Source organism: Chondrus crispus, genomic scaffold, assembly GCF_000350225.1.
Source record: "Chondrus crispus Stackhouse genomic scaffold, scaffold_97, whole genome shotgun sequence".
NCBI lineage: Eukaryota > Rhodophyta > Florideophyceae > Gigartinales > Gigartinaceae > Chondrus > Chondrus crispus.
Window position 1 is genome coordinate 219,041 of NW_005178874.1, and position 69,095 is coordinate 288,135.

General features: G+C 49.2%; 12 protein-coding genes; 4 read left to right on the plus strand and 8 right to left on the minus strand.

Moving 5' to 3' along the window:
* Positions 1-3,004: 3,004 nt before the first annotated feature.
* Positions 3,005-3,136, plus strand: CHC_T00008224001 (hypothetical protein). Its single transcript, XM_005712328.1, has one exon. The coding sequence runs from the start codon at positions 3,005-3,007 to the stop codon at positions 3,134-3,136; it is 132 nt and encodes a 43-aa protein (XP_005712385.1).
* Positions 3,137-6,896: 3,760 nt separating this feature from the next.
* CHC_T00008225001 (hypothetical protein) lies at positions 6,897-7,205 on the minus strand. The gene has a single exon (XM_005712329.1). The coding sequence runs from the start codon at positions 7,203-7,205 to the stop codon at positions 6,897-6,899; it is 309 nt and encodes a 102-aa protein (XP_005712386.1).
* A 4-nt stretch (positions 7,206-7,209) lies between these two features.
* Positions 7,210-7,371, plus strand: CHC_T00008226001 (hypothetical protein). Its single transcript, XM_005712330.1, has one exon. The coding sequence runs from the start codon at positions 7,210-7,212 to the stop codon at positions 7,369-7,371; it is 162 nt and encodes a 53-aa protein (XP_005712387.1).
* A 4,833-nt stretch (positions 7,372-12,204) lies between these two features.
* CHC_T00008227001 (hypothetical protein) lies at positions 12,205-12,684 on the minus strand. The gene has a single exon (XM_005712331.1). It carries the CDS (start codon positions 12,682-12,684, stop codon positions 12,205-12,207), a length of 480 nt encoding a protein of 159 aa, XP_005712388.1.
* Positions 12,685-12,704: 20 nt separating this feature from the next.
* On the minus strand, positions 12,705-12,932 carry CHC_T00008228001 (hypothetical protein). The gene has a single exon (XM_005712332.1). The coding sequence runs from the start codon at positions 12,930-12,932 to the stop codon at positions 12,705-12,707; it is 228 nt and encodes a 75-aa protein (XP_005712389.1).
* Positions 12,933-26,131: 13,199 nt separating this feature from the next.
* On the minus strand, positions 26,132-26,614 carry CHC_T00008229001 (hypothetical protein). XM_005712333.1 is given in 2 exon segments: positions 26,132-26,251; positions 26,252-26,614. The coding sequence occupies 1 exon segment, from the start codon at positions 26,612-26,614 to the stop codon at positions 26,252-26,254; it is 363 nt and encodes a 120-aa protein (XP_005712390.1). The 3' UTR covers positions 26,132-26,251.
* A 142-nt stretch (positions 26,615-26,756) lies between these two features.
* CHC_T00008230001 (hypothetical protein) lies at positions 26,757-27,167 on the minus strand. Its single transcript, XM_005712334.1, has one exon. It carries the CDS (start codon positions 27,165-27,167, stop codon positions 26,757-26,759), a length of 411 nt encoding a protein of 136 aa, XP_005712391.1.
* A 392-nt stretch (positions 27,168-27,559) lies between these two features.
* Positions 27,560-28,317, minus strand: CHC_T00009139001 (Flavodoxin). XM_005712335.1 is given in 3 exon segments: positions 27,560-27,654; positions 27,655-28,179; positions 28,180-28,317. 1 exon segment carries the CDS (start codon positions 28,177-28,179, stop codon positions 27,655-27,657), a length of 525 nt encoding a protein of 174 aa, XP_005712392.1. The 5' UTR covers positions 28,180-28,317; the 3' UTR covers positions 27,560-27,654.
* A 2,953-nt stretch (positions 28,318-31,270) lies between these two features.
* On the plus strand, positions 31,271-31,486 carry CHC_T00008231001 (hypothetical protein). Its single transcript, XM_005712336.1, has one exon. The coding sequence runs from the start codon at positions 31,271-31,273 to the stop codon at positions 31,484-31,486; it is 216 nt and encodes a 71-aa protein (XP_005712393.1).
* A 1,410-nt stretch (positions 31,487-32,896) lies between these two features.
* CHC_T00008232001 (hypothetical protein) lies at positions 32,897-33,787 on the minus strand. The gene has a single exon (XM_005712337.1). It carries the CDS (start codon positions 33,785-33,787, stop codon positions 32,897-32,899), a length of 891 nt encoding a protein of 296 aa, XP_005712394.1.
* Positions 33,788-34,282: 495 nt separating this feature from the next.
* Positions 34,283-35,584, plus strand: CHC_T00010097001 (peroxiredoxin, PRX1). XM_005712338.1 is given in 4 exon segments: positions 34,283-34,420; positions 34,421-34,525; positions 34,616-35,260; positions 35,261-35,584. 2 exon segments carry the CDS (start codon positions 34,421-34,423, stop codon positions 35,258-35,260), a joined length of 750 nt encoding a protein of 249 aa, XP_005712395.1. The 5' UTR covers positions 34,283-34,420; the 3' UTR covers positions 35,261-35,584.
* Positions 35,585-56,903: 21,319 nt separating this feature from the next.
* CHC_T00008234001 (hypothetical protein) lies at positions 56,904-58,624 on the minus strand. Its single transcript, XM_005712339.1, has 3 exons — positions 57,888-58,624; positions 57,163-57,792; positions 56,904-57,039 (listed from the first exon to the last, which is right to left on the minus strand). Exons 1-3 carry the CDS (start codon positions 58,622-58,624, stop codon positions 56,904-56,906), a joined length of 1,503 nt encoding a protein of 500 aa, XP_005712396.1.
* Between the last annotated feature and the right edge of the window lie 10,471 nt (positions 58,625-69,095).

Here is a 69,095-nt window from a genome sequence, read left to right on the forward strand (position 1 = left end):
TGATTGCAAATGCAATGAACAATCCGAGTATTGGGACGAAGTCACTCGAAATGGTACATCCGAACATCCACGGGAAGCTGAAGACGGCTGAGAAATCTTTTTGGCTGAGGCCGGGCTACATAACAATGATCACAGTCGAGTCTTTCTTCAACGAAGATTTGCTTCAACGGCCATCAAGAAGGCCCGGCGTGTGGCTCGGCGTCGAAGCGATAAGATGGGGGAAGATGAGCCAATTGGAGTCATCAAGGACGAAGACATTAGGGTTGAGATCGTTCGCCGCGTTTTCAAGATAGGTAATCAGTTTCTGAACAAGTCCAGGGAGCTTGGGCGGAAATCCTTCTTTCAAAACTTCTCATATGTTTTTCAAAGTGAAGTGGGAGTCTCATTCCAGTATGAGAATCCACCCCGCCCGCACATGAACCTCCAAGATATCCCAGACGGAACCTGTCGTACTGCTATGAAGTCGGTCGCTGAGGTGAACCCTCTGAATTTGATAGCATGGAAGAAGCTGATTTCTGAAAGCGATCCCTTCATATTTATCACTACGTATGACGTTGAGACGAAAGATAAGGATGGAAGGAAGGAGACTCGAAAAATTGTTATCCGACTCAATGCCATGCACGTCGCTTTGAAGTTCTTGGTGGCTTTTACCAGGTGTGGCAGTGATGAAGACCTCTATTCAATATCCAAGGAATCCTTTCGTGTGATTTACATGACTGCTGTCCTGTTTCGGGAGATCATGCTGATGAAGGTGATCGAGGCGAGGGGTGCATTTTCTCGAAACGAGCAGATATTGCATGAAGTGGATGGCCAAGATCACCACAATGGATCATGGCGGTCGCGACTGAGATCGCTCTACTCAGATCTTTTGACTGAAGGACAGGGAGAAAAGCGGGGTGAGCTTCCACAGCAACTGTCCAGTATTTTGAAGGAGAAGCTAGTGATGTCCGTGGATATGTACAACTCCGTGCACGATCCCCCGGTCGGTTCAGGTTCCCATCACGAGGATAATGATGATCTGAGGGTGGTGGATGGTGAGGATGAAATCCAGGCGGATCAAGTCGAAGACGATGAGGATGTGGTCATGGTCCACGACTTCGATTTATAAGGGGTCGTATTTGATGTGATAATGAGACTTCTTAGTTCACCAAAGTGAAAAATGAGTAAAGCGGGAGACTGCTGTAGCATGAATGAATTGAGTTTACTTAAAGAGGCCTAGAACTTTGGCAACAGTGATGAATTGCTTCACATGGGCAGACCCTTTGATAGAGATGAATGGGACATGCACTTGAAGTACTCCTAGTACGTCGCTGCGATTTACATCAGCAAATATAGACTGACAAGGATTGGATTGAAGATTCCATCGCAGGTAGAACGACTCCTTCCGGTCCGATGGTCCGCTGACCACTTTTTCAGCACTCATTACCTTGGAAATGCGTTCTTGGAAGTTAAGCTCTGATAGTCTTATGTCTTCCAGTGGATAGGAGTAGGTCTGCTCTATGGAATCCCAAGTGCAATCCCGACGAAATACAACGTGCCGTTGTTCATCCTCGTCATCCCTTATAACAGCAAGAGAATCTCCAATTGTCATATAGCACGGGTCAGAAAGAGATTCGGTGTTGGGACCGGCCATACAGCCTATCACTCTGGCAGATACATAATTGTCGGTACCTTTTTCCAGCCTTTTTGCGATGATCATGTCTCTGACAACTTGCGGTGATGCTGGTCCGAGTGCTTCTGACAAGTCTAGGAAGCTCCTAAAGTATATACTCGTCTCCTTCACAACTGATTTCCGGCACATATAATCTTTCGGAAGAATAGAAACCTTTGTTCGTAGCTGAGCTTCGACTCTTTCGGATATAGAATCAAACTGGAGCAATGTGCAGTCTGCTCGCGCCTTAAATGAGTCTTGTACAAACCACTTCGTCCCACGGGTTATTTCAACTGGGGTAGGACGTGTCGGTGTCTTGAGTAACCAATGCTCTAGACGCAACGAAATAAACTTAAGAGGAATATTGGAGTCTGCATCAGAAATGAGGAGCGCATTCTGAGTCCATAGTGCAGTCGTAATCGAGGATTGCTGTCCTTTCACCACTTCCTCAAGATAATGAGGGCGTCTGGAAAGAGCATTTAGCTCACGTGTATCTTTGCTTGTATTTTGGTCAAGTGAGACAGTCGTCGTGTGGTTAACCTTCTTGCATTTTTCTACCATGGCACTACCTGGAGCATAGTCCATATCATCTGCATCCATCGATGCGCTTGCCACGTCTGAGCTTGCGCTGTTATCCAATCGCACGGATGTATCTTTGAGTCTCCAGCTAAACTTTTGTCCATCTTGTACAAACTCGTTTCCCTCCTTGAAAGTAACCTTGCTTTTACATGCCCTGAATCCAAACGCTGCCTTGTATTGAATGGTCCCTTTGAGCACCTCTCGACGACCATCATGAAGGTAGTTGAGACTAATGACTGTTGCTGGGAACCATGCTTTGCTTTCTTCTTCATTCTCCAAGGTATAGTAGACCTCTATATCACTCCCAAATTGGAGGCCATTGAAAAGATCTGATACCATTATCAACTGGTGGATGGTATCGTCCTCTGTTAATTTCCCTTGGAAAGTGATACTTGAGAAGTTTGTTTGAAATATTTCCCGAAGACTAAAGAGTTGGGGGTAACCATTGGAACGTAGTCAGTATATAGACATATGTGTTTTTTGTGAAATCGATATTTTTGTAACGGTCACATTTAAAGATGCACGGCTCTGTGCAGCATCTAAATACCATGGGACTTAGACGTGCAAGTGAACAGCTGGGTATGGGCTCCAAAGGTACCGACATCATCCAGTCCGGATTGCTTTGAAAGTCAGTCATGTGTCATTGAATTACTGTTCTTTTAATCATAGTTGCTTTAGATTTAATTGTGCAATGAAGATAGAAGTGTCACTACAGAGTGATGATGATACTGTTCTCGCTATTGAAAGTATGAATTACCCAGTACCTACTCTTGGATGTCGTCCTCATCAGTGCCCTTCCTCTGTGAATCACTGTCACCACTAGAATCACTTTATTTTTGTGACGTCAACATCTTGAAGTGCTCTTTTGTTGACTGTTTTGTGATTCACACACAAATTGTTTTGTGACTCTCACACCATTGTCTCACAGTCATCTCCAACATCAACGAACCATCACAAACCCATTTAAAAAGCATAGCTGATAGCCTTGTTCTACAGACATTTTACGGCCTTCACTCTCGGGCTTGTGAAGCCTGCCTTATTCGTTGAAAAGTGCGTCGCCCAGAGTCAAACTCCCTCTCATGGACAGGAGAGGGCCCATGTCGCTTCAGTGTAGGGCGAGAATGCCACACCGTCCGGCAGCTGCAGCAGATAGCTTGCCTACATGTAGAACACCACTGCACCTGGCGCGAGCCCTTTCTAAGTGCCTTGGGCCCGTCTTTTGTCCGTCTTTTGACCCCAATACAGAGTACGCAGTAGGTTTGGGTCCCACTGACCTTCTCGTGCAGTACATTCCGGTTCAACTTACGCAGTTGCGAACACGAAGGGAAGGGAAAGTGTCTCTGGAAATTAGCCGTAGAGGGCTGGAAAGGGAGATATTTTTGTGTGTGACGTTGTTCAGTTTGTTTGCCATTTGAGATGGAGAGCATTTTATATGTGATCTTCGTGATGCCCCCACACAACTCACACAAAGCCATCACAAAATGCACACTGCCATCACAAAATGCACACGGTCAGTGTGAGAGTTTTGATTTCAAGGTTGACGCCACGTGTAAAACATTGCATATCGATCCACACGTGTAATACATTGCATTTACGTCCACACGTGTGATGTGTTTGTCGCGCGACAAGATCTACAAAAGCTGTATGGGTGGCTACCCATACTAGAATCAACCTCTAAAAAAATTAACAAAAATTAATCTAGTTCCAGTATGGCTGGCCAGCCATACAGCTTTTGTAAATCTTGTCGCGCGACAGCCATTACATATTACAGGGTCGCTCAATAGTGCCTACTTTAGTAGTGTTTCCCTCTATATAGTGCTATGGCTCACTCTCTGGCACAGGTTATCATACGCTCACGTGTATCATCCGGCATGGTTCAATACTCAAAGGATGAAGTTATTTAGTTGTGTTATACAGGCTTTGTTGTGTTTGTGTTAGCAGTGTGCTTTGTCCCGAAATATATGTATTTGAGCCTCCTTTCTATAGTGCCAACCTCCCAATAGTGCTATAGCTAGAGGTATGTCACGCTATAGAACTATATCGTAGGAGGCACTGTATACGATTCCGTATCATAATCGGCCAATCATCATCCACCAGCTTCTCGCACGTGTAAAACATTGCGTTTTGGTCACCACGTGTAATACATTGCATTTTGGTCGCCACGTGTAAAACATTGCATATCAATCCACACGTGTAATACATTGCATTTACGTCCACAAGTGTGATGTGTTTGTCGCGCGACAAGATTTACAAAAGCTGTATGGGTGGCTACCCATACTAGAATCAACCTCTAAAAAATTAACAAAAATTAATCTAGTTCCAGTATGGCTGGCCAGCCATACAGCTTTTGTAAATCTTGTCGCGCGACAGCCATTATATGCTACAGGGGGGGTTGCTCAATAGTGCCTACTTTAGTAGTGCTTCCCTCTATATAGTGCTAGTTATTTAGTTGTGTTATACAGGCTTTGTTGTGTTTGTGTTAGCAGTGTGCTTTGTCCCGAAATATATGTATTTGAGCCTCCTTTATATAGTGCCATCCCCCCAATAGTGCCATAGCTAGAGGTGCTTGTCATTCTTGACATTGTGAGCGCGAAAGACGCGAGGAAAGTATATTGAGGGGTGCTGTTGCGGCAATTCTGCCGCGGGGCACCGAGCGACCTGTAATGACGGGAATCCACCCGTATTCTTTTACTCCTCACAAGTCTGCTGCCTCCCCCTTCCTATCTTCGGGGATGGCTTCTTAAGTACACGTTCCCCGGGATGAGTCGGCTATCCCCAACCCTCCCTCCCGTAATTTCCCTTTCGATCCAGCTTCCCCTTGCCCCACCGGTAGCCACCCCCTCGTGCCATTTTCCCTTCGCGCACTCGGCCGGCGACCTGCGCGGTCTTTCTGCCCCAGCCCGAGTCCCGTGCGGCCTATGGTTTCCCTTCGTCTCCCCGGTGGCTGGCACCCCCAATTCCCCGCGCGTGCTGTCTCGCTCCCTCCTTCCCGCCTTTCGCTTGCCCGTCCTTCGGCGGTATACGGATGCGCTCCGCCCCGTGGTACGCGTGTCCAGCCGCCACCTGGCAACCGAATGCCTCGTACACTGCTTGAGACACACAGCAATCTCACAAAACTGGGCTTCGTCTCGTTGAAAAATTACGGAAGATGGTTGGTGTGGCATTGAAATTGAATTTTTTCATTCTTTTGAGATTGACCGGTGTTTTGAGTAATCCCACGACCTCAAATTGACCAAGCAAAGTCCCAGGGCACACATCAGTGCAGATTGCAGCACAAGCAGTTGAGGACACCAAGTACAGCTTTTCGGCTTCAGCTTCAAGTACGTCTTGCCGCCACAATTTTCGATTTCCTGCTTTAGGACGTGCACAGCAGTCAGAAAACAGTCATAGAGGCTTCGTGAGACTGGAGTCTTGAAGCATTCAAGCGTCACCGTAGAAAGGCTGCACTCCAGAATACATTTTGCTTGCTTTGCATCATTCTCACCTCCAATCAATCGTTTCGGGAATAGGCCAGGCTGGTCGCATTAGAAGAAATCTCTCCGTGTGTAATCATGGCTTCTCAGAAGACAGCGTTTGAAGTCTCGAGCCCATTGGCGAGACCCACGAATTCACGCATTTCTGTGCAACTCCAAGAGAGCCCGTGCCAAGCACTTCAGAGTCGCAGGACACAGAAGGTCGCAAGGCAGAATATCGATGCAAATGGAAGTGGACAAAAGCAGTAAGCAACGAGATAACTCCAAACCCCGGCAGACTCATATTTCCCCGGAATTGGCAAATCAAGCCATTAATGATGCTATTACATACTCAGGTGGGGACGTTGTGGTTATGGCTAGAACCTGTGCAAGTGGATTTTGTGATGCATTACAACAATGCTATGGTTCAGAAGAAATATCAGATGTGTTTATTGCTTGCGGCTCAGGTTTAAACGGCTTAATTGGATTGCAAGTCGCTGTAGAGCTGCAGAAGAGAGGTTATGCACCAGCGGTCTATGCTGCAGAGCAATCTAAGCATGCTAACTTCCGATCTGTCTGCGATGAAGCCGGAATCGACTTGCACGACTTCATTCCCAGCACGCTACAGTTTTATTATGACATCGCTGTAGATGCCTTGCTTGGAACTGGCTTTGATGGGGGGGGACATTCGACAACAGTACTGGACTGTTTACGAGATGCTAATCTCAACTCGGCTTGCGATTGTGAGCCTTGATGTACCATCTGGCTGGGATCTTTCGACGGGTCCAAGAAAAATGGATGTGACAGCAGATTCGTTTATCAAACCCGAAGTGCTAGTGTCTTTAGAAGCACCAAAGCTTGGATCAAATGTGTTTGCCGGGGGCTACCACTTTATAGCTGGTCGACATCTTCCTCAAAGCTACTTTTGGAAAAGGGAATCTCTGTTCCGGCTTTTCCCGGCGAGGAGTCAAACTGCGTGCTCATGTCAAGTAACCCGTTTCGCTTCGAAGGTGCTAATGGAGAGACATATGGGCGACCTGGACAATTCAATGCCACGCTCTACACGAAAAACCCTACCCGAGAATGGGTCGATATTGACAAGCACGATGACCTGTGGGACGAACTAGACTAGCATTAGAGTGTGCTCAGTGAGTTTAAGAGTGGAAATCATTGTCAAGTGCTATGCAGGGACTCTAGCTGCGAAAAAACGCTGTCTACTGGCCAACTTTTTTGCTTAACGTGACGCGCCACATAATGTAATTCGACGTGGCCTGCGTCAGCGCGGAAGCTGTGACTTTTCCTGTTTGTCGCCATACGAACCCACACGCAACACCGGTGACACAGGCGGAGGCCATGTATCGAACGTTTGGCGGGTCATATCCAAGTTTTGATTTCCCTAAGTGTGCAATGCCGAAGGCAACAGACGCGATGAGTGGTGCAGATATGGACCCGTGGCCTAGGCGTTGCTCCAACATATTCTGAATCATACCCCTAAATATAAGCTCCTCGGTAACGCCGTTCATGAATATGCCTAGGAAAGTGGCGGCTTCTTTGGCCGCGTCTAAACGAGGTGGCGTCTTGACGTCAGCAAACCGGGTTAGGGCGGCAAGTGGAACGGTGATGAGATCAGAGGCAGCACCCACAGCTAGCGCTATCAGCACATCGACTGGGGTTACCTTGAAAGTGTAGCCCAAGTTGAATATAAAGACACCTGTGCAGAGGGAAACAATGTGAGAACTTTAATGTATCGGATGAGGTGGATCAAATCGGTGCTGCTGCTACTCCACCATTTCCGAGTAGCGATCTCCTACAGTACTTATAGAAAAGTGTATCGAGGTACACAAAAGGGAAGTGAGCCAATGCAGTGGACAAGGTAGCTATGTCTTGACTCACATAGATGTACATGGACGGACAGGTAATTATTGCTATTAGCCACGCAATTATAGTATGATCACAGTGTTGCGGAGCACCGACTACATCAAGTGAGGTGAACACAGAATTACACACTCCCCCGCACTTATTTGTCAACCAAGCGGTGCAGAGGAGTTTCGGCATTCCATCTGTGGAAAGTCAAGTGGAAGTTCACCAGAAAAAAGGGTAAGCTGTAACGGCTGCTTGAGCGGCGAGTCCTTCTTGGTGAGAGGATCGGCTAAGTTCATTGAGCCGGGGATCCAAATAATTTGATTGACGAGCTGTGTTTCGAAATTGTATCTGAGAAGTGCAACATCGGCTCTGATTGACTTGTCTTCTGGTGTACGGCAAGTAGATAAAGAGTTGAACAGGTCTTTGGAGTCGACCAAGACGTGCAGGTGAATTTTCATTCCGAAAAGCTTGGAATAGGCGTCACATAATATCTTGCCTTCTTCTATCGCACATCCCGATGCCAATACTTCAGCAGATGCTATTGACTTGACGGGTCGGGCTGAGAGATGTGAACTCCAGGTTATCATGTGCACAATAGACCCTGACTGGAGGTTACCAATCAGCAATCCACCGATAAAACCTAGCTGTCCATGTGTGGACGGCCTACCCGCATCAGCAAAAATAATAAATGTGAGATTCATATGACCTTTTTGGACCGGTCTTTTGTAGCAGGAGGTGGTGCCCAGGTGTTTGACGTCTTTGAGTTGGGCAGCTTGCCGCACAAGATCATGCACAGTTGGGGTTCCACCAGTTTGTTGCAGGTGGCTAGATGCAAATGCAGTAAAAGGACTGACGCACATACCGAGGAATCCAAGGGAACCGTTGATAGACTGAAATGCATGCTTCTCTACGGAGTTCAATGGTTCATGAATATCTTTTCGGCGGAGACGCGGGAGACAGTATGGAGTGATTTCTTGCATTTTGTCGTCATTAGAAATATTGATGACAACATTCTCATCTTGTGTGACGGAAATTCCAAAGAACTTTAGGTGTCCGGGAAGATGCACAATTGTGCCTAACGTGTATACAGCTTTGAGTTTCTCGATAAATCGTTTCTTATGTTCCTCGGATCCACCAACTAGGATATCATCGACAACTTTTACAGCGAGTAGTACCAGTCGATTTTCATCCTTCAAGTAGAAGACTTGTGGAATGTGGCCAAGTGAGCACAGTCCGATTTCCAGAAGCGTGTCATCAGAATGGCGCTGCCACTTGGCGTTCGCATTCACTAAACCATACGTTGCCACGTCCAGAAGCCACACAAATCTTCGGTCTTGGCATTCACGTGGTGGCGTGACGTAAACATCCCTTTCAGCTTTGCCAGATTGAAGAAAGGCACTCTTCACATCTATTTTTGAGACAAACCACTGGTAAATCACACAGATTGACAGCAGAAAGCGGAATCCAACCGGAGGGCAAGATGCAGAATCCGTCTTGAGAGTTGCCTTTTCATTGTCATGATTTCCATGTGGCGCAATGCGTGCTTTGCAGAGCCTGGAATCGTCGTCCAGTGTCTTGATCTTGTAGAGGACATGACTTCCAATGACATTTGCATACATAGAAACTTTTGCGCGGTGTACTTTTGTGCAGGAACTGAGGAATGAGGATTCTTCTGTGACGTAGGCGTTGTGAGTCACATGAATTGGGAGACCTTGTGCCTCATGAAGCATGAATTCTTTGCTTCCGAAACGTGATTCATATGTTTTAAGGTCTTTTTGCATAGAACTAGAGAGAGTCGTGCCTGGCAGGAGTTCGATCCTGGCTGATTGTATCGCAGTACCACCGGGTGCATACGTCAGATAATAGTCCCCTTCGAATGCAGGATGTATCCCGAGATTGTTAATCTCAGAAAAATCATTATTTGAAGTACAAGCAGTTTTCTGAGAATTCCCATCCTGGTCGGAGTGAGAAGGTGCAACAAGCGCTTCAGACAGGTGTTCATCACAAGTATCCATTGCCTCCTGAATAATTGCAGTGAGAGTTCTGGATGCAAGAGCGTGGCGGACATCTTCGACAGCTACCTCAAGGACACGTGATCCTTTTCCAGAAGCTGTAACTGTTCTAGATGCATTGTCAAATTTTAGAACCGGCTTTGGCTCTGACCATACTCCACGCTTCTCATTTTCATGCTTGACATAAACTTGGACCATATCTCCTGTATTGATGCGATTTTCTTTGATCGAATGCGATCTCATAATCTTATTTAATTTTCTTTTCGCAATCAGATCCTCGTGTGCCTCTCTTATTTCATCGGGAAGTGCAATGCGATGCTTGGTCAGGAATGGTCTGGAATAGCCATGTGCAAGCTCATAGGCGGAGGCTAGGTCGTTCCCATACAGGTCATTTGAGACCCTTACAGCATTAACGGCTAGTAGGTCTTGACTGACAGTGGGATGCTGGCCTGAGAGCCTCAGGTAAACGTCTCTAATGACGCGGTGTTTAGACTCAATAGCGTTTTTGTTATGGCGCCTGGCAGGGATCGGCGCAAACTGAATGTCGTGATACTTCAAGTGGTTTCGAAATTGGTCGGTGTCAAAAGCCTTATCTCCGAAAACTATGCCTGGAGCCCAATACATGTTAATCCAAGCAGTGTCGAAAAGAATTATGGCCTCAGATATTTTTGTTGATTGAACCACAGCTGCAAAAGAGTATCTGGTAGCTTTGTCCATTAAATGAAACATAATTGTTCCGTCAAGAAAAAAATGATCCACACATACAGCCTCATTGAAATTTGATGTCAGCCTTGACAGAGAGACAGGGCGCATTCCCGTTGGGGGTTTCGTGAGGATGCAATGGGGACAGTTTTCCAATATCGATGACAGTAGTAGACGCGATTCATCAGTCCACAGTTGATTCCTTTGCAGCAATGTACGCATGTCACTGTAACTGGCGTGTCCACATACATGTTCATGAACTCGTTGAAGAATGTGCCTCATATCCAGGGAAGACGCAATGAATGAATCGGGGGATGTCCCAGATGAGTATGCAAAAAGGGCATTTGTATCTGGGTCGTTGATGGAGGCAAATGTTTTGTGAAAGAAGCGGCTCAGCGGAATATAGCTGTGATCCCCATGGTCCTCAAGCTGCACAGTTGAGATTTGTCTGCCGGAGATATGCTTGAACCGAATGTAATTACCGTTTAGATGAATAATGTCGGTACATTTCGTGACATTCCTTCCAATGACCCATTGGGAGGAGCCTTCAATAACGAGATGTGTTACGTCTACCTGCTCGTTCTGATCAGATCTCATGGACAAAACAATTGTACCAAGAATTCGTCTTCTCATACTCGCATGCGAACCACTTCCGTATTGCCAAAACGGCCTGTCGCGAACTTCTGGTGGTAAAATCCCAAGCTTGCCATTCCATCCAACCATGATTTGTTCCGCGATATCCGTAAGTTGTTGCATGCCTAGGCCACTGTACGGTGCTCCATCATCGACCAACGGACCTAACATCCCATCGGTGATGTCATGGGATAACGTGCCCATAAAAAAGGCCACGCTTCCAGTTCTGTTTCCGTTTTGCTCTGCATGTTGTGGGAGATGATGTTGGCGTGGATGTGAATGCTTGATGGGACTTTTTGTAGCTGCTGGGCCAGACTTATGACAAATATTATCGTTGGCCCAATGCCCTTTAACGCCACAGGACCTGCATATCGATTTGCTTTTCAAGTCAGCAAGCTCGTGAGGTGCCAGTCTTTTTCGCTGCTTCCGATAACCAGAACGAAAGCGTTGAGCACTGTGCGCATACAGAGTCTCAGTGTAGCTTGATCTTGATTCAGTTGGATTGTCAGAGGAGCGAATGATCGAGGCAACGCTTTCATAGGATATCTTGTCCAGTACTGAATTTTCTGCATCATCTGAGGGTTTCGGAGCGGAAGCGGCTAGTATGGCTATGCGTTGGTTGTTATCGATGTTGCAGGTCGCCAACAGCATAAAGGAGACAAGTGAATCCGGTAGAAGAGCATCATGGGTATCAGATGTATCGTTGAAGCGGCAAACAAGGGCGAAAAATCTGGACTCAAAGTTTTTGAGAGACTCATTTGATCCTCTTTTCGTCTGCAGTAACCCAGTGAATCTCTCATAGCACTCGGAAACTTTGGAAAGCGGGTCCACTTTGTGAATCAATTTTGCAACTGCGAGTGCACCGTCATCAGCGGTGATAGTATCAGAAGGAATTCGCTTAACAATATCTTTGGCTCTTCCATAAAGTTGCGACTTCAAAACAATGCCTTGAAGGTTGCCAGGTATCTTGTTTGGATTGGTAGCTTGAAGAGCTACCTGGGCCCATAACTGAATATAAAGACACCTGTGCAGAGGGAAACAATGTGAGAACTTTAATGTATCGGATGAGGTGGATCAAATCGGTGCTGCTGCTACTCCACCATTTCCGAGTAGCGATCTCCTACAGTACTTATAGAAAAGTGTATCGAGGTACACAAAAGGGAAGTGAGCCAATGCAGTGGACAAGGTAGCTATGTCTTGACTCACATAGATGCACATGGACGGACAGGTAATTATTGCTATTAGCCACGCAATTATAGTATGATCACAGTGTTGCGGAGCTCCGACTACATCAAGTGAGGTGAACACAGAATTACACACAAGTCACGAGCGTGGGCCAGCTTTGAAAAGGGCGTAGAATTGTGAAGCAGTTCACGACTGTCAAAGCTGCGGTGAACAAGCCCCAGGCTGTAACCTTTCCAGTCGGTGATATGTCCGATGACAACAGCTTAAATTCCAGTGGAAGCCAGATGCAAAGAACGGTAATCAGGTCGGCCATTTCGGAGCGAAGCGATGAGTGGTCGTCTGGCTTTGTGAGCTGAAGCAGTGACGGGATGAGGATATACGCTACGTAAATTGCCAATATAGGGACTGCGCGGCGGCGACCGTCCATGATGTTGGGTGCACCGGCGAGGCACACTGGAACCAAAACTAATAGCACCGTCCAAGCTGCTTGCCATCCATGTCCAAATTCGTTGACAAATGTCGAAGAAGAGTAAGCCAGGAATAAAAGAGTCCAGCACATCGAGGCTGAGGACTCCAAAGTATGGGCTCGGCCGCCTGGTTCTGGCATTTTTGGAAAGCCGCGGTCAGTCATTGGCTCCATGCTGAAGGATGGAACGAAGATTCTACTCGAACAGTGAAGTACAACACGGTTGAAGCTGTTTCAAATGTCTCTGCGGTAGCCGGAAAACGCTCTTGTAGAAAGCAGGGTTGCCTTGAGCACTTTGTCGTTGCTCGCTGCGATTTTTGCGTTTCTAAAAGGTTTACTAGGAAGGTACTCTTGCTGGGCCTTGCACGTGTTCGGGTGTGTGTGAACATCCGCACACGTTGCAGACTTACAGTGTATGCAGGCGAAGTAGGGGGGGTTTTCTCTGGGCAGAACGGACCGGTTGCAGGGGGGGGTCGCTCAATTGTGCGTACTATAGTAGTGCTTCCCTCTATATAGTGCTATGGCTCGCCCTCTGGCACAGGTTATCACAAGCTCACACGTGTATCATCCGGCATGGTTCAGTACGCAGTACAGCTATCCATGCTGTCTTAAAGGAGACCCTGACCAAAGGATGTTGTGTTATGCAGGCTTTGTTGTGTTTGTGTTACAAGTGTGCTTTGTCCCCAAATATATGTATTTGAGCCTCCTTTATATAGTGCCATCCCCCCAATAGTGCCATAGCTAGAGGTATGTCACGCTATAGCACTATATCGTAGGAGGCACTGTATACGATTCCGTATCATAATCGGCCAATCATCATCCACCAGCTTCTCGCACGTGTAAAACATTGCGTTTTGGTCACCACGTGTAATACATTGCATTTTGGTCGCCACGTGTAAAACATTGCATATCGATCCACACGTGTAATACATTGCATTTGGGTCCACACGTGTGATGTGTTTGTCGCGCGACAAGATCTACAAAAGCTGTATGGGTGGCTACCCATACTAGAATCAACCTCTAAAAAATTAACAAAAATTAATCTAGTTCCAGTATGGCTGGCCAGCCATACAGCTTTTGTAAATCTTGTCGCGCGACAGCCATTACATGTCATTCCAAAGAAACTTGTCTGCGCATGCAGGCCTGCGCGGTATACCCTTCCCTAAAAGCATTATTTGGTAAAAAAAGCTAATTTGATGATTCAGTTCTCGTTGCTGCCAGTGCGGACAATGGGTGCAGTCTTTCATCCCTGGACTCCAGGGAAACGCTCCGGGGCCTAAGCGTTCACCTCTTCTACAGTTTCCCGCAATGTTACCTCCGTGCCTCTCCCCATCCCGCCAAAAAAGAAAATAGCCGGCACACAACACCTTTAAAGGCCAAACAGTAGTATTTGATCCACGATCAAACACTTTCTCGTCATGTTCACGAAACAGGCCTCCAGTTTTCCGAAATGTTACCTCCTCGCTTCTCCCCGTCCCGCCAAAAAAATGGCGGGCACACAGCACCGTTAAAGGCCAAACAGTAGTAATTGATCCACGATCAAACTCCTTCTCGTCCTGCTCCCGGGATTGGCCTCCAGTTACGGACAATTCACGCCCCCTCCGATGTCGATTGGAATGCGTCGTCAGGCAGCGCGCGCCAAGCAAGGGACAGACGGGACGCAAGGGCCAAAGACAAACGGCAGACAGCGGTAAATTTATTGAAGATGAAAAAAACGTTGCCGATGTGGTTCGCCTCACAGTCGACTGTGAGACGAACCACACTGATGATCATCAGTCGTGGGACAGCAGACCGATTACAAAAATGTCTCAAGACCAAGGACGACGACAAACTGTTCCGCCTTCTTGACCCAGCCAACAACCGTCCCGGAGCCCCCCGTGTCGTCAAAGCGGACGAGGACAAAATCATTAAGCAGCGCATTAAATACACTGCCTCCCGGGGATTTGCAATTAACAATTATACATTGCGAGCTATCATGGCTCGCATTGCCAATGATGGTCAACGCGGTTTTCAGACGAAGGACAACATGCCCTCCCCGGACGTTATTCGTACCTGGAGAACCCGAAACAGGGATATCACGTTTCCAACAGCCGATCCCACGAATCTTCTAATCCTAGTTACTCCCCGACTCCTCTAAATCTCCGAAGCACTGCGAATCCCTAAAGTACAAAAACCATCCTACTCCTTACTCCTGAATCCCCTGCCGGCCTGTGATCAGTGGCCTCTGATCACAGCTCCCCACTGATCACCGGTCCTAACTCTCAAAATTTGCACCCCAATTTGCAAATTTTATACAGCAATGACGATGTCGGACGACACCCCCTGCCGGCCTGTGATCAGTGGCCACTGATCACAGCTCCTCACTGATCACCGGTCCTAACTCTCAAAATTTGCACCCAAATTTTGCAAATTTTATACAGCAATGACGGTGCACCGGTTGACAAGGAGAGTGGGTGTATGGTGAGGAAAACGAAAAAGTTAAGGATCAGACTGGCTGCAGGAACTAGAGAGGTGTAGGGACACGGACTTCGAAAGGTGGGGATACATAACGTGCCCCCTTGCAACAAGCCCACAAAGGTAGCAGACCTGAATTTTGTTTGCAATAACGATACAGTTTATATGTCGCAACTACGGATATAGAGGCCGGCGCAGAGCTTATAGTCAGTGCATAAAAGTATGCAGAGCTGTGTGGTAGTACTAAAAACTGTTGAATAAAGACCAGAGTTCTTGTTCCGCACATATACTTATGCCTGACGTGGCGGATATCCTTCCTTTCGCCCCCACACTTGATAAATTCCACCGTCTGGGAGACTCCTGTGTTGTACTGCTGAGTTTGATGTGCATATGAGACACATATGGTCGTCGCTTTCGGCGCTGTCCTGCTCGCAGTAGTGCATAACTAATGCCTTTCGAACGTAGCTTCCAAGCTCAACCAGCGCTCTTCTTTCGTTTCGTTGTTGTATCATCACCCGGTATCCATCTTCTTCAGCTTCGCACTTCTTCACTGCGCAATATCGTGTTGTTTCTTGACTTTCTTTCTCACGAGCGTCCAGAATCCGGACTTGAACCACGGCTAGCACCATCCAGAACCTTCTGTCCTCATCATGCTCAGAATCATTGTTCTCATGAAGAGTGAATGTGAGATCAGGATCTGCGGTCGAAACTACAGAAGAATGCAAGGCTTGAATCACGCTCCCATAAGATATAGTGGCCAAAACAGATGTCTGGTCTCTTTTTCGCCCGTCTGTTATTTTGCACCACTTGGCAGTTCCATATATCTGTACGGTTACGGAATTTCCATGGTCCGGCCGGCCACTTCTAAGACGTAGCTTTTATTTCCATAAATGCTCTAAAAACTCCCTTGCTTTCAACAGAAATGCAAGGTCAGTTGATTGGAACATTTCCGAATGTTGACCTCCGTCTGCAGTGTTTCCGAGGTTCATAGTTACTGAATTGTCTACGCGCCAGTCCTTCCTACTGAGAGACGACGATAAGAGTCCTTTCCGATGTAATCGAAGGTTCTGCAGAACAGGAGTTGGGAAGCAGTCCTGAAGCTTTTGTAGAAATCTTCCCGCATCCTGAAGCCCAGAACTGTCGTAGCCCAAGAGATTTAAAACCGACTTCGCTGTCTCAAAGCTCCAGCCGTTCTCACTAGTGTCAATGCCTTCAGTTTCAATTGCCAGACGAGTCTTCCAGTCGTTGGCAAGACGATGTTCCATAGCCTGTAATTGTGAGTTTTTCATATTGGATTGAGCTACCCCCCTCTTCAATGGCTGATGAGCGCTTTCAAACAACAACTCTTGTACATGTCTTACACTACCGAACAGTGGCAATGTATGTGTGAAGAACTCCAACAATCTGTGAAGGTTTGGTTTGTCCAAATGAGTGGAGGCAAAGCTGTTTGTGCGACACAGCTTATCTACTCGAGATAGGTAACGAAGTGCCATATTACGAATCTCCAGAAGTCTCTTGGTTCCTCCTTCTTCATTGTGTGTGTCTAATGACCTCTTACCATCTATCCTTGAGTCCGGAAAGTACTGTGTTCTGCTCACGAGAGAGGAAAACAGGTCGAGGAGGTCGAGAGCTTCATCGATAGTAGCACAGTTTCCGCTCTCTCTCTCGCCTGTCATTTTGTTCACGTACCAAGCACTCTTCATCGCCCGTGGTGCTACCAAGAGCAGGCAGTACATAGACGATATCGTCATTGAATGTAGCACATGCTTGTCATGGTTGATTAGGCTCTCCTGATATATGAGATAGCCATCCTTCAAAGCCATCTTGGCAATTGCCTCGGCATCTTTGCGTACATCTTTTGGTAGCAGTGTTATACAGAGATTCATGATGTCGCGACCAATCCCGAGGAAAAGATGATCGGGAGCCACAACGCATGAGCGATACGAATCGAAAACAGAAGGAACAACCGGTTTGCTACTGCCGAGTACACGAGGCACACGAGCGCGAACTTGTCGCAGTTTCTCAGAGAGTTGATGAAGTGCCTGCAAACTTGTCTCAAACGTATCTGCGTTATCCATTCCGAGGGCTTTCAACTCTTCCCTGGATAACTTGGATCTCCTCAATGCAGTAGCCCGGTTCTCATCTCTCGCGAAAGATGGATGGTCGGAATGGATGCGGGTTGTGTAACAATACTTGCTTCCTTGAAATCCAGACTTGTCGTACCTACCATAGCTGCATAAGTGACATGGAACATTGGAGCAGTGCCCTAGTAGGTCCAAAGTGTGGGACACTGCAGGATAGTCTCCAACGTACCCGACGACATCGAGAAAAAGAACAACCTTCTCTCCTTTTGCAGTGGTCAACTCAAATCCCTTTTCTGTCCCCTCAATGATATCATCAATAACTGCCGCCAGTACCTCGTTTGTAGATACCCCTGGAGGAGTTAGCCCGATAGGTCTGATGGCTCCTGCTCCATTGCGGTTCTCCGGAGCCATACTTATTGGCAGCATGTATACACCACCCATGCTTCCTTTCTTTCCAATGTACGGCGTAAATCCATCAGAGTACAGAAACATTCTATACACAACGTACTTTCTTCCATCTTCCAAACGTCCACTGCTTTCCGCATCGACGCGATGACCCTTGTTCATTGGATTATCATCGGCAGATACTCGTTTCACTACGGCTTTGTCAAACATCTGGTTGTAAACGCCCCTATTCGTTCCGGTGAGATTCGAAACATTTCTTTCAGAAGATACAACCAAGCTGGTGGCGTAGTCGTCATCACAGTTCTGTCTTCTCCACATCCTATACACAAGGAAGGGTGTTTGCGTTGGTTCTTCCGAATCTTCGGCGTCTGGCTGTCCTGGGAGTGCAAGTTCGACGACCATGTCACTGGGAAGGAATGCCCGAGATTCTGGTCTCTTCGTCTTCATCGTTTTGGTACGCTTTGAATTGGACTCCGCCTGCGGTTCTGTCCAGTTTGGCTCATCGTAAACAAAGAAGGAAGATACAACTGCATCAAATCTCATGTTCGTTGAGGACGTTACTGCAAACTGGGCTTGCATCAATCTGCCCTTCACCGCGTCACTTGTTTCGAACGTAATGTTAAGAAGGAGCCCTTTTCGCAGTTTCACTGTCACACCATCTTCGGTTGGAATCCGATAAACAGATAGACTCCCAGCCCTATCCTTGATTATTGGAGTGTCCTCAATATCCGAGAACCTCGGTATCTCGATTGACGGATCCATATCATGCCGTCTTCCTTGCACCATCTCCCGCAATTTTGCTGTCGAAAAGTCAAGTTTTGCCCAGTTGCTCGGTCTTACAATCATGGTCGGAGCGCTGTCCTGTGAGGTATACTTTCCAACGCCAGCCTTCGACCCAGACTTCGACAAATCCACAGTAAACATTTCTACATGACAAGGAACGAAGAAGTTGGATTTCGCAAATGGACGAACACGTCTCTTCAGAGTAGATGTACTTGGCAGTTTGAGAGTGAGCTGCCTTTCATTCGGTCTCCAGTTCCTAAAGTTGGCAAGTGTCTGATACGCAGTCTCGCTGAGACGCGTGCTCCCAGTTGCTGTTATTAGTGATGCAATATTTGTCCAGGTCAATCGAATTCCACTAGAAGCGCTTTCGAACATGCTGTCTATCAGCTCCTCAGACTCCTCAGCTTCGTAGGCATTGTCCTGCTCAACGCTCAATCCAATGTCTAATCCAGAAATTCCTTCGCTTTCTTCACAACGGATCGTGTTATTCCGTTCGGGGTGAGGACTTGATGGAAGTGCCTCCACACCGTCATGCATGACGCCTTGGTATTCTTGGAGGTCGCTTAAAAGCCCGTCTTTCAAAAGGGAAGCGTAGGATTCTGACTGACCGTCTAGTAACATGAACCCATCTCCTGGACGTTTAGCTGGCTTTGTAGACAGTTGCCTACATGGCCTTGCTCTTTTTCGATTTCTTTCAAGCTGAGGTTCAGAAGAAGATGGTGCGTGCCCATCCGAAGTAGTCCCTTGTGATACAACATCTTCGGAACGCTTTGCATAAGGTCCGCGTTTTTTAAGAACCCAACGACTCTTGCTTTGACGCCCCATCTGTGACAGTTTCGACCAGGTCCGCAACTAGAAGTGGGGCTGCAGTGAAGTTTGGCATGGACCTCGGCATTAACAAGATTTCAGCAAGCTTACTGCTCTACAGCCGAAAGAAGGTCTTTTGTTACATTTGGCGATGCATACGGTTGTGCCGTTAATATTAAAGCTTGGTTCAATGAATAGAAACGGTAAAAAGGATATGCTCCTACTCGCATTTTGATGTGATGCCGCATGCAAAAGCTCAATGAATGGCTGTCGTTAAGGACAGCCATGCCATACCGAATTCGGTAGTTTCAAATTGAGATTTCAGTACGACACGTGCCCATGAACAGTTTGAAATATCTAGCTACCGGTTTTTTCTGAACACTGCATATATATATGCAGCAATATAGTTCCAGGACCAGATCCAACTCTCTGCACGCCCGTCGTCCGCAGTCTTGATCCACCATGCATCCCGTTTTCTGACAGTTTCCTTTCTGCAAGTTGCGTGTTCGGTTGAGATATCATCCACACAGTAAGTGAAGCTACTTCTCCCACAGTCTTGACCCACAACGCATCTGTTTCTCTAACAGTTTCCGTTCTGCAAGTTGCTTGTCTGTTTGAAATATCATCCGCAGTAAGTGACGCCACTTCTCCCACAGTTCTGACCCACCACGCATCCATTTTTCTAACAGTTTCCTTTCTGCGAGTTGCGTGTTTGTTTGGGATATCATCCACAGTAAGTGACGCCACTTCTCCCATAGTTCTGACCCACCACGAATCCATTTTTCTAACAGTTTCCTTTCTGCTAGTTGCGTGTTTGGTTGAGATATCATCCACAGTAAGTGAGGCCACTTCTCCCACAGTCCTGACCCTCCACGCATCCATTTTTCTAACAGTTTCCTATCTGCGAGTTGCGTGTTTGGTTGAGATATCATCCACAGTAAGTGACGCCACTTCTGCCACAGTCCTGACCCACCACGCATCCATTTTTCTAACAGTTTCCTATCTGCGAGTTGCGTGTTTGGTTGAGATATCATCCATAGTAAGTGACGCCACTTCTCCCACAGTCCTGACCCACCACGCATCCATTTTTCTAACAGTTTCCTTTCTGCGAGTTGCGTGTTTGGTTGAGATATCATCCACAGTAAATGACGCCACTTCTCCCACAGTCCTGACCCACCACGCATCCATTTTCCTAACAGTTTCCTTTCTGCGAGTTGCGTGTTTGGTTGAGATATCATCCACAGTAAGTGACGCCACTTCTGCCACAGTCCTGACCCTCCACGCATCCATTTTTCTAACAGTTTCCTATCTGCGAGTTGCGTGTTTGGTTGAGATATCATCCACAGTAAGTGACGCCACTTCTGCCACAGTTCTGACCCACCACGCATCCATTTTTCTAACAGTTTCCTTTCTGCGAGTTGCGTGTTTGGTTGAGATATCATCCACAGTAAGTGACGCCACTTCTGCCACAGTCCTGACCCACCACGCATCCATTTTTCTAACAGTTTCCTTTCTGCGAGTTGCGTGTTTGGTTGAGATATCATCCACAGTAAGTGACGCCACTTCTGCCACAGTCCTGACCCACCACGCATCCATTTTTCTAACAGTTTCCTATCTGCGAGTTGCATGTTTGGTTGAGATATCATCCACAGTAAGTGACGCCACTTCTGCCACAGTTCTGACCCACCACGCATCCATTTTTCTAACAGTTTCCTTTCTGCGAGTTGCGTGTTTGGTTGAGATATCATCTGCAGTAAGTGACGCCACTTCTCCCATAGTCCTGACCCACCACGCATCCATTTTTCTAACAGTTTCTTTTCTGCGAGTTGCGTGTTTGGTTGAGATATCATCCATAGTAAGTGACGCCACTTCTGCTACAGTCATGACCCACCGCGCATCCCCGTTTCTGACAGTTTGCTTTCTGCGAGTTGCGTGTTTGGTTGAAATGTCATGCGGAGACACGAGTGCGCTGCAGACGTTTGGTAAGTGAGCGCTTTCTCTAGGCAATGCCGTTTTGCGATTACCTACAACGCTGTAACGTAAGTTCGCACATTCTCTAACACATTGAAAGTTTCGAAGAACTGTTCTGACCAAGCCTCACAGCGTTCCTTGTCTCACTGCAGGTCAACCCGCCCGTCTTCTAACTCAGGATCAGGTAAGCCATCAGTACACCCTCCTTGGTCTATCAGAATTCCAATCCACCATCATGACGTACTGTGACCGTAACTGACCTCTCTTGTTATGTTTCTTGGCGTTGATTATTGTATTTAACGGAAGCGCAATGAACCACTGCTGCGGTATTCCGGTATTTGGACGGGGTAGATGTAGTGTTTGTAGCCGTAACAATACTCTTTGGTTGCTACAAATAAATGTGATGTGAACGCCGCTGGAACCGCTATCGGTTTCATCCTTCGGGTTGGGACCGTTTCTGGACCGGCGGGGTGATGTCACCTTTGCAAGAAAGGTACTGGATTAACATTTCATTGACTGAGAGTAGGTCGGAGCATTACGTGTAGTGTTGCATTGGAGCTGCGAATGGAGACATATTTTCACTGCCCTGGAGCAGCAAAACATGGTCGTCGGTGGCTGCGCATATGCAGCGATGATCACCGTCTCATCATTGCATCAATGTAAAAGCGTTTGGCCCTGCGGGACCTGCCCGTGTACAGCGCCAGCCAGCCATCTACCGCCGCAGGCCAGGCAGAGACGCTGTGCCATAACTATGCTGCTTTTCAGCCAATGGCGTTTGGCACTGCGAGACTTACCCGTGTGCAGCGCCAGCCAGCCATCTACCGCCGCAGGCCAGGCAGAGACGCTGTGCCATAACTATGCTGCTTTTCAGCCAATGGCGTTTGGCACTGCGAGACTTACCCGTGTGCAGCGCCAGCCAGTCATCTACCGCCACAGGCCAGGCAGAGACGCTGTGCCATAACTATGCTGCTTTTCAGCCAATGGCGTTTGGCACTGCGAGACTTACCTGTGTGCAGCGCCAGCCAGTCATCTACCGCCACAGGCCAGGCAGAGACGCTGTGCCATAACTATTCCGATTTTCAGCCAATGGCGTTATTGGTAAAAAATGTGCAAAATCGCGACATGAAATCAACAAGCGTTGCTACATTTATGACACATTTTTTGCTGGCCCGGACCAAAATATTTGCGCCGATTTTTTATTGCCTCCGATAGGCTGATTTGACCTTCCTGTGAAGGTATCGCATCACATTTGACCTGCGTCAGGTCAACGAAAACACTGTACCCATCACATGGCCTATGACACATGTTGAGTCGGAGCTGGCCAATGTGGCCGCCAGTGAGTGCTACGCTAGCATTGATTTTTGCAGCGGATATTAGCAGATGCCACTAAGTAGGGAAACACAGCACATTCAGAGTTTTGTAACGCCGAAGGGCGTCTATCAGTCAACGAGGTCTCTCCAGGGAGTACACAACGCGGTGGCAAACTTCCAGTCTAGGGTAGAACCGTGCTTCGCGGAGATCAGAGGTTCAATATTCTGCTGGCTGGATGATTTTCTAATTCATGCAATGACAGAGAAGGAGCTGATGTATGTTTTGGAGAGGGTATTGCGTATCTGCAGAGCACGGAGACTCAAGGTATCCGTTTTTAAGATCGTTTTCTTCCCGACTTCTATCCGCTGGTGTGGGCGGTTAATCGATAAGGATGGAGTCAGATGCGACCCAGCCAGACTGAGTGGTCTACTACAGTCCAACACACCGGTTTATGCGTCCGAATTGTCGCAATTTATCAATTGCCTACAGTGGATGTCCAACTACATCCCAGACTTTGCGACGCGGGTAATGCCGCTGCGGAAATTGTTGGAGAATGCATACCAGAATTCAGGAAAGAGAATGACGAAGTCAATCCAAAAGCTCCTACTGTCGGAGTTTTCCTGGGGACGACAGCACGAGGACGCCTACACGGATCTCAAGGAACAGCTGGGAAACGCAGTGAAGCTGGCACATCGTGACCAGGATAAATGTCTCTGCCTATACACTGACGCCTCGGATAGGTATTGGTCTGCTGTTATTACACAGTGCCATCACGATGATTTAAAAAGGGAAACAAAGGATCAGCAACATCAACCGCTTGCATTCATGGGGGCTGCCTTCTCGGATAGACAGAGAAATTGGAGTACGTTCGAGAAGGAGACATTTTCAATTTACCAGGCCTTCGACAAAATGGACTCCTTATGTGCTGCGGAACAGGATACGCGCATCTTTACGGACCACCGTAACCTTTTGTTCATTTTTCACCCAACTGCAGTGGTCCCTATTTTAGGACGTCACATCATCAACAAGGTACAAAGGTGAGCTCTTTTCTTATCCCGATTCATGTACTCGACACACCACATTTCGGGTGAGCACAACATCATGGCCGACATGATGACCCGGTGGTTCAAGGGCTACCGTAGAAAACGGGAAGGCGTGAGACGCATAACAGAGGCGCTGGCAAGAATTGATCTTTTGCCCTCACCGCATGACGCCGAGTTCGAGTGGCCTTCGGATGAAATGACAAAAAAGTCACAGACTCGACACAGGGGGACCCGTCCGGCCAAAGCAGAGATGTCGGCGAAATGTACACGCTTGACGGAAAGGTCTGGGTTCCAGAAGCAGACCCCAATTTGCAACTGAAGACATTGGTTGCCGCCCATTGCGAAACTGCGGGACATCGCGGCGCGGACCCAACTGAAAGCAATATCAAAGAGAATTATATTTGGAGACACATTTCCAAAGACTGCCGAGAATTCGTCAACTCATGTCTGCACTACTTGGTGTCGAAATCGGGGCTCAAAGTACCTCGCCCACTATCAATGACGACACATGCAACAACCCCCAATGAAATAGTACACTTTGATTACCTATATATGGGACCGGGTGTGGATGAGAAGAAGTACGTCCTGGTCATGCAAGACGATTTGTCATCATATCGGTGGCTGACAGCTTGTAATCACTCAGACTCCGATACTGTTACTTCCGTAATGGCTCGTTGGATTAGAGTATTCACAGCGATGAACGTCTGGGTATCCGATCAAGGATCACATTTCAAGAACTGCGTCATGAAGGAACTAGCCAGACAGCACCGAATCAGACACAACTTTACAGTTGCATACTCGCCATGGGCTAATGGTACAGTGGAGAACGCGATGAGGCACATTCGAAGCACAGCTACCGCCCTGCTATCTGAGTTCAAACTCGGGTCTCAGGACTGGTCGTTGGTATTGGATATTATAATGACAGCTCTCAACGAGTCCCCACTTCCAAGATTGGGTACTCGTCGTAATGGCACATTCCGCACGCCGCTCGAGGTAATGACAGGGCTCCGTCCTAACAGAACCCAATTCAAGATCGATGTGTCAGGAAAGCCAAGCATGGATCACACGATATCAGAGGCTGGTGCCCTCCAGCTCATCAAAGTAGAAGAATTACAACAATCTCTCGACAACATGCACAAAGATGTTTCGAACCGCGCGGCTGCCAATCGCAAGAAACAGATTTTTCAGCACAACAAAAGGACGAACATAGTCGCGCCAAGCTTTCATCTGGGCGACTACGTTCTGGTACGTCGAGCACAGAACAAGGGTCATAAGCTTTCATTTCGTTGGTTGGGACCTCGCAGAATTACCAGGGTAATAGGGGATCTAGTTTATGAGGTCACAGGTCTAGCTGACGACAAGGTGGATTGTGTGCATGCGGCACGGATGATCCTGTATACAGCGTCACTGGATGATAAATGCATATCAGATGAACTCGAGAAACAAGCCAAGCATTTGGAGACCCGATACGATCTGGTGGAAAAGTTGATGAGCATTTCCAAGAAAGGTCCGGACATATTCATCCAAGTACAGTGGTTGGGCCTTCCAGACAAGTGCGACTGGACTTGGCAGCGAATTGAAGAGCTACATGAAGACGTACCAGGTCGAGTTGAAGAGTTTCTACGTTTGTCAAAGAAAAAGATTGCTACAGAGGCTCTAATCTTACTAAAGATTTGACAAGATACCAAATGCGACCACCACCGAGTTCTGTCGCATGGGGGCTGTGTGGACGCTTACTCAGCTTATAAGGGCATGGGATCATAGTGCAGGAGTGAGTGACAGTTGGTCGCTACAGCGAGCGCGGCGGGTCAGGTGTCAACTCTCCAAGATTAACATGCATTTCTAGTTGGCACTCTCCTCGTACAGGAGAGTGCATTTCGTTTAGTGTACGTCGAGAAGGGCATTTAAGGACCCTACGGCAAGCCCAAAGTAAAGGGTTACCATTGACACGAAGTCATCGACTCCCCCAAGTTTACATATGGTGAATGTGTGAGGGATGGATGAATGAAGGATCGTGTGAGACGATACGGTATGATGCACCCCTTGAGCCAATTTTCGGATCACGGCGCGCTGGCACAATACATTAAATTATTGGACATGTAATATTTTGAAAATCGCGAACATATACATCCAAACATGGCTGTCCATGCTGTCTTAAAGGAGGCCCTGAGGGCTTCAACCAATACGACCACACTACGCGTAAATGCTGCAAGTTTATTGGCCAATTGTATCTCACCGACAGATCTCTTGGGATTTTCCTGCAGCTGCCTTGGCTCCAACCTGTTTCTGTATTGCTATGCTTGCTGCTGTGCGCTTCGCGTTATGCCTTCTGTCCTTGCTGTCTTAAAGGAGACCCTCTGAGTAAAAGTAACGATGGCGTCGCTGCCTTTGTTTATTAGAATGGGACCTCAGTGTCCCTATTTGTAGCCTCAGTTGCTACCGCGCATTCACTGCGGGTGCGCATGTGTGCAGGTGCACTCACTGCGCTCTCTGAACCTCGGAGCTCACGTATCTCACGTATCTCACTGCCGCCGTTATTACTGTGGCTTTGGCTTACAGAAATCGGATTCGACACTGAGGGCCTCCTTTAAGACAGCATGTGACTCCGTTGGTCTATTTCTATGACTGTACGGTAGTTTTACAACTTGCTCTAATCTCAGAGCCCGCTCTCCGTCGAGTGAAAAAAATAAAATAAAAACTCATTCATACACCACGCTCATTGCGTGCTCATTGCGTGCTCATTGCGTGTTCATCGCTTTATCCAAACATTCAAACATTGCGCATACTACATCGACCATCGCGGAGGCATACACTCACTAGAACAATCCGCCGCCTGCTCCAACCCATTCCTCAACAAAACTCTTCCTGTTGCCGCAGATAGAGTACAATACACATCAAAATGTCGCCCCACCGCTCCGGCACCGAGTAACGCCCAACCAGTTCCACACTTCCACCTCCAACGAGACGCTCCAGATCAGCCACCCGCATCGTGCACTGCTCGCGGCAAAGCTGCACCACCCCCGTCCCTTCGCGGAGCTGCGTGTCAAACTCGATACACTTTCGGCAAAACGCAGACGTCGTCTCGCGGTACGACGCCTTCCGCATTTGGAACAAGTCAAACCCGTCATCCACCACAGAGATCGTCCGGATCATCGCCTGCAGCGTCTGCTCCTGCACCCCCGACAGAGCGTACCGCTGCGCCGCCTGAAACATCTGCAGACTCGCGTTCAGGTCCCCTTCGGTTAGACCACACCGTCGCCCCTCCAAGATCGCGCTGGCTAGCTGCCGCGTGCTCGAAAACTCGTTCAAGGGGGAGAGCGCGTAGCTCAGCTCTTCGAGTGCCTGTGTGTGTGTTTTACACAATCATTTTGAAGTGCGTTAGAAAAAGAACATTTTGGTAGAGTGTACGGTAGCATGTCGGCGCATACGGACGTGAAGGATTGGGGCGTACCTTTTCAAAATGTGTCATAATGACGGAGCATACCGACCATGTGTCGTGGTCGAAACCTTCTTGGCAGCCCGTCGTTGCTGGGATGTCACGAAGATGGGACGGGTAGTGGGTTTGCGCTTTGACTGTGCACGGGACGTGATAAGTCGGGGGGCGTCTGCGCACGGGGGATTTGGCGGCGTTCAAGTCTCTGGAAGCGCTGCGTGCCAGGGGAGGGCCTGCGAATGCTTGAGGTGTGGCGCGGGTCATTTCTGCGGGCGCAGGGACAGGCGGTGAGGTAGTTGGTGCTCGAGTAGGGATTGGCTTACTCCAAGACATTGAATGCGGATGAGGTTAAATGGGTTTGCGGAACGCACGAAACACGGATCCGTTCGAGCGTTTTTGGATGCAAGTTATGATAAGTTTGGCAAAATTGCGCGAAAGCCGCTGGTGAGCTTTTGGCATTCCACCGGCTGCGGGTCCTGGACTAGACTGGACAAGATAGATGCTCGGGTTGATAAACGTCTCTTCTCCCCGGCAGAGGACCAAAGTGTGAATATTGGTGGCTTGGCACGGTTTTCACGTCGACCGATTCGAGATGACTTGGCTATGGTACGACGGCGATGACAAGACTGTATCAAGCGCGTAGGGATGTGATGGAACAGGGTGGATGGTAGCGTGCAGTGGCGTGGAACCAATACCAATGGTTTATAGTTGCGGGGTTCCGAAAAAAAAAAAAAAACGGCGGCAGTTTAGAAACTCTACGGACGACTAAGGCCAGCACTACAAGGAGTAGGCAGGGGGGCCAAGATTTTGACGATGGCGCCTACACACCGGTCTCAGAAACGACGGCCTCAACCCAACCAGCGACCCTCTTCTCCATGGGAATTTGGTCGTTGACCATATCTAAGGGGAGCCCCAGGAACTTGCCGTCCCTGACGCTCTTGCTCTCTTCATAATCATAGTCGTCCGGATTTGAAAATCCGACGGGCTTGGCGCCCTGCTTGGCAAAGCAGTCGTGGATCTCTTCGATGGCGTCACAGAAGTTGTCCGGGTAACCTTCGGCATCGCCCAGGCCGAAGATGGCGACTGGCAGATCCTTCATGTCAACTTCAGGGAGTTTATCATAGAGAAACTCATCCCAAGAGGTGCCCGAGCGCTCGGTGTCCGCGCCGGTGTTCCAGGTGGGAGCGCCGAGGAAGAGCAGGTCATAATCTTTGAGGGCCTGCGGGTCCGTGACGTCGTCGACATCGATAGGTGCATCGGCTTTGGCGCCGAGGGTTTTCCCAATGAAATCTGCAACCTCGGTAGTGTTGCCGGTGGAGGTGGAGAAGAAGATGCCGATCTTCATCATCCATTGGTGCAGGGCCGCGCGGCGGCTAGCGGCGGGCCTGGGCAGCAAGGGCGTGCCCATGGAGCGGCGGCATACTGGGGTGGAGAGTTTCGGGCCGGAGGTGAGCGGCAGGGCGGCGACGAAGGCGGCAACCATGGTTGGATCGGGGGTGGAGAGTGAGGAGAGGGAGGGGAGGGAGAGGCGGAGAGGTTGGGGAGGTGGGTCGGGTGCGGGTGAAAGGGGGAGGGAGGAGGTTGAGGCAGTGTGGACGGGCGGGGTTTCGTTTATTGGGAAGGGGTGAGATTTTGGGATTTTGGATCTTGTGGTCTTTTGGATCTTGTGGTCGGAAGTGAGCGGCTGGGAGCTCGGAGAAGCATCCGGGGATGTAGGAGTCAGGGGGGCCTCAGGGGGGCCTCAGGGGAGCCTCAGGGGAGTCTCAGGGGGGGCCTCAGGGGGGGCCTCAGGGGGGCCTCAGGGGGGCCTCAGGGGGGCCTCAGGGGGGCCGCAAGGAAGAAGCATGACAGCAGGTGTGCGGGAAGGCGATCCCATTGGCATGCGCTCTGGCAGCAGTTGCCCTGCCCGATCAAAAACGCCTCTCTCCCCGCCTTCCGTCCCCGCCTTCTGCCACCGATCTCGATCACCACTCCCTAAATCTTTTACCACGTATCACCAGCCTCGACTGTACACACAAAAAAAAAAAAAAGGGTACTGAACACTATTCAATTGATTTTTCAAACTTCTTTGGATTCTCTGTAAGCGTGCTCTTTACTGTAAGCGAATAAGACTCTGCAAGTACTGTTCTCGCTGGACGTACAGCACTTGGGCAATATTGCCTCCATCCTAGAATACTGTAGGATCATTGAATAGGGTCGCGTCCAGGGCAGATCTCTTGTACGCGTGTACAGCAGGTACAGTTGTTTGTACGGTTCATGATGTGCAATAAGCTCTACAGTATCATAAAGTGCAAATTACACGTACGCACGTACAGGGGGGGACGCGCAATAGTGCCGCTTTCATTATTGCCACCCTCGAATTAGTGCCGCCAAAACCGGCAGACACAGGTTCTGCCACGTGTCATGCGCGACGTCGTCATCGCCCACTCCTCATGCGCCTCAGCTCAATTGGTGATGGCACCTCACTCAAAGACCCTAACATGATTCCTGAAAAGATCGCCAAAGCGAAGCGTACGCGCCTTACGATTGCACAGAAAATCGAGGTTGGGGATCTGCTGCAGGTCGGGAATGCGAATACCACAGTTATGCGTCAGTTCAAAATTTCAGAGCGAACCATCCGAAACATCAAACGCTCTCTTCCTTTACTCCAACAAATTGTGACCAACACCGCTACAACGCTCGGAACAAAGACTTTGCACCCTGCGATTTGGAGGAATGGATTGAGATCGAGACTAATGAGCTTGTGGCAGAAGCTTCTATTAGTGATGCTTGCGATTCAATACATTATGGTGGAGAGCTACAGAATCAGTCTGCCAGTGATGCTATGATGGATGATTGTGTGGCAGAAGGCGAGTGTGAAATTACGGAGAGGCGGGCCGTACCGAGTGCTGTAGTGTTAGCAAGGTTGTTTGGGTCTTTGGAGAGTCTGGGTGTGGAGTGCGATGTGAGCAATGCCTTATCGCACTTGAGGTCCGCAAAACGAGCTTTTCTAGAAGCTAGGCATGAGAGACAGGGTCAAAGGCAACAACAGCAGACTCTAATGTCTAGCCGACAAGTGACCTCAAATGAGGCCATTTGACCTCATAAAAATAATAAAATAAGTTGAACCTCAATCTCAAATGAGGAAAATTGTCGGCTAGACACTAATAACAGAGTTCTGGCCGGGTAGTAATTCTGCTTTCTGATTGTGCCGCTCCGAATTAGTGCCGCATTATTAGTCCTTACACAGGGCGGCACTAATGCGTAGGGTCGACTGTATGTCCTTTTCCACAACATTGATTCAAGCTGTTCTTTTATCCACAGCAGAGATTCCCTGAAATAGGTTGCCCAAGTACGGCTGGTCTAGTTTTTGCCATTTTAATGTTGCTTGCGCAGCAGAGTAATGCGCCTGAAAAACACATGTGTAGTACAAGTGAGCCATGATCAACTAGCGCGATCGCCCAAATGGGCTTGCTATCGCTAAATGGGAAACCCATGGTGAAACGCAAACTCCGTCTATTTGGTGGTTCAATTGCGCAATATGAGTTGAGGAGTGTGGAGATATGAAAACTACGAATGGGCTTGGCCTGTTGTCTGAACAACGATACTGTAGTACAGTTAAGGAATCTAGACCGACCGGGCCCTGGCGCTAAAGCCGTATGAGGCTGCAATGCATGCTGGTAACTTGGTGTCGCAAAAAAATAAAAGAAAAGGAGGGAACAATAAAGGTTAACCGGCAGGACCGGGCGAATGAGGGGAATCGCGCTTTTTATTGTCGTGTCTTCGTTTTTGTTTTTCGCTTGTCTTGGCAGCTAGTCTGCCTCGACTCTTCCCTTATTTATACTACTTCAGCCAGGTGCTTTGTCCTCTCCTCACGTAATGTTTTTGCACTATCGAAGCATTTTTAGGAGAGGATGCACTGCATGTTGACAGCTGAGATTATTAAAATTCTCCCGTTGTTGTGCACTACATTAATTGCGTTGAGGTGCATTTTATTCGTCCTGTATGCGTCACCGTCATACCATAATTTCCTACACTTGGGCACCATGATCAGTCGATCAGTCTCAGCAACCTGTTGGAGTACGGGACAATGGAGTGGATGGCAACCCAGCTTAAGGCGACTGCGATGAATGAAAGGGCTGCGCAAAGAGAAGATGTAGCTGCAACCACCGAACTTGGTTACCTCGGAGAGTTTAGGAGCAGAAGGAGTTAGGGAGGTCGTTTTCGAAAACGTTCGAGCCTCAGACTTTTTGAATGCGTGCTCATTCCTCCGCACAAGGCGAAAACAGGTGCTATCGGTTCTCTGCGTGTTGGGAACGTCTGTCAAATTGCGCTCGCACGTCAGTTGAATGTGATGCACTGAAGGATTTACGGTATATTGCTCACGCTCTCTACATCACTGCGAAGCGATGTCATGTTTCGGATGAGACTTCGTGACCGGATGTACGGAATGTCAAATGGATGCTATCTGGAGTGATGCGCTGTTGCGTGTTGCGATGGAGGCAACTGGTTCTCAGTTGATATCATGTGACCTTTCTGAAGCAACGTGTGAGGGCGATGGAGGAACAGAGAAGGACATAGCGATTGGAGTGGATCTCTACATGGGAGCGGAGAAAGCCGGTTCGTCACAGGCGAAAAGACCTAACAGACTTCTTGGAAGGCGGGGGTTTTGACGTGGAAAAGCGTCGTCAGGGCAGCGAGAAAAGTTTTTTTTGTTGAGAGATTGTTGCCAGTCTAGCGTGGGAGGCCTTTTTCGTCTTCAAGGAGAGGGTGAAAAAAAAGTTTTCAGACGGGCTTTTGCTTGGGACGGCATCATATGATGCGGCAGGAGAGAATGGGGATATGACGAGGGTGATCTTCGACGTTGCAAATAGGTTTGCATCAGTTGGTTTCGCCATCCGTTCCAGGAAGTGTACGTACAGTACCAAGGGTACAGTATATACTCGCGTGCGGTCTGGCAGTCGTATTTCACGCGATGGTACCCATACGTGCGTGTCCATGCTTGTGCCAGGGTGATATGTCTCGTGCAGTACCCTTGGGTACAGTCCATGGCCGCAAAGAACAAGCCTTTGGTTGACCTCCCTAACTTTAGCTGCCGCGTGTTTCAAGTGTCTGCATGCAACGACGATCGCCATGGACGGCAAGGTTAGTGGTCAAAGAATGATCGCTACGCAGGCAAACAGACTACTGTCTTTCTCCTCTTTTGCAACGCGGATGGTCATAGGCTGTCTTGTTGACCCGACCACGTCAAAATCAGGTTGGCAGTCCACTGCTTGAAGTGTGTCCACGTGTTATACCTGAAGAACAGCCATGCGTTCGCGGAGATATAATCCACGGGACGGGTACACAGTACACTATCTACAGTACAAGTTCGTATACATTTTTGTATACTTGTATGACTCACTGCAGCTCATCTGCGCAACCCAAGCAACAATAGTTGGATTTGTTACCCAATCCTTGCAAACCGCAGCTGGAATGTCCGCGAGCCCCCGGTACCCATGTTCCCAATGCAAGGCGGGAGTGGCTGGGTACCGCGGCTAGAAGTGAGTGAGGTTGTCAATAATATTTCGCCCGAGTCTCTCACGCGTTATGTCTATCGAAAATGTAGTATCTTTTCTACTCCCGAGTACGATCTATAGCGCGATGGAACGCAGTCCTTCAAGAGGCTTGTAGATATCCCCCCTCTGCGATCATGGCATTGGACAACAGCAGCAGCGAGGAGAGTGAGGGAAAGACTTCAGAAGCGAACAAATTTTTCTTATCGCCCAATGGCACTGAAGCGTTCCGCAGGCTCTGGTTTCAGACGAAGTGTTAAAGATTGGTACAATCAAAACGTTTCTCTACGCAAAGAACCTGCCAGGCTTGCAATGGCATTTGATTCCCTTCTTGCCACGGTGTGCTTGCGAAAACAGATATGGACAACTTGAAGGGGTCACGGATTTTTTTGATTTTCCAACTACAGCGAACAAGTCTCTCTGGCTACATGCAAAGCAACTCCTGTTCCAAGAGTCGCAGACTGAATCAGAGTAAGTCTAGTTAGTCTTTAATCATCCAGAAAACGCTACAACTCCAACCTGCAGAACTCATGACGAGTCCGCATCTGGCTGTTCTACAGCAGAGGCCAGTCCATGAACGCCTTGATACGAGCTCACTTTCGGTGGCGTATAATGCTTGAGGTCGAGTCCTGGCAAGCGGAAAACCGTGGCTCCCAGCGGATAGCACGTCGGCGCGCGGTCAGACCCGCACGGGATAGAAACATCTCCCTGTGGACATGTGCTAGTAGCCACTAATAGGTCCATGTGTGCGAAAAACTCCAAATAGTCTCCCTTGACAACTGGGCTCGGCTTTGCGAAGTACTGCCCCGTCGATCTCATGAATCCCGTGCACATGAAGACGTTGAACACATCGTGCACGTCATGCTCTGTGAGTCCGAACGGAAGCACGGCGCGGACGAGATTGCTATGGCAGCAGTGATTCGCGTTTGCGCCCGTCATGGCGGCGTTCGTGTACGGATCGCAGCGGCTGCCGATGACGTCGTGAACGCCGGCGTTATCCTCGTCGATACCATACTGCACTGAGTCGGACACGATGGTAGCAAGCGGGCGTAGATACGGCATGCCAGACCAGAGACTATCGCCGACAGAAAGATGGGAAGAGTGAATGAGACGCGTCTTGGATGTATACAAGCGCTCCCGGGGGTTGTGCGTGTTCCAGATATTGACATCTGCGACCTGGGGCCCGTGGGAGACTTCGAGGCGGCAGAACGCCCCCGCAGGCACGTGCCAGGCGCGGCCGTCCCTCGCTGGAATGGTGATTTTCCGAAGCGTTTCCCTTGCGGACAAGGGGAGTAAATTGAACGAGGTCAAGAGAGAATCGGGAACGGCGGCGAGCGTGGAGGCGGGGACGTCGTAGCAGGGGACAGGGGCGTGAAGCTTGAAGGTTCGGCCGTTGCGGCCGACGTGTTTGGCGCCCATGACGATGAGGTGCGGGTTAGGGAGGACGGGGAGTGGACGAGATAATTAATGGACGAGGGTAGAAAAGCTCAAGATCGTGCCGTGGGAGGGATTTGAATGTTGCCACTATGGCAACGAAAAAGACATACCGAAGTGGGGTTGGAAGGCATTCAAGGAACAAGAGCAAGAAGGTTGCACCTCAAAAGGGTGCACGTCAACAGTGTATGTGCCTGAAGGCGATGCATTGGAGGCCGATGGCATCGGCCTCTCTTGTTTGTGCCGGTGGCGAAAGAGATCGAGATCAGGGCGGAATGTGAATTTGCGTGAGTGCTTCAATTTTGCGTTGTACAGTATACGGTGTATACTCTACAACGCAAAATTGAAGCACTATACACCTGTCCAAGTCGGCAAGGCTGCATCTAGTTTACAACCTTGCGCAACAGCCGTCATCCCTATGTTACCCCGCTGCCCATCGTGTTCTTTGCAACGCACTCTGCCGTGCCTTCTCTCGCTTCGCCGCTCTGACTTTGTTTAAGTGTGCCACCCTTGTAAACTCGTGGTCCCTCCTCCCCTGGCTCCATCCTTCTCTTGCCTAAAACACCTTTGCTCACTCTTTCGCTATTGCCAGTCACTCATACCACCGAATTTGTCACTATGGCCGCAGCTCCAGTTCCTTCTGGTACCGAGGCATACAGCAAGTTGTACTTCCCCAGCACCGACGGGCTTCTTCGTCTGGGAGATGTGGTTCCCAATTTTGAGGTGAGTGCCTCCTTCACCCGCCCCTCCCCCGAGCGAAACGGATTACACTGCAGAAAAAACTAACCCCTCTACTCTCCCCCGCGATGATAGGCAAACACCACACATGGCAAGATAGTGTTTCACGACTGGCTTGACGGGAAGTGGGCGATCCTGTTCAGCCACCCCGACGACTTCACTCCCGTGTGCACGACTGAGATCGGGCGCATGGCTCTAAAGTACGACTCATTCAAAGCCAAAGGGGTGAAGGTAGTGGCGCTGAGCTGCAACGACATTTCGTCGCACAACGTGTGGCTCAAGGACGTAGTGGCGCATTGCGACAACAAGATCGGGATCGACTTTCCCATGATCGCGGACCCGACGCGCGAGATCGCCATCAAGTTTGGGATGCTGGACCCCACGAACAAGGATACTGGGTCCATGCCGCTGACGGCGCGCTCCGTGTTCATCATCGGGCCGGACAAAAAGCTCAAGCTCTCCATCAACTACCCGGCGTCGGTCGGCAGGAACATGGACGAGATTGAGCGCGTGGTGGACGCGCTGATGCTGTCTTGGGAGAAGTCGATCGCCACGCCCGCCAACTGGCCGCACAACCATAAGGACCAGGGCATGGAGGGTTGGGTATTCTTGCTGCCTACAGTGACAAAGGACGACGCGGACAAGCACTTCCCCAAGCACAAGGAGCTGGACATGCCGTCTGGGAAGCCGTACATGCGACTCACCCCGAGTGGGCAGTAGAGGTGTTAACTAGTATTGCAGTAGTTGGGACAAGAGAAATAAGGTAAATGCGTGTGGGTGTGAGATAAGGCGGGTCTTTGCAGTTGTTTTGACGTGAGGCGCAGTTGATGTCAACTTGCTGTCGACAGCAAGAAAGCGCCTATACCCTCTGTCCGAATTTAGAAGTCTACGTCCCGACGTTGACTGTCTGTCTGAATGTAGTAAATTTATCATCAGTCTTAAAGGAGGCCCTCCAAACATGCACCCCTTGCGCCAATTTGCGAATCACGGCTCGCTGACACAATACATTACATTAAAGGGGGGTCGCGATATAGTGCCATCTTTGTTAGTGCCAGCTCCGATATAGTGCTACCCTTCGGCGGGTGGCACGAATTTTGGGCAAAAAAACGAAGGGTCCCCCCTGTATTGGACATGAAGATATTCGTAGTTTATTGGTTCTAGTCGGTCACGAGACATCGGCTAAGAGGGGACACACAAAGGCTACTCAAACCATTAAACCGAACTGGAAAACATAAAGAAAACATAAAGAAAACATAAAGAAAACATAAAGAAAACATAAAGAGAAAAAGACATGGTGAGAAAGGAAACTACCAAGAGGGCGGCGCAGCCGGGGCTGGGCGGGCAAGAGAAATAGACATGGCCAGGAGAGGGGGGCTGGCAAGAGGTTCACGATGGCGCCATAAGTACCACGGAGCAGCGAGGCTGCGAGATGAGGTACGCTCGGTTGGCTGATAGTAATTACAGCCACTCGCTATTCTCCGGGGAGTTTCACCCCTACACGCTAGCGTGTACAGAGACGCGTAATTTTTTGAAAATTGCGAACATATACATCCAAAGTTTGGATGTTTGGATTCCAAAACATGGTTGTCCACGCTGTCTTAATAGGAGACCCTCCTTTAAGACAGCATGGTCAGTCAGACTTGCGAGCACGAGGGAGTGACGCCTCGTCCCGAGACAATTCTTTGTTTGTACAGTGCGTCCGGGACATTATGTTGAAGCAAGGACAGGGAGCTCCTGCTCCCTCCCCTGGTCCCGATGACGAGCTCCACGGTGTTCCCCCTGTCCCCGTATACACACTCCCGACTCGGGAGCGTGTATACGGGGACACTCGAGAGTCCCGAGTGTAACAGACCAATAGAGTGAGGCTTTTTCCTCGTGTCAACTATGTGTGGCCTGGTGGAGGGACCCAAGTAATTAGAAAAATCAATTCCTGCTTGTAATTAGAGGGGGCTCCGGGTTTTGCGGCGGCGATCCATAAGACGGGCGACAACTCTGGAGAGAGTTGGAAGGAGAGTCGGGGGGGGGGGGGGGAAAAAAAAAAAAAAAGACAGACAGACACACCACCAGAAGTAAACACTGACATCAAGCCCTCTTCCCCCATACGACCCCAACACTATGGTAACAATACTGTAGGCATGTTGGCCCTCTCAGAGGAAGAGACGTGAAAGGCGCGGATGTACAGTAGTGTACCAGGATACTGTAAAGTTACCCTTGGTACTTGTGAGATATTTTTAGGCAAAAATTGCATTTTACTGTAGAGGGAGATTTTATTCTGTAGTCCGAGATTATATTTGAATTTTAGAGAGGCGCACGCGGACGGCCCGGCGGAATCCGGGCCGGATGCGTGGACGCTTCTGGAAGGAATTTCGTAGAAATAAAAGAGAGAGGGTGACGGGCGCTGGGGGGAAGGGGGGAGGACACTCGGCCAACCCTCACCACGAACGGCACGCTCCCCAGAACCGCCTCCCCCATTTCACCGACAACATGGTACTCTTGTGGAGGGCCAACGCAGAGACAAGTGCGGGCCCTAACCCTGTTACCTACGATGGGTCGAACGGGTCAGATGTTTCCAAGTTTCTGTTCGTATACGAGAACATCATTATGCGCGGCAAGCCTGACGAGGAGAAGGCAGGAGCTATTCTATGCCACCTTGAGGGTGCCGCGTTCGACTATTACTATGAAACGTATAGTCATAATGGGAGTCTGACCGAGGCCGCCAGTAACTGGGACGGTGTGAAGAGCGCCCTGTCTGACCGTTTTACGGAGGCACCGAGGCCAGAAGAAAACATCCAGAAGGCTATGAGTTGCCGACTGGATGGTAAGAACTTGCTTACTTCGATGGATGAAATGGACAAGCTCTACAGAAGGGCTGGTTTCAACGACGAGGCAAAGTACGGCTTGCTTCGCAATGCCGTAATGGCACATTTGGATGTTGCTCAGTTCGCGATCTATCGTTCTCCGACGACGTATGAAGAACTGATGAAGACCGTGAAGGACTTTGCTGCAGGCCGTGACGCCTTCAAGGCGGCGAAAACTGCTGCGCAGTCCGTTGAACCTGTGACGCCTAAGCGCGTACTGGTGCGTTCTGATGTGGATCCTCGACAGGAAAAACTGGAGAACAAGGTTGACGCCATCACCAACCAGCTGGCAGAACTATCACTGATGATGAAGAAACGACAGACGCCAGGGGACAGTGATACGAGTTGGACATGTTCCTATTGCAAGGAACTAGGGCATTCAGCGACTCGTTGTCGTTCCAACCCACACCGTGATACTCGTTGCCCAACGTGTGGGAAGATTGGACACACGACGGAGACTTGCTGGTCCCGCTTTGCTAGAAAGAATGTGGCTCATGCACGTCCTCAAGGTAACGCTGGCGCAGGAAGCGCTTATGGCCCCAAAGCAGGCAGTTCTGCCAACGACGCCGCTGACAAGGCCACCAGAGACTCGAAGCAAGTCACGGTCATAACTGAGACCACCAAGGGAGAATTGGTGGCAGCTACGAAACGCAACGCCGAAGGAGAGGCCTTGCCGAAGCAGTCGAAGAACCGTGAAGAAGTTTCGATCCCGAGGCTGCTGAATCCCACTCCAGTAGCTCCTAGGGGAACTATCCCCTGTAATGAGCTGCTGAGAGTGCCGAGAGTGAAGCCTGCAAGCCAGAAGAAGAAGAATGTTTCAAAGAAGGCGGCACTCCAAGAGCACGTCGGCAAGTACAACGTCGTGTCAGAGCTGGCGAATGCGCCGTCTGGTCTAACATTTGGACAACTTGTCCGTGGAGACGCTGAAGGAGCAAGGAAGGAAATGAAGCGCCTTCTATCCAGGAGATTAGGGGCGTTCTCGCGGGTTTGCGGGCCACACGGATGTCTTCCCGACGCGTTTTCGGGTAGTTACTGTTCAAGTTTATGGAACTGATGCTCAAGCAGTACTGGATTCGGGTGCGGTGCCGAACATCATGTCGCCGCACCTCATGAAGAGACTTTCTCTGACGCCAGAGAGTACGAAGAAACACATCACTGTGGCAGATGGGAAGAGCTCCCCTTGTGTTAGATCACTGCGCCAGGTCCCCGTCTCGTTTGGGGGACTGGTGAGCATGATGGACTTCCTTGTTGTTACGGGAACACCATACGACGTCATCATGGGGATGCCGACGTTGAAGGAGTTCCAAACGTGCATTGATTTGGGGCAACAGCATGTCCAAGTGACTGTGGGTGCTGAGACGATTCGACTAAGTCTTGAGATGGATGAAAACCATAAGAAGCCGGGATCCACTACCGACAGTGAGGACTTCACCTCAGACTCGGGGGCCGTGCCGGCTGACTCGACTGACACGGATGAAGACTTCGTCCTTTCGCTGCGTGAAAGGGTGCCGTTTGAACCAGACCTTGCCTGGGCGGGAGCAGTCACTGAGGACGAAGATCCTCATGCTGGACTTCCGGACCTAGCTGGGGAAGGCTCAGAGTACGAGCCGGCGGATGAGAAAGAGAAGAGAGATGAGAAGGAGAAACTTCTCATGTCTAAGCTGAGCCATATCAGCAGAGAGAACGCCGACCGCATAATATGTTCTATCAAGAGTATGGGAATAGCTGCATGGTCTTTGGACGACCTCAGGCCGGCAGATGTCCCTGTGTCACATTCTTTTGAGTTAAATGACGACAGACCCATTTCGCACGCCGTTCGGAGGCTCCCTCCGAGACACAACGCGGTAGTGCGCGAGGAGATCGAGAAGATGCAGAAGGCAGGGATCATTACCCCCTCTGTAGCACGTTGGTCGTTTCCGGTCGTCATCGCAACGAAGAAGGACGGGAAACCTCGCTTCTGTGTTGACTACCGCGCGCTTAACCGGGTGATGAAGGCCGACAAGTGGCCGTTGCCCAAAATGGAAGAGATATTCGACGACCTTGAAGGAAGCAAAGTGTTCACTACCCTGGACTTTTTCTCGGGTTATTGGCAAGTGCGGATGGCTTCATGGTGAAAAGAACAGACGACGTTTGTCTGTCGGTACGGGACCTTTCAATTTGAAGTGATGCCATTCGGGCTCATGAACGCTTCTTCAACATTTCAAAGGATGATGGATGGCGTATTCAGAGACCTGCCATTCGTCCGAGTGTACCTTGATGACGTGGTCATCTTTTCGAAGTCCTTGGACGTCCATGTTGACCACTTAATTGAAGTGTTCGAGCTGATTGCTCGCAGTGGATTGAAGTTGAAGCTTGCGAAGTGTTCCTTCGCGCAATCACAGACCAGACTATTGGGGCACGTCATCGGAAAGAAGGGGATTGAGGTGGATCCAGAGAAGACATCGATCATTTTGGGACACCCCCGAGCCGTGCACCAAGACGGAGTTACGAAGCTTCCTTGGGCTAGCGGGGTATTACCGCCGATTCATCCCTAAGTTCGCAGAAGTCTCTGCATCGTTGCACGCTGCTACTTCTACCAAAGTCGAATTTGAATTTACGGAAGAGATGCGGACTGCCTTCCAGGAGTTGAAGAAGAGGGTGACGTCTCCTCCGCTGTTGGCGCTCCCGAAGTTTGACGAACCCTTCGTGGTCGAGACAGATGCATCCAACATGGCAGTGGGAGCAGTTCTGGCTCAGAAGAAGGAAGACAAGAAGGTTCACCCGATACAATACGCCAGCAGGACGATGACGGAGACTGAGAAGAAGTACCCCACCTGTGAGAGAGAAGCGTTAGCGGTGATCTTCGCGCTAAAGAAATTTCGGGTGTATTTGCTCTCAACGCAAAAGTTCAAGTTGATTACGGATCACCAAGCGCTTCAGTATGCGTTCAAAAAGAAGGACATCCACGGTAGACTTGCCCGTTGGATGGATTTCCTGGCGGAGCACGAATTCGAGATATTGTACCGCCCCGGCTCAAAGAATTGTGCCGCTGACTTTCTCTTGCGTCTACGAAAAGACGATGGCAGGCGCGAGGAGGATGAAGGGACCTGGTATGTGCTGCCGCTTTTGCGAAAGGAGATATACTGGAAGACATGGAACCTCATGTGCGGGACACGTACCGTTATCTCGAAGGAGAAGAGATGGTTGAGCAAGATGCTGCGCAGAGGCGCAGAATCAAGAAGAACTCCAGGCGGTTCCTCGCCTGGAACGGAAGGCTGTTTCGCAGGATGAAGAATGGGATCAGAACAATCCCTTCTCGGGGGACTCGACTGCAGATATTGCGGTCGCTGCATGACGACATTGGCCACTGGGACGCTACGGCTACGAAGCAGTTCGTCCTTGACAGGTACTGGTGGCCGGGAGTTCATGGTGATATCTACGCCTACGTTCGTGGATGCGAAGGCTGCCAAAAGGCTGCGCCCATCCCGACGTACAAAAGCACGGCGGTGATACCAGTCTCTCAGCTCTTTGAGACATTCTCGATAGACTTTGCGGGACCCCTTCCCAAGGCGAAGAATGGAAAACGTTACATTCTGATAGCGGTCGAACATCTGACTGGTTGGCCCCTGGCTTGGGCAACCGAGACCGCTACGTCTGCGGAAGTTGTCAAGGTCGTGGAGAAGGAGATCATCCATTCGTTTAGTCCCCCTCGGACCATAGTCTCAGATAACGCAACATGTTTCAGCGCGACAGCGTTGAAGAACTTCATGGTACAAATGGGGATTTCATGGAAACCGGTCCTCGCCTATGCTCCTATGTCCAACGGAAAAGCGGAGCGTATGGTCGGGACCATCAAGCGTTCAATTCGGAAGACTCTGTTGGGACAGGGCGCCGCTAGCCACAAGTGGGAATCAGCGCTGAAGCAGATCCTGTACGGATACCGCCGACGCCGGCTGTCGGACGGGTTCTCCCCGTTTGAGCTGATGTATGGAGTAAAGCCGCCCGCGCAACCCCAGACCGAACTGAATCAAATCCGGTGGGGCGGCGTTGAGGCGCGCAACTTGGAACTGTTAGCGACGCTCGCGCTCCGATCGACGAGGGCGGCTAAACAGTTGGAAAAGAGGAGCAAGAGAATGACAGTTGTGTCGCCACGCCAGTTCGACGTACACGATCAAGTTCTGGTCGCCCGAGGAACAGCCCTAGGAGGGTTACAGAAGTGGCCCCTAGAGGAGTCGAAGTACTACGGCCCATGCCGGGTAGTACGAGCCAAGCACCCGCGGTACACACTCGTGTCGCCGGGATTGCGCTACAGTCGACGGGATATACATGCAAGACGTTTAATCCCTTTTATTCAGAAACCCGCACATCTGATGTAGGTGTGATGCATTTTAATATTTCGCATGTACTAGATTGAAGGCGGTTGAGATTGATTTCGTTTCTTATGCATGAACTATCAGTGTTTGCTGCTTGAAGAACCCCTACGCACGGCAATTACCTTGCCATGGGAGGATTTGGGGCCACGATTTCCTCGGCGAACCTTTTTGGATTTCCTCTCCCGGCCGGGACTCTGATTGGCGTCGCTACGCTGCCGGGTTGTTCGGCGCAAGAGACGCACATCATCGAAGTACTGGAACTTTGTCGGATCGGCGGCGGGACAGCACAAGCGAAGAGAAGTGGCCTTGAGCTGCATGGCAAAACGTTCTGCGCAATCGTAGATCAGCGCCGGTTCCGTCCGTGCGTCAATGCAGACGGCGTGTTGGAGATGATTAACGTCGGTGATGCGAAGATCGTAGACACCCGCTGGCTCCCGCGGCAGACGAAGTAACCAGCTAACAGCAGAGCTGCGCTACAGAGGGAGTCTGGAGCTGGATCTCCCTTGGATGAAAGCCCCCGGCGGTGGGGCCACATGATCAAGAGAAACTGTTCCGTGGTGATCTGCTCTGATTACCCTCTGAATGTGCTTAAAGTGGTGCACGCTCGGGGAATAGTCCATCTGACGCTCGAACGCGGCGACTCGGGCCGCTTCCGCCACCCATAGGCGGTCAGCAGCACCGCGACCAACGACAAGGAACATAGCGTTGCAGACCGCAGACCGGATGCACAAGACGGTATTGTCTTGGAACGCTACGGTCCGGGACGTGCAAAGGTACCGGGAAGCGAGTGGGGAGACGTCGCGTGACATAGAAAAGTTCACTCGCTTCCTCTTCCCTCTATTCTGGCTACACCAATTGTCGATAGCCAGAATAGCGTCCATACGCGTTGAGCACTCCTTACCGAAGGAAGAGTTGAAGCCCCGGCGGGCAGTGCCGTTCGCAGAGGGCACGCGATCGAAGGTCATTGTGTAGAGAAGTATCATGTACTTCTCTGGACTCCCCTCTCCGACGGCGTAGTAGCAACCCTTGACCTCGCCGTTACCGCCATCAGAGCACCAGACAAATTCGACGACCCACTCTGGGTCGTCGCAGCAGGTGTACTCCGTCCCGTCTCTGTGGCTCTCGGTGAGCCCCAGCCGTTAGCAGCGGTCGGAGGTGAACCATGCCTTGCAAGCGAGGCGGGCCGATACGAAGGCCAACACATGGGCCCCGAAGAGAAGCCGGGCCCCGGCGGCAGATACGGCCGCTACGACGGACGCCCGGTTGCCCACTTCCTTATATTTGATTCGGAAAGAACCATCTCCTACTTGGTACCGAAGCGCGGAGACGTCGGAACGTCCCGCGTGCTCCCAAAGGTCAGGGAGATGTTCGGCATTACTTGGGTCTTCGAAGTCGATGAAGGGGCAATTCAAGCCATGAGACGCCCTTTCGGTGACGTCCTGGCCGTTCTCTCGCCACACGCCCGCTGAACGGCGGGCGGCCGTAGTGGCGATAGCGCGGCGTGGTACCTTCCCGCCGGTGGAAGCTCTCGCCGTCTGCTTGGTTCGAGCCATAGTGCGCACAGAGAGTACCGCCCGAAGGACCACAGAGCTCCCGTGCGCGGCTCGAGACGCTGTGCGTTTCCGAGAAGTCCCAAAACGGGAACGACTAGAAACGGAGCCTCAGGCGACGCGCAGAGCACGCGGCCTGAGTCTCAGACGACGATTGACGTCAGGGAACACAGTCCCGGGCGACGTGGAGACCACGCGGCCCGAGACTGACGCAAAGCTTACGTTGAGCAACCAGAATTCGGGCGACGCAGATGAAGCGCGGCTTGAAATTGACTGTTAGAAGTCCGACGGCGACAGAGACGCGAAGAGGCAGGGAGAGTGCAGTTCAGTGGCAAGGTGGAAAGACGGTGGCCGGGGGGGGGGCCAGAGCGGTCACGCAAGGAAGTGGGGCCAGTATATTTACGTGCAACGGCAGACCCGTGGTCTGCCCTGACGAGGGGGTCATGTGAGACATTTTTAGGGAAAAATTGCATTTTACTATAGAGGGAGATTTTATTCTGTAGTCCGAGATTTTATTTGAATTTTAGAGAGGCGCACGCGGACGGCCCGGCGGAATCCGGGCCGGATGCGTGGACGCTTCTGGAAGGAATTTCGTAGAAATAAAAGAGAGAGGGTGACGGGCGCTGGGGGGAAGGGGGGAGGACACTCGGCCAACCCTCACCGCGAACGGCACGCTCCCCAGAACCGCCTCCCCCATTTCACCGACAACAGTACTGTACACGTGTACGTAAGGGTCAGAGGGGGATCTCCCCCTATGACGCGGCTAATGACGCGGACGCGGCTAAAGTTGCCGCATCGCCAACTCTTTTTTCGGAACCGCCTCCGCCCAACTCTTTTTTCCGAACCGCCTAAAATCGTTGGAAAGCTCATGACCTCCCATACCTGAACATGGAGTGAAAGAGGTGCCTGTTTTGCAGAGAAAGCGGCGGCGCGCGGTTTTGTGTTTTTGACAAAAAAACTATCTCCTATTTCACGAAACAGGGGTATGAGGCCGTTCCGAAAAAAGAGTTGGCGGTGCCAGCACCCGAGCACCCTGGCATTTGGCATGACTGGATTGGTTGAATGGGAGGAAAGCATTTCCAATATGTTTTTATAACCAATCCATTCATGCCAAATGTTAGGGTCCTCAGGTGCTGGCACCACCCGCTCTTCGTTCGGAAAGAGGGCCGTTTCAGGGCCGTTCCGAATGAGGCGGTTAGGGTCCTTCGATCGTTTCGCAATGAGCTCTGAGAGCCTTTTTTTTTTGGAGCTCCATTCACAATAACACGTGTCTTCTATGTACACGTGTCTCTTGACGAAAACATCACCAAGAACAACAGCCGACCTGCCTTCTTCCCAGCACCGCATGCAAAACACTTCAACGCGTGCCATGCAAACACCGCAACAAACGCAACCTGCTTGCCTCATTCAAAATTCACTTCCTGCATATGCCGAACACATCATTGTGTGCCCGGCCTGTTCCAACACGTCTCACTCACCATTGTCATGCATCGTGCTCCTTGCCCAACCCTTTTTAACTACTTCGCCTGCACCCACCCTCACTTTTCTTCGCACAAACATTTCTACAGGGTGTGTGGCCCCTATTCTTTTTGAAACACAAGCATGCAATATGGAAACGTCGACTACCTCATATAATCCTTCATCCTTTTCATTATGGCACCCTACTCGTGTTGTCGACCACTTCGTATAATCCTTTTCATTATGGCACCCTACTCGTGTTGTCGACCACTTCGTATAATCCTTTTCATTATCGCACCCTACTCGTGCTGTCGACCACCTCGCATAATGTTTTTCATTATCCCTCCTTACTCGTGCTGTCGACTTACATTCCGACTCACACTCCACTCCTTGTTTCCTCTGAATCAGACCAGAAACCATTCGCACTCATGCCGACAACAGCACTTACACTATTTCTCACTCCATGCCTTTACTTTACTTTGGCAATCTCGAGTCCTCGCGCATTATTGATACAGTATATGAAACATTCAAATACGGTGCCCACTCTTTCATCCCCACATCATAACCCTCCCTTTCCTTTTCCTAAATAAATATAAAAGCATCGTAGCGAGCGCGGGCATTCTACTGCTGGCAGTGTCCTGCATTGTCTGTAAGGAGGAGGCTTTTATTTAGCAATGGAGTGATATCAATACAAAAAGTGGGCTCCACTTCTTTTTTCACTGAACTGCTACCTTACAAATTTGCCTTGTTTATGCTTTCAGTCAGGGCATGAAGATCTGGCTCACTAGACACACAATGCATTGTGAAAGAAGAAAGATGTTCTTGTCAACGCTGCCCTGTCAAACTGGTGGGGGAATTGCCTTACAGGTAGAGACAAATTTCTACGGCACACGTTCAATTGTTTCATTTGAGGCAGCCTTTGGCTGTTACGAACGATTTACGCATTGCTCATTGGAATCTACCTACACACTGTACTAAGTCACCATGCACTAACAGCAATACTAGCATTGCTGGACCACGTACAATACACCTGACTTGTCCATGGTCACAAGTCGTCAGTTGTCAAGAACAGTTCCTAGAAAAAGCCTGACCATGGATGGATTCGCATAGAGTATGCGCCGGCTATGCCACGCACACCCTGATTCACAGAATCATAACTTCAAAACATGCGCATCTTTATATTGTATGAAAGATATTTCTGTCCGGAGGAGGATTAAGGTATGGTCAATATGAATCACTTGTGTCGGGAAACAGGCGTCTTCCCTCTTTGATTGAAGGGGATCTCCAATGCGAGGGAACGACGGTATATGTCGTAAGATACTGAACATAACTCGGCACGCTTCAACTTTCACAGTCGCATCACGCCTAAACTTTTTGTAAGTTCGCCGGTAACGCTCCCTGCACCGGGTCTCTATATTTGTGCAGGTGCGATGCTAGTTCGGAAGGGCCACTGTTTTTCGATGCATCCATCCTTAGCGTGCAGATCTATGGAGCTGAAATGAAGCGCAAGATACCTTCACCCTCGCATGGAACAAGCCATGCCTCCTTGTGTGCCCTCCTTCTTTAAATTACTAAACGTTACAAATTAAAATACTTGAATCAAAACTGTCATGTGATTACGCGTGTGACATTTCCGGCAGGTCGCACATAGCCGATACACGCCTGGCGTTCACGGAGACCGAAACCCTGCACGTGGTCAAACTCGAAGACCCTTGTGCTAGCACCTCATGTCGCCCTCTGCTCCACCCGACCTTCCGACACGAAAACTCGCCCGCATAAGGAAGAACGTTGGGCGCGAGGACATTAAAATGCATCGGATGTTGCGGTATACTTGTAATATGTCGGCAGCGACATCTCTCTTCCCGCGACGTGTTGCAAGTGCCGCATCGACTTTGCGTTTCTTTACAAATAGTGGCATGGACAAGCGCATTCAGTAAAACGGCGGAGGAAATGGTGTCGCCTGCGACGGCTCGACGGAATGGCTCCGCGCGAAACTTTAAAGTGACGAGTGTGCGACCTTGTACAAATGAGTTGCTCATAAATGTCGCAGTGATGCGATCCTTGTGAGAGAGGCGTGAGACAGAGAGAATGCTGGTGGAGACGTTGTCAAAGACAAATTTAGAGCATACAACGAATTGGCGCCGGTTTGATTTGGTGACAAGTTGGAGGCGGAGACCGACAGTGAGATGTTCGTTGGAGAAGAGCGGGAGAAGCGCGATATGATGTTGCGATGGGGGGAAGGTGGATTCTGAGGGAAAATTAAGATCCATAAGAGGGGCGCATGCTTTCTGTAGACCGGTGACGACGTCGTTGATGGGAAGCGGGTCGGAGACGAAGAGGAAGTTTGCGACCCACGCGTAGCGGTTTGGGAAAGAAAATGCTTCGCGAAGAAGGGCGAGGAGGGAATCGTACGGGGAAGCTGACGAGGAAGCTATAGAAGATATCATGGGAGGATACAGAAAGAGGGAAATTTGTAACTGAAAAAGACGAGGTTGGATCGGGTTGATATACTGAATAGAGTTGACCGGGGCATTGCCCTTTTGGGTTGGTCCCAGGTTTCCACGAAGATTCGAAATCATGTAACTAGCGTTGAAACAGATCACCGTCTAGAAAATTCTTATGCCATCATGTTCTTCCTCATGCAGTTTTGCCCAACAAGAATGTCAAACTGCAGACGTGGGGAAAGCTTTAAAAGGTGGGGACTGATATTGCAGTGGCACTTTCACAGCCTAGAAGTATTGAAAATTATTTCATTTATGTTACTCAAAATTTTACCATGTCGCGCCTTGTGATTGGACAGTCGCCCGAGAAGAGAAAGGTAAACATGGTACTGAGAACACCGCTGGTGCGTTCTGAAATGAGAGCACAAACAAATCAACAGTGCGCTGTAGCTACAAAAGGCATGTGCTGTATCGCTCTGGCACAGCGCAGCTTCCTCGTATGCTCCAGCGTTGTTTCCTAATCGAACTAATCGATCGTCAGGAAGAGCATCCGCATGGACTCACGTATGGAACGTATCTCCAGCTTAAGACGCGGACACTTTAGTGAGAGTTGAGACCATTTAAGTAGAGACGATGCCGGAGAAAAGATTAGTGACTAATAAAGATCCTCCTCCCCGGAAATCTCCATCTGCATGTACCCAGTTGCCGTACTGTACCGTTCTGTTATGGGAATGCGTCTTTCCGTCTTTATAGCTTTCCTCACTGGTTGTTTCTTCCCACAATATGGCGCATTTGCAGTGTCCTCGTATGATCATTTTTTGAAGACCCCTGTTGTCATCGACGTGTTAATGCTCTCACCAATGTTGACAAAAAGAATTTGCGCTTTCTTTTGCAGGCCGGGCCAAAGAAGGATCCAATTTGAATGAGTTATGATATGCCAGTACACAGCTCAGCTCCGAATTATCAAGTCACGTGACCAGCTAAGAAACGCTCGCTTCTGTTGTGACTTCTCCTGGGCGCTGGACTGAATCGATTACTGCGTAGGCCTCCCCCTCCTCGCTCAGTGACCATGCGTCACCCCTCGCCCAGTTGAGAAATTAGAGGAAGCATGGAATGGAGTTACAGTATCATGCGGGCCAGAGACGCCTAGCCTGTTCAATCTGAGTGGGGTACGGTATACTTTACTGCAACGGAAAAAAACGTTAATCCACCTCAGCAACCTCGTTTCCGGCCAACCGTCTCACCCCAGCTATTTCAACGCGCCTGTATCGTACAGCACAGTATGTACTGAAGGGTACCGTAGATCAGTCAACTAATTTTTGCAGTAATATTTACATTTTCTGGGCGTTTACATCGCTCTGCATCTCGGTTGGATACGGCCAACCAAGGATCGTAAGATGTCCCGCAGTCCGTTCCCTTCTAGAAACTCAATTGATACTATTTTCGCTCACCAAGACTTTATCCTCCATCACAAAAAAAACACACTTGCTCGATACGGCTTGCACAATTGAGGATTTTCCCCAAAATGTTTGCGACGAATACTGCTTTGCCTGTGGCCGGTCTGTCGAAGAGGACCATAGGTGCAAACGTGTGAAAAAAGGCCAAATGAAAACCGCCATGTTCCTGTTGCCGTTGCCGTTGAATTTTTTGAACCCAACCGCTTGATTCATTCAACTGAGTTACACGAGACTTTTCATAAAGAGCATCATTACTACTGCGGTGCTGTCAATTCCAAAATTGTTAGACATCCTGCATATCTGCCCAGCACCTCTCCATTTTGACAGCAAAGCGCGAGTTATGGCAGACTGTAATATGACGACTTTTGCAACTTGAACAGTACTGTACAGGGGGGGGTCGCGATATCCTGAGACGAGAAGTGGTGTAGCTGGGGTTCTGTCTACCCTGTATTCTTTATTGGGTTGAGCGCGTTCTGCTTATATACTGTTTAGGTTGCGTGTAGCTCTACTACGGGAAAAGGGTGTTGATAGAGTTCCCATTCGGTCAATCAACTGTTCCGACGGCCACGAGGTATACGCATTTCCCATGACAATCAGGAGCAGTATGTTGCCAACCTCCTAAGGCTTGTCGCCTTCCCTTTGTCCCATTTGTAGTGAGAGCATTATTATACCAAAGCAATCATTGTTGTACTGTATACTTGCAAGAGCATTACTGCCCGCAACACTCCTCCTTAATGCGATTGTTACTCACATTCTTGTATCTGTAGCTTTTGTCGAAGATACAGCGTACGAGGGGCGGACAGACCCTTCGTGAGTGCATCTGCAATCATCTCACTAGTAGGACAGTAGCACATATTAATACTGCCGTCCATTATTGCCTCTCTCACGAAGTGAAACCTTATGTGGACATGTTTGGCCATTTTCTCTCCTGATGCCCATTTGATTGCCCCTGTATTGTCTTCATAAAGGACAGTAGGAAAATCCGAGAGCAGGCTTAGTTCCTTGAGAATCATCCTGAGCCATTTTGTCGCTTTGACACATTCGGATATCGAGATGAATTCGGCCTCCGTTGAGGACAGGGCAACTCCTCCCTGTTTCTTGCTCTTCCAAACAACAGGTGTGCCATTCACTGTCACTACGATTCCACTAGTTGACTTCCTGTCTGATACATCACCCGCCCAATCAGCGTCTGCGCATGACTCGACAATAGGGGGAAGCGCGTCTTTTCTCCACTTGAAATGCAGCCCAAGCGAGGCCGTCCCGTTTGAATATCGCATTATACGTTTCACCCGATCCAATCTGCCTGGTTCGGGTCTTCACACTTACGGGCAAGTATCCCGACGGCAGCCGAAATATCCGGTCTAGTTCGAGTTGATATATATAAGAGAGCACCAATTGCTTCTCTGTAGCGACCTATGCTAGGATCGCATTTCATCCTTTGTCCTTGGTGCTTGTTTCTCTCAGGCGAAAGCGGAGTGCTGACAGGTTTACAATCAGCCATTCCGAAGACCTCCAGAACTTTTTTTATGTAGTACTCTTGACGTAGAGATACACCTTTGGAAGTATAAACAAACTCCACACCGAGGAAGGATTTTGCAACCCCGAGATCAGTCATTCGAAACTCATTCATCAGCATTTGTTTGACGGTAAGAACTGCTCCCTCAGTAATTCCGACAAGGAGGACGTCGTCAACATAGACGAGGACGTACACTGTGCTTCCTTCGATGTCAATAAAATAGAAACGCTCTTCAGATTTAAGCTGCACAAATTTGAGGCGGTGCATTACTGCGTTCCATGTTTTGCACCATATCTTCGGAGCACGCTTAAAGCCATACATAGCTTTTTGCATCTTTAGAGCCTGACCCCTTTTTACGCCTAGCTCAAGTCCCTCTGGTGGATTAAGGTACAAGTTATCCTCTTCATCCAGCTTGCCATTAAGGAACGCAGACTTGACATCAAGTTGATGTATAAACGCCCCGTGTTGGCTCATAATTGCAAGGACGAGACGAACTGTAGAGAAATCCACGACAGGAGCATACACGTTATCCACGTGTCCCTCTTGAAATCCTTTCGCCACAAGTCTTACCTTGTAGCGGTCCACGGACCCATCTGCCTTGAGTTTCAAGACAAAAACCAACTTCGAGTCAATTGCCCTAGCACTGAGCGGTAGTTGTACAACTTTCCAGGTATCATTTCTCTCTAAACACAGAATCTCCTCCTCAACAGCAGCAATCCATTTGGAGCGGTTCTTGCTAAGAAGAGCTTCGGCGAGACTGGTTGGTGTTTTCTCATAATTTTTATATGCGAAAACAACCAGTGCGTTGAACTCACTACCTAGCCTCTCAGGCGGGTTGCAAACTCTTGTGGGATATCTCCTACCGTCGCCCTCAACCTCAGTATCGACAGCATTGGGATAGTAAGTCAGGTTCTGTTCTGTAGGGGTTTCGACTGCGGAGATTATCTCTTCTGCATTATTTCCTATAGTCGGCAAGTGAGAAGCCTGAAGCTCGTTTGCCTCTTCCATATGACAATCTTCCAAATCATACTCGTGGGCTCCCATATTATTAATCCAGTCGTACAGTAGTCCACTCTTCATCGCTGTCTGTTCCCATTCCCTTCCCGGGAAGACAGATTCGTTAATTTTGACATGCCGCACGTGAAAAATGTTCCCACTCTTGATATCCCAAACTCTGTAGTTTCGATGCGGAAGACTCCGTAGTAAGATTCCTCTTCTAGATTTCGCATCAAGTTTCTTCCTTTTAGACACAAAGCACCATATCTGTAGCAACTTGTGGGGAAAAACAGAAAGAGAAGGTACCTCGCACAGACGGATAGACGCTCCCGTTGTCCGATGCCTTTATTTCCCTGGAGGCTACACAGCGCTCCGGGATTTATAGACCTCCATTACGAGGGACCCGCGCTACGAGCACACGCCTGAAAGGTCGTGCAGCGCTTAACATGAGCAATTAGGCATGAAGACGAAGAATTACATAGTTCCAATTTTCCCTTAGGTCATGACGGGCACTGCAATTAACTCTTCCAATTGTTATCCCGTACAAAGGTTGGATGCTATCAGCAAAAGACAGTAACACCTTCTGTGGCCTCTGTACAGTCGTAAGCGGTGTACGACTGTGCACAACTGTGTAACATCTAATTAATGCTCACGCACAAATTATGGTCCGAAGGGTCATCGATATCCATATCGATATGTACAGAAACGTGTACCACTTCCTTGAGTTGAATCTTCCAGGCGAATTATTACAGTTCCCCATGAATTGATGTTCACAAGTAAGAAATAATTCATATCGTTTGATCTTTCGCCGCTGTCTTGAGTTCTTCCTTTCCGGGCGATATCAGAAAATCACGGAGAAGGTCGGGTACATCTTGTTTGAGTTGTAACAACGGTTCCCAGGTCTGATCTACCTCATCAGGTAACCCGGCCCATTGAACGAGAATATCGATCCCATTTGCGCCTCTTCGGATGTCTACCAATGTTTCAACGTTCTGATAAGTGGTCTCAGAATGGGTTGCGTATTCGAGAAGTGCAGGACTGATTTTCCGATCTTCTCGGTCAGCACGGTACCACATGAGTCTGCGAGCATGAACAGTTTCCTTCTTGCGTTCAAGAAGATCTTCTACGTCGTATACCCACGGACTCAGGATCTTAACAATCCTTCGTGGACCTCTCCATACAAACCCCAGCTTATGTCCTTTTCTTTGCGCTCGACGGACCAGAACCATGTCACCCAAGTGGAAATTAGCTGGTACGACATTGGTCTTTGCGTTGTGTTTGAGTATTTGACGAGCTCTCGTTGCGTCAGTACGTTGCTTTACGTCCTTGTGCATGTTTGACAAGGATATCTGCAGTTTGTCAATGTTGAGTATTTGGCGCAGTTTTATCTCGTCATCTGACACAGCACTCTTGTATGTGACAACGGGCAGCGCACGCATGAGAGGGCGACAGGGCTTAATTCCAGTGAAGACTTCTAGTGGTGTTCTGTAGACCCCAGCACAGCGTGTCCCAAGTCTTTTTAGAGGTGAGTGATTGAGAATAGCTTGTACGCAGTCTACGACAGCCGGCCAATCTTGCGGGGCAAGATGCCACTCTGAAAGCAATGCCTTACATGACCGCAGTACCTCGCGGCATACTCGCTCTACCGTACCATTTGCCCATGGGCTGTAGGCAGTAGTGAAGTGACGTCGGACCTTATACTTGCGGAACATCTCCTCGTTCAGCTCATTCAGAAAGTGCGATCCCTGATCGCTAACCAACCAGTCCATAGTACTGAAAGATGCAATCCACTTGGAAAGGGCTAGCGCAGTGACTTCTGCGTTAGCAGCATCAGCAGGATGCAGCCAAACAAAAGACGAAATGTCATCCCTGATTATCAGTATATACTTCATACCCTCAAAACCAGCACCCATGTATAAAAAATCCATGTGCACTACTTCATTGGGTTTTGAGCCATGAAGTGCGGTACCTAGCGGCCTAGGAACGCTTTCTCCGCTACGCGTTACAATACAATGGATGCAGGATTGAACAAACTCCTCGATATCATTCGACATTTCCTTCCAGTAGAAGTTCTCTCTGATGATGCTCTCCGTCGCCTTTTTTCCGGGGTGTCCTCCCAGACTACAGTGTGAAATTACCAAGACCTTCATGTGCAGCCTTAGATCAAGTCTCGGAATCCAAATGCAACCTCTTCTCTTCCAGAGCTTTTCTTCATCATTCCAGGCAATCCCTTCATCTGCAGGCGCAGGGCAATGTTTGTTCTGTGATTTTCGAAAGACTTCCATCGAAGGCCAAATGTATTCCTCTGTGGCAGGCGAGTCAACTATCCCTTCAATTCTCGAAAGTTTTGCCAATTTGCGGAGTGAACGCTTCTCCGATCGGTAGCCTTTCAGCCACCGAGTGAGAACGTCCGCGAATACATTCTTCTCCCCATCCACATGCTCAATTACATATGTGAATCTCGACAGATACAGCGCCCAGCGCTGTGCTTTACACACAATGTGACGCCCTAAAGCTGGCTCGAGAGCCACTGGGGCAAATATGAATAGGAGGTTCCGGTGATCAGTGAACACGTGGGTGGGCTGATCGTCATAGAAAAGATAGTCAAGTTTCTTGAACACTTGGTAAATAGCGAAAGCCTCTTGCTCGAATGTGCTCCAATTTATTTCTGCCTTTTTGAACTGTGCCCCAAGGAATGCTAAAGGTTCATGCATCTGTTCTTCCACCGGTTTTTGTAACTCTCCAGGATCCGTCTGTGTTACCACCGCCGACCAGAATTGGTTTGAGGCGTCAGTATAGACACAAATCTTCTTGCCCTTCTTTGGGAAGGAAATCAGAACAGCATTTCTAATTGTGTCTTGTAGACTTCTGAAGGCTTGTTCCTGTTTGTTCCCCCAGGACAGAGTTTGAAGTGCAATGTTTTGAATCGATCGCTTCGTTCGCCGTCCAGTACGTGTGTAAGCTTCTTCGAGGACTTCTGTTAGCGGAACGGATCGTTCAGCAAATTGGGGTATGGAGTTTGACATCCACCTGAGACAGTGCACAAACTGGCACAGTTCCCCCGCGGTATGTGGCATATCAAGTTCCTGCAAGGCTGAAACTCTTGTTGGATCCATCTTGACACCACTTTTCGATATGATCCTGCCACACCATCTGACTGCTTTTGTGAAGAACACACTCTTCTTTGCCGAAAGAAACAGTCCATACTTTCGACAAGTTAAAAAAAACTGCAACAGGAGTTGCAGTAGATGATCTTCTCCCCGGGAATGGATAATAAAATCGTCCAACCAGGCTTTGAGATTTTCCCGCATCTGATGGAATAACGGTTCAACTTTGCTCTGAAAGTTTGCCACTGAGTTTACAGCCCCTTGCTGGGTCCTCGTTGGTGAGTATATACCCTTGGGTGTGACCATACTGTGTGCGGCTTGGGAATTTGCGTCCAAGGGCAGCTGCCAGTATCCACTGACAAAGTCAACAGTAGCAAAGCAATCACTGTTTCGAAAGTCCACAACTTCCGAATCAATGTGCGGCATTGGCCAGGAAATGGGTTCCGTAGCAGCATTCACTGCTCTGAGGTCGACAGTCATGCGAAACCTCGCTCTGGAGTCCTTCGGTACGAGAAGCGGGGCTGCTGCCCAGGTAGCTGCATGGTTCTTGCGTACAAATCCCATTTTTTCGAGGGTGTCAATGTACCTGTTCAGAAAGTCGCGTTGGTCTGCCTTGTAGCGCCTAGTTTTAGCTATGACTGGTCGTGCTCCAAGCTTCAGTTTGACTTTCATGGGCTCTACCCTTGCTGGCGGTGATCTACCCAAACGAACACGAAAAATGTCTTGAAACTCAAAAACCAGGTCACGTAGTTGCTTCGCACCCTTCTCAGAGAGTCCGTTCTCCTGAGCTTCCTTGATCTTTGCTGATAGAGCATTCTGCACTTCCTCCTTTGTGTCTTCACCGAGATCAATATAAATGTCGTCATCGTCGGCGAATCCGTCATCTCCGTTTTGACTATGGAATATGCCGTCATCTCGCATGATCTTGGCAAGTGTTCCATTCTTCAAATCTTTACCCTTTGTAAGGATGTCTGGTACATTTACAATACCGTTGTGTTTGTCAGATGCGGCTTCAAGAATTGTCTTTGTGTCTAGGCCGAGCCCTTCCAAGACGGGACGTCCAATTAGGACATGTTCCGCTGGCTGGTCACTTACAGCCCACTCCACATTTCGGAGCAGCAAAGAAGCTCCATGTCGGATGCGCAACTCCACATCCGCTTTCACAGTCTTACAGCATGTGACTTTGGCGGTCCCTTTACTAGCTTGGGCCTGAACGGCCAGGGAGTACACGATTGGCTTGTCAAGTTGAGTGACAACTACGTGTGGGTTGCAAGCTTTCAGCTTGTCGAAGATATCAGGCGGCATCAGGTTGTCGTCAGAGCAGTTGTCTGCGAGTACCAAGGCGTGAATCGTTTCATTAAACTTGGCGGTAAACAAGGTTGAGTGATTGTCAATATCCTCTGCAGCCATTCGTTTCATGAACTTCGGCTTCTTCTTCCTTGCTGTATTCTGTTTGCGCCAGCTCTCAATCAACTTCTGCTTCAGAGCATCATTTCCTTTGCAAAGCGGGCAATCTTTGATGTAGTGTTCCTCGGTACAGTCAGGGTGCAGACACTTAGGAAGATGCTTGCGTTTACCCTTTTGGTACTGTGACGAGTCCCCAAACTTACCCTTGCCATATTCGATGGCTCCATCGCTCCTTCCAGTTTGGCTCCTTTGCATTTGACTCTTCCCTTTCGGTTTCTTATCTCGCTCATGAGAATGATTTCGTCGGTTGCTTGTTTTTTCGACAACATCCGCCAAACGGACAAGCTCGGATATGAAATAGCGAAAGTTCTTGCTACGCAGGCGTTTCGCATCCTGCTTCTCAAATTCGTCCTCAATCAAGTCTTTCAGCAGTTGTGGCTTGAGACGATCGAAGATATGGCCAATGGCGAGCTTTGGGCACTCGTGTGGGAAGTTTGAATATCCTGAAGCTTCGAGTGCTCGCTTGTAGTCCAGAAGTAGCGTATCGATACGTGCCTCAGCACCGGGAACAAACATTTTTATCTGAACGTTTTTGATACTCCGTTCCACATCAGACAACTCAATTTCTCCTGGCGGACGTTCACACTTGGCATTTACGCACTTCACAAGTTCATCTTCGGTAATGTCTTGGACACTAGGGCTATCGATGTAACCACGCTCTACGAACAACTCGAGCACATTGTGGTCCACGGTCGTCAGGTAGGAGGACAACTGTATATCCACACCGGGGTCACGATTCTTTTCCGCAACTTCCCTTTCGTAGTTCTCACGTGCCTTCCTAAAATTGATAAAGTCAAGCAGCGTGACGCACGTGAGTCTTGGGGCCTTTATAGTATCAACAATCGTTTGATTTTTCACAGGACCCCTCGTCGGAGACGGCTCATCTTCCAAAAGCGTCGAAGCCTCAATACGATGCTGAGACATCGTGCTTCTCTCAAAGTTTGATCCACAAATCTTCTTCGCGAAAGATATATCTGTAGCAACTTGTGGGGAAAAACAGAAAGAGAAGGTACCTCGCACAGACGGATAGACGCTCCCGTTGTCCGATGCCTTTATTTCCCTGGAGGCTACACAGCGCTCCGGGATTTATAGACCTCCATTACGAGGTACCCGCGCTACGAGCACACGCCTGAAAGGTCGTGCAGCGCTTAACATGAGCAATTAGGCATGAAGACGAAGAATTACATAGTTCCAATTTTCCCTTAGGTCATGACGGGCACTGCAATTAACTCTTCCAATTGTTATCCCGTACAAAGGTTGGATGCTATCAGCAAAAGACAGTAACACCTTCTGTGGCCTCTGTACAGTCGTAAGCGGTGTACGACTGTGCACAACTGTGTAACATCTAATTAATGCTCACGCACAAATTATGGTCCGAAGGGTCATCGATATCCATATCGATATGTACAGAAACGTGTACCACTTCCTTGAGTTGAATCTTCCAGGCGAATGATTACATATCTCACAACCGAAGCAACGCAGATTGCCGACATGTGGGACTTTGCCAGTCAGTATCTCTATAGGGGTGCGCCCTTCATTAGTTTGACCAGCTGTGACATTGCGAATAGATTTGGCTGTGCATACGGCCTCTCCCCAGAATTTATCTGGTAGACCAGCATGTGATAGCATGGAACGTGCCATTTCCATCAAAGTGCGATTGAGTCTCTCTGAGACACCATTTTGCTGCGGTTTATACGGTGCGGAGGACTCCCACTCTATTCCTTCTTTCTCAAGGTATTTTAACGTGCCTAGGTACTCTCCGCCATTATCAGAGTATATGAATTTGATTTGGCAGTCGTACTTCCGTTCAAATTTGGCTTGGAATGATTTGAAACATTCCAGTGCTTCCCCTTTAGTCGCTATAAGGAAAACATCCTTAAAAGAGGAGAAAGAATCACTAAACGTTATGAAGAATGACTTGCCGCCCAAACTTGGAGTCGGAAGTGGACCACACACATCAGTAAAAATCACTTCTCCCGATTTTGTCGCTGTATCCTTCCTGGCGTACAATGATAGTCGAGACTGTTTACCTTCCACACACGAACACAGGCTACATCATTCTAAGGAGTGTCTGTGAAAGATATTCCGGCCACTGCACCACGCTTTTTCATTTCTTTCAATATCCGAAGGTAAACATGACCAAACCTCCAATGCCAGAGCTCTTCTCCCACAGTGCTTCCCACTGCAATGTCTGCTGTTTCCTCTGTGACTATATATTTGAGAATATACAGACCATCTTCGAGTTGTGCAGTACAAATAAGTTCGTCTTTCATTGATATAGTGCAAAGTCCTTTACTGAATTGCGTTTCGTATCCATCTCGGTCAAGGGCCGAACAAGAAACCAGGTTGGTGTCCAGACCCGGGACGTACAGTACATTGTTGAGTCTCAGCGTCTTCCTATTGTCATCAAAACCCCCTGCGCTGATATAAACTGAGCCTTTCTGATTTGATTTGATACTGTTCCCATCACCAAGCGTGATTATTCTCGTCTGTGAATTCACAATCTTATCAAAAAGGATATGATCTGACATCATGTGGTTACTCGCACCGGAGTCAACCACGGCATACTTCTTTGAGGTTTTTCCTTCTCTAGAGAGAAGAGCCTTCTCCTTACTTCCAATGTCAAAGCTTTTCGTATTTACAGGAGCACTGTGCTCCTTTCTCGTCCAGTGCCTAGTCGTGCGTGCCCGACATTCGCGCTTGAAGTGGCCATATTTACCACATCCGTAACACTGGAGGTGAGCCTTGGTCTTTAAGGCTTTTTGGCTGATAGGTACATCGTTTTGTAGGACCCTTCCAAGATTTCTCCCGCAATTCAAAGAACTGTATTCTTGCAGCAGGCGTGCAGTTGCTTTCTCCCAAGAAAGATCCTTATCGGACATAGTCTGTAATGCTGTGATCACAGCTCCGTACGAAGAATCAGAGTTTCTCCCGAAACTAGCAAACAATATCGCTATTTGCATTGATTCGGTCACTGGACTTTCCATTACTTCTAGCTGATTAAAGATATTTTCAAAGCTGTCGACGTACTCAGACATGGTTTGAGATTTTTCTTGAAAGGACTGTTAGTAAAGCTCAGTCTGTAGCTGTACTCATGTCGCAGTGTTCTGCGTTGCATACCTCTCATGTAGCTTCTTGTACATTTGAAAGGGATTCTTCCTCTCCCCAGCCACAGTGCGCAGCGGCTTATCGCCGAGAGATTGGACCAATAAAGATTTCGCCTTCAATAACTTTGTCTTTTCATCAGGCGTCAGATCTTCTATTGCCACCCTGGCCAATTGATCGATATTCACCACTTCTAGAAGATCCCTCGACTCCAGCAAGGCTTCAAACCGCAAGGACCACAGTGTGAAGTCTTCGCCTCTCTTGGCATTGAATTTGTGAAGACGACGTGATACAAGCTCGTCATCCATCTTATCCCAGCGTAAAAGTTACGTGTACACTCTGTTGAGATCAAGTACCCCAACCCTCAATGAACGTTGGTTCCTTTTTCGCGATGCTACCACTCCTGAGACGAGAAGTGGTGTAGCTGGGGTTCTGTCTACCCTGTATTCTTTATTGGGTTGAGCGCGTTCTGCTTATATACTGTTTAGGTTTCGTGTAGCTCTACTACGGGAAAAGGGTGTTGATAGAGTTCCCATTCGGTCAATCAACTGTTCCGACGGCCACGAGGTATACGCATTTCCCATGACAATCAGGAGCAGTATGTTGCCAACCTCCTAAGGCTTGTCGCCTTCCCTTTGTCCCATTTGTAGTGAGAGCATTATTATACCAAAGCAATCATTGTTGTACTGTATACTTGCAAGAGCATTACTGCCCGCAACACGATATATTGCCATATTTGTTAGTGCCAGCTCCGATATAGTGCTTCCCTTCTGCGGGTGGCACGAATTTTGAGCCAAAAACGAAGGGTCTCCAGGGAGGCAGTTGGATGGATATGTGTACTGCCCGAGAGCCGCTGCCGCCGCGGAAAGATATTATGCAGTTGCCAACTCGAATAGAGACTATGGCGGAAAAAGGCAGGGTCGATGATGCAATTGGACATCTGCAAAAGTGTAGGTTGGCATTTATGGCTGCGAAAAAGGAGGAAGTCAATGCAACGGCTCGGCAGCTACTAATAACAGAAATGCTTGATTAGACTTGAGTTTGTAGTGAAGATACAAAGCATGAATGATGGCGTCCTGCGAGCGGTCTTTCTGAGCAGTGATGCAAGGAAGTGGCTGCAAAAAAGCCGTAAATCTCATTATCTAACAGTGCCTGGTTCGATATAGTGCCGTTTTCGGCCCACTGACACCGGGTAGCACTATATCGCGACCCCCCCTGTATCTGAATTTTCAGCCTTACGTCGCAAATGCTTACAGAAGGAGAATCACGATGAACCCGATGTTCTTTGAGCTTTTAAGCAGATCTTTAAATAGATCATCATGGTTGCCAAAACAAATGCTTTTTTCTACTTTCGAAAAGGCGTTTATTTGTCAATTATTAACACGCAATTTGGGAGAAAAGGGGCACCAAATCAGCCACATAAAATTTTGCGCAAAACCTGCGCATTGGTCGGATTTCGAAACTTTCTTCACGAAACGGTCGCTTGGAGTGTCCCTGGTCATCCCACGGAGTATCGTATTGATTGGAGTACGACAAGGGTCTCGCATTTCGACAGCAATGGTGAGTGATTTGGGGGGTCGACGGGTGTAACGGCTCTTTCGGACATCGGTAAAAATAGTCAAAAAAAAGGCCCAGTGCATCATATCCACTCTCGAAAGTATCCAGCAATGTTGGATGCATTGAGATTGCAAGAGATGCAGGACGAAGAAGCGTCATGTGCTCGTTCGTTCTCAATATCATGAGGCCGACGTTTACGGCAGCACATCCTCTTATCGTCAGCAATTGCAATTGTGAATTCGATATTCACAAGAAGTCCTTCGGTTCGGCGACTACTTTATTCAGGTCTCGTACGCTTGCCGAATCCCCCCAAACCTCTTCTCTTCACATTGACTGTGGTCAATTGGTGCGCCAATCTCAATCCCCAATGAAATGCGGACATAAGCAAGGCGTCTGTCGTGTGTGCGGTACATGCCCGCGATGCCCATCTTGCATCTGTCATGGCCCAAAATGACGCCCTGGGCGTCCGACCAAGGCCCCAAAGCGCCTTCAAAGGCTATCTGCCGGTGCTGCTGCCAAAAAAATCCGGCTGGCCTCTTCCTCAGAAAATAATTCGCCTTCATGTGATAGAGAGGATTTATCCCAAGATTATGCATCTGGTTATCATGAGATAAATCCTATTGGATTGTTGGAAGCTATAAACATTCCAAGGTGGGAGACAAAACGTTTGCCACGTGAAGATCGACGTTTATTTCCAATAAACGAGCTCAAGTTTGACGAGTTGGACAGCCTGCATACACTCATTGAGAAGATTTTGTTGTCAATTTGTTGCACTTTATTACCGTCCTTCCCGATTGAGTTATATCGGTCATTTAGGGAGCAAAATGTAGGTGATGCCTTACTGAAAGGTGCGATTGTTGAGGGCGTTAAGGCGGCAAAACCCTGTTCTGTAGAGGGGAAAACTCTAAGAGCAGTTTTATGTTCATGTTTATCTGCTAAGGAGGTTCGACGGCTGCTGTTGGGTGATAGAATTGTTGTACATATAGAAAATGAAGAAGGCATTGCAGCGTCCGTGATGGGCGAGGAACCCAATCGAGAAAACCCCGCTCCGACACTATCAGAAGAAGACCTAAACAATGTCACATTATTTTTCCAAAGCACAGTCACAGGTTCTGGCAGTACTGTCAATCAGGACAAAACTACAAGGGAGGTAAACCTAGATGGTTTGGAAGTAGCCGAAGAAGGCGATAAGCGAGCCCTCTGAGATGGATATCAGGCGCAGCATGGAGGAGTAGCGATGCAGGATTAGGTCGGCGGACGCGAGCGCGGAATCCGTGGCGTTGGCGGAGGCGGGCGCTACGTCGTGTACCGTGCGGACGGCGGGCGTGTGCGCACGTGGGCGCGCCTGCAGTCCAAGGGGACTTGGAGCGGGGTGGCGGCGGCGGTGGAGAGGAGGAGGAGGAGGGAGAGGAAGGCGACGGGGCGGAGGATCCGCGGCGGCAGCGACATGGTGGCGTTGGGGGATGGGGACGTGGTAGGAGGGGCAGAGGAGTCTTTGATGCGCACTGTCACATCCTGAGGAGACTCTTGCCGTTGAGGTTCAGACCCAACCTCATGGAAGCTAAGTGGGCTTGCCATATCCGAGAACGAACTGGTGCGTTTCTGTGAGCACACATATGCGGGGGCAGGTCGACAACACTATCGTACCCCTCGGAGCTCATACTGCAAAAGCAATGTTTTTGGATTATTTTACCGATGTCTTTCCCGCGAAAAGTGCCAATGTTTGATCAGCTCTTGAGGAGATGAGAGCTTTGCGATTCCAAAAAAAGCCACACAGTCGCCATCAGTGGACCCAGTGCTTTCCAACGATACCAAGTAAGTACTACTGGATAGCTTCCGCAAATTACACTAAGTGTTTTTTGGTGGCAGGTGGGGTATTATTTGTGCCTCTTCCCTCGCAAATTGCGTGTTAAATGACTTCAAACAGACAAATAGAAGGCAAGCGTATTCAAAACAAACAATGGAACATCTTATCGCTGTTTATGACTTTTTTAGGTACATGCAATGGCGTCATCGACAAAGATCTGGCAATGCCCAAAACGGTCAAAGCTGTAATAAAGCAGGTAACACCCAGTTTGGTGTCAGAAAACTGCAAATACGCCACCCTCTCCACACACAGACGTTGTTGAAAACTACGCCACGTTGGAGCTTTTGTGATTAAAAATGAGTAAAAACATCCCGCATTTGTTCAGCCCTTCAGTTTGAGGATTTTACTGTAATCAGACTACAGAAGATATGTTGCGGATCACACCGCTCATAGTATTTCCAGGAGCACTATTGCGGAAAGATATCTCCCTTTAACATATGCCTAGCAACGAATTTTCTATTTGTCGCGCATGTGGGAAAGCTTCACCAAAAAGTGGAACAGTATGTCAGTAGTAATAATATTACCCATTGCCTCATCCTCTTCCAATCCCATCCTGATGCCCCTGTACAGAGTAAATTCCTGGACGAATGTGATGAAGCTCTCACAAAGCGAGTACCATGGGTTTAGAAATAGTCTCTCTATCACATGAGAGCAAACATCCCTTGCACGTTCCTCCCAGGCACGGTTGCAAAACACGTTCATAGTCTCAATCCATCTCTCTGTGTTTCTTACAGCCTTAAGAAGACGGGCTAAGCTTTTCTGACATTTCTCCCACGCTTCTCGAGATTTCTCAACTTTCGAGACGTCACAATAGCCTTCATAAAGGTCATATCCGTCTAAAATGGTCCGACAGATTGGGCACTTAGAGCACCCCTATTGACTGAGTAAATGAGTAAGTTTTTAGGTTTTTGGAGATAGTTTTGCAACATGGCAACTCTATTGGGGGTGGCTATCTCCAAAAATTTGGCATTTTGAGTAAATCCGTATCCAAACTGTTGGCGGCGAAGGAGGTGGGCCGCGCGCGTAGGGGAGCGAGATGTTTGTTTTCAGAAGCGAGAAACGTTTATTGCAAGGGGAGGGTCGGTCCGGCGTTCTTCTGTTTTTCTTCTTGCGGTGTGTCGGCGCGCCCCTTTCTCTTATAGAGGGGCCGCCATCATCTTCCACTCCACAGGACCGCCGCTCTTCAAAGGGAGATTGTCCACGTGTACACCTGGCGAACACGTAGACTAATAAAATCACCTTTTGAAGGCTTTGGTCCTGGGGCCACTCCTGGGTATTGTAACCGTTGCGTACCTAATCACCAATTTTCTCGATACACGAGCGCGACATTCACAATTTTAATTACAAAATATGAAAATATTGACAGATTCTGCTCAATCAAATTGCAATCAATATCAGCAGTGAGTCCAAAAAACGTACGTGGCAATTGTTCTCACCAACCAGCAAATTTGAAAAAAGCCTGAAGCTTACTGTAACCTGCCAAAACAGTATCATTTTATGGGAATTGCCTAATTGCCAACCACAAATTTTAAGAATTTATGCGCCGTGGCCCGTACGTAACGTCCGCTATAGAGCTTCTCAGACAGCATAACGTGAGCTGCGGGGAGCACTTGAGGTACGATCACGAGCTCGACTTCGTCTGCTCTCTCTACTCCGGCAAAGAGAAGTGAAAACCGGGGAGCGTTGAGGAGCAAGAGTCACCAGACGACGGCGGTCTGCTGCAGAGTTTAAACGATATTCAAGTCGCAAATCGTTCTGTTCCATCTCTTCCGGCGTCACCTTCGCACCATGGCGTCGGCGGCTCTCCCTCTCTGCCAAGGCCTCGAGGACAACGTCTGCCGTAAGATGTGCGCCCTTTGCAGTAGAAATTCTAATTGTCCCTTGGTCCTCGATGTCTGCGTCCCGAATCAGTCTTCTCCCCGGCCTCCTTAAAGATAACAAAACAGTCTCCAAGCTCGGAGACGGTGCCAATTCTGATTCATTATGTGTGTAGAACGCAAGCCCCTGAAGCGGTTCTGCACTTGCAGTGCGTGTTACTACATCCCAAACCCACACTTTTTAAATCCGCTACATATATTAGACACACTCAGGGCGTCTGAGAGTGCATAACGAATTATATCTGCCACATCGAAGGCGTCAAGAATAGATTTGCTCATGGCCCGGCTATGTACTTCCCGTTGTAAAAACGACTTGAAAGGGCCAAAACCCGTTACATCAAGGGGCTGTAGAACATGTGACGTATGCGCAGGCAGCCCCACCATGACCACGTCATTGTCCTTTAGGTACTGCAGCACCGTATACTGAATGTGGCAACTGTAGCCATCAAACAGCAATAAAAGTTTTTTGCACCGGACACGGAGCTACTTAGTCTCTTCAACAAAAGATACAGTCCAGTCCAAAAAAAATTAGAGTCCACGCCAGCGGGATCACGCTGATAAAAGTAGCATGGCGGCAAAAAATTATGCACAGTCTGAATTGTAGCACCCACGCGACGGTAATGTGGCTGTTTTCCCGGGTACACCACAATTGGATTGAATGCCTGACCAGCGGCATTTACGACAAACATAATTGTGACTCGATCTAAATTGCCTTTCGTTTTTGCAGCAGTAGACACCAAGATACGATTTGCCAATCCAATCCCCTTTCTTAGGCTTCTACCCGTCATTTTGTGAAACGAAATCCCAGACTCATCCACGTTAAAGATACGTCTGGGGTCATTAATACTGTAGCGATGAATAATTTCTTGCAGCCGGGCAATGTGTTCGCAAACTATGGGCCGTGTAGCGGCCTTGATACGAGCTTGTTCTATTGCTCGGACAGGTTTTATACTTAGATCTGAATGACGAGTGAGGAAGCACTTGACCCAGCGGAGGGAAGGAAGCCTGACAACAAAAGGCAATTGGCGACGACGGTGCCATGGTAGCATCTTGCAAACTTGACTTGCCAACTGTCGAAAGTTTGTGAGAGTAAGTGGTGTGTTATGATTAATAAAATCTCCGGCGGCAGCCGCAATCAGCTCTTCCTCAGCTTGCAGTAGCAAAACGGGACGTCCTGCTTGTCTCACGGTTACAGTTATGTCTGAAGCCTGCTCTGGCTCGCGGGGGGTGGGTCTTTGACCCAGTTACGGTACGCAGTTCGACCCTTCCAAAGCGTAACTCCGTGTTTTTTGGTCGCATGCTTTAGGGGGACCGAGCGGAAGGCATGGTCAAATATCACGTTCTGTTGCTTGCGGTAGTTTGTCGTATCCATGGCTATGAAAGGGGCTGGATTTGAGAGTCACAGTATGTGTGCCAGGCCGTGGAAAGGAAGTCGTGGGGAGAAGGGGTTTTTGGAATGACTCGGGAAGAGAGTCCAGCGTAATTTATGTCCTGTTGCTGGCCATATACGGATCATAGGGATCCGGGCGTTGATTGTGGCGCCTTCGGTTTCGCGCTAAAGTTGTTTGTGCTCGTCTGAAAAGAGTTCTGTTCGTAGTTCTTAGCGGGAAAGGTGGTGGAGGAGGTACTACACTTCGAAAAACTATGTGAAAATCCCGGTTGGTAATTAAGCACAAGTTGGTAATTAAACGTGCAACAGTTACCCTGTACAGTACCCCAAATCTCCCCCACACGACCCCCTCCCCAGCCCCACACCCGGGCCGGGGCAACATATATACTGAGCGCTGGCCGCACCTTTGCCTCTGGTGCTTGGCTCGAGTCAGGAAACCGGGGCTCGACCTTGACGATCCAATTGACACAAGTTAGTGTCACCATCGACACCCTTCCCCCAATCGCTCCACGTATACACGTGTACGTCTCATCATCACTGAAAGCTATCACCTCTATCATTAATCTACCCACCTTCTCTATTTTTCACACAAACTAACTTCAGTGTTCCTGCGTTTTCCTCGAAGAACCTGACACCGCATCAGACTTTAGTCGCCTCCTGTTTCAGAGATCGCTGATTGCTTGTGTAGCAGTACTCAGGTGAGAACAGCAGTTGGCTCTTAAAAGGACTTTTCCGGAATAAAAAGATTTCTGAGGGGGGCATTTGTCCCAAAAATAAGGCTGAATTATTTAAACACGGAGCAGTTGATTGATAACCTAAAATTGTTTAAATGCTTAGCTTACTGTAGTCTTCGCCGCATGCAGCCTAGTTACGGCGTGATGACCGAAACCTCAAATTTTTCTGCGCGATGGTCAGACCTTTTACGCGAGAGGTTTGGGGCCGTAGAATGAGTGGATTGCTAGAGTGTGGAGAGGAGGAGGCGTTCGAAACAACCGGAAATACTCTAGTCGAGAAACGCGACGAAACTTGGGATGACTCATTAAGCCCCCATGATCTCGTTGCAATAAGGGACGCGCTTGAATTGGCCGGTCTGTTGTTGAAACGAATTGAGGACAGCACACCTACCACCTTCTTGTCGCAGAAAGAGATTGCATATAGCTGGCATTTCAGAGATGCCAGCTATATGCAATCTCACAGTCAGTCGAGCACATGATGCTCGGCAAGCGCTCGAGGAGGTGCTACACGGCAGTCCGATGGAGATCTTGATGGGGCAAAAACTCCTTTACGTTCGACCGCGAGGGGTGCACAAAGGAGCAGCAGTGGCTGAAGTGTTGAGACGCTTCGATGTCGAGGGTGAGGCGCCGGACTGGGTTTGTTCTATTGGTGACGACCGAACCGATGAAGACATGTTTAAATAAATATATCGCAATGCTGACGGGAAGAATATTAGTGTTCACACATGTACAGTTGAACGGAAGAGCACTTCAGCCAATTATTACGTACAGCATGTTGATGAAGTGCGTGACTAGTTGGAAAGGCTCACACAAGTAGATGTAAATTCGCCTTGATGGGGCATAAAATATTTGTATAGGAAGAAGACATGGCATCTTCTCAGAGCCTGTCGCGTAATGTCTCGGCCTTGCCTCCCTCCTCTCACTCCGTCGCTTGCTCGTGCACACATTGTTCGGATCGTCTAGCCTGTTTGGCAGCCAACCGTTAACAGTTGGACCCCTTTCCACATCTACCAGAATGCGATGGCCTCCTGACCTCATCCGGTTCGCTTCTCGCTATGCAATCTTCATATCGCATTCTCGTTCAAACTCAACAAATGCGTAGTCTCTCAAAACTCCCTCTCGATCTAATGGCATAACAGTTGCCACAGGGCCATATGCCTCGAATGCATCCTGCAATGACTTCTCCACCATGGTAAAGGGCAGATTAGCAGCAAACAGCGTGCAATACGCACTTTTTGTCTTTGCAGAATCGTCGCTTTTTGGGTCCCACTGGTCTCCTCTCGTTTTTAACGATTTCTGAGGCCTTCTTCAACGCGGCGTTCCGAACACGCCGCCTTCTTTGAGCAGGTGTTTCAAAGGGTGTCTCCGGCTTGCTCTCACTTTCATCAGCCATTTTCGTATCGAGGGGTTCGGGGGAGAGGAGAGAGGAAGAAGGTCGAGGCGGCGACGGCGTCTCGCGGGACAACTCTGCAGCTTCCATTGCGGCGGGGACCACTGCAGGACTTGAAAATGGATAAGATGTGGGCGAGTGCAGTAATGATGCCGATAGGAACCGTAAATATCACCACCCGAATCCGCCCCTAGGGGTGAAGGCGGGAGAAGGAAGAGAAGAACGACTGGAGGAAGTGCAAGAGAGGATGGCGAGCGATCCGTTTTTGGGCGAGCGCAGGCTGTTCACTTGCCACACGCTCACGCAGCGTGGCACGTATGCCCGAGTCACAATACTGATCCATGGATATAAATATTCTTATTACATAAAAAATCACATCCCGCAGCTCCTGCCCCGCGCGCTGGTGTGCCGCGCGCTGGTATGCCGCGCGTTGGACACGTTCCACCTGCAGAGCGAGGTGTATGTGATGGAGTGCGCGACGAGGCGCCCCCATCTGCACGCGGCACGAGCGCGTCCAGAAGACCCCGCTCGTAATTGCCCTTCATCCCGTTTCGTCGTGTGAGCCCACCATGGCGGTCTCCATTCGTTATTCGTTCCGTCCTTCTCATCTTCGTCTTCCTTCTCACATTCTCGGTTGTCCAAAGCCAGAAGCAGCCCTTCAAGCCTCACCAACAAACTGCACCTGACAACAGCACCCCACCCCCAGGACTAGCTGGGGGCAATGGACCGGGTGGTCCCAGCGCTGGCCACCTCCCTTCCCATCCGCCCAGTACGTTGCTCCGCAAAGTCGCCATTGCAGTCATCTCTATTGCTACTGGCTCTGCCATCATCACTATCCTCGCTTGTGCCTGGTGCTGTGTGCTGCCCCCAGAGCGCTCTAACATGGACAAGAGTCCAGCCGGCCATACTAAGACTATCCCCCTTCCTCCTGCTGTCTCGCCACCCCACCCGGACGACGCGCTCACCGGCGATCACACTCAACCTCTCCCTAAGGAACATATTTATCAATACTCGCCGGATTTCGCCATGTCGAACAGCACAACTGTGTTTTGTGTTCTTGTTCAGCTGCTCACCGCTCCGACCCCACCGTCATGCTGCGCACTTACACCCGCACCACTGTCCCGCGGGCGCCGCTACCCATCCTCGCCCCGCATTGAACAAAAGGATCCCGCTTCTCCCCGTTCCACCCGCCCACACATTTGCCGCATCTTACCACCGCCTCTTTACCCTCTCACTTCCCGCCCCTTGCACCTCTGGCCCCCAACCATCGCCTCTTAACCCCCCTGCAGGGGGGTAAAGAGGCCCCCGGCGGCTCCCACCGCCGCATCCAGTTGCGAAACTTCTCTGAGGTCGACTTCATGGACTCCGGCCCGGGCCGCTCGCTCATGTCCGAGCCGCGGTCCTCTGCCTGCAGGACGAGCTCGACTCGCTGC

Excerpts from the sequence above, each read along its gene's own strand:
- CHC_T00008224001 (XM_005712328.1), top strand. The coding sequence starts at position 3,005 with ATGTCGTCCTCATCAGTGCCCTTCCTCTGTGAATCACTGTCACCACTA.
- CHC_T00008225001 (XM_005712329.1), bottom strand. The coding sequence starts at position 7,205 with ATGAACGGCGTTACCGAGGAGCTTATATTTAGGGGTATGATTCAGAAT.
- CHC_T00008226001 (XM_005712330.1), top strand. The coding sequence starts at position 7,210 with ATGCCTAGGAAAGTGGCGGCTTCTTTGGCCGCGTCTAAACGAGGTGGC.
- CHC_T00008227001 (XM_005712331.1), bottom strand. The coding sequence starts at position 12,684 with ATGCCAGAACCAGGCGGCCGAGCCCATACTTTGGAGTCCTCAGCCTCG.
- CHC_T00008228001 (XM_005712332.1), bottom strand. The coding sequence starts at position 12,932 with ATGTTCACACACACCCGAACACGTGCAAGGCCCAGCAAGAGTACCTTC.
- CHC_T00008229001 (XM_005712333.1), bottom strand. The coding sequence starts at position 26,614 with ATGTTTCAGGCGGCGCAGCGGTACGCTCTGTCGGGGGTGCAGGAGCAG.
- CHC_T00008230001 (XM_005712334.1), bottom strand. The coding sequence starts at position 27,167 with ATGTCTTGGAGTAAGCCAATCCCTACTCGAGCACCAACTACCTCACCG.
- CHC_T00009139001 (XM_005712335.1), bottom strand. The coding sequence starts at position 28,179 with ATGAAGATCGGCATCTTCTTCTCCACCTCCACCGGCAACACTACCGAG.
- CHC_T00008231001 (XM_005712336.1), top strand. The coding sequence starts at position 31,271 with ATGGATGCTATCTGGAGTGATGCGCTGTTGCGTGTTGCGATGGAGGCA.
- CHC_T00008232001 (XM_005712337.1), bottom strand. The coding sequence starts at position 33,787 with ATGGGCGCCAAACACGTCGGCCGCAACGGCCGAACCTTCAAGCTTCAC.
- CHC_T00010097001 (XM_005712338.1), top strand. The coding sequence starts at position 34,421 with ATGGCCGCAGCTCCAGTTCCTTCTGGTACCGAGGCATACAGCAAGTTG. Across the intron at positions 34,526-34,615 it reads ATGTGGTTCCCAATTTTGAG|GCAAACACCACACATGGCAA; the intron begins GTGAGTGCCTCC and ends CCGCGATGATAG.
- CHC_T00008234001 (XM_005712339.1), bottom strand. The coding sequence starts at position 58,624 with ATGTCCGATAAGGATCTTTCTTGGGAGAAAGCAACTGCACGCCTGCTG. Across the intron at positions 57,793-57,887 it reads GAAGAGCTCTGGCATTGGAG|CCTGTGTTCGTGTGTGGAAG; the intron begins GTTTGGTCATGT and ends AGAATGATGTAG. Across the intron at positions 57,040-57,162 it reads AGATTCAACTCAAGGAAGTG|GCCACAGAAGGTGTTACTGT; the intron begins GTACACGTTTCT and ends GACTGTACAGAG.